General features: G+C 50.1%; 1 protein-coding gene across 3 annotated transcripts; it reads right to left on the bottom strand.

Moving 5' to 3' along the window:
* Positions 1 to 24,394: 24,394 nt before the first annotated feature.
* Positions 24,395 to 66,335, bottom strand: NIPAL3 (NIPA like domain containing 3; the record flags this gene model as incomplete). 3 transcript variants are annotated; one of them, XM_080693274.1, is made up of 11 exons in its annotated part: positions 24,395 to 24,594; positions 28,364 to 28,458; positions 31,304 to 31,367; positions 32,106 to 32,194; positions 34,461 to 34,596; positions 37,891 to 37,987; positions 41,753 to 41,898; positions 45,376 to 45,435; positions 48,304 to 48,475; positions 50,118 to 50,186; positions 66,243 to 66,335. In XM_080693274.1, the coding sequence occupies 11 exons, from the start codon at positions 66,333 to 66,335 to the stop codon at positions 24,395 to 24,397; spliced, it is 1,221 nt and encodes a 406-aa protein (XP_080549400.1). The 3 variants fall into 3 exon arrangements, with proteins under 3 accessions (XP_080549400.1, XP_080549401.1, XP_080549402.1); XM_080693275.1 differs by having other exon boundaries at positions 66,270 to 66,335; XM_080693276.1 differs by lacking the exons at positions 31,304 to 31,367; positions 32,106 to 32,194.
* Between the last annotated feature and the right edge of the window lie 1,948 nt (positions 66,336 to 68,283).

Genomic DNA, 68,283 nt, shown 5'->3' with positions numbered 1-68,283 from the left:
TAATCCCAGTCCTTGGGAGGCTGAAATACGAGGATCACGGGTTTGAGGCCAACCTCAGCCATTTAGTAAACCCTGTTTCAAAAAAAAAAAAAAAAAAAAAAAAGAATGCCCTTGGGTTCAAGCCCCATTAGCGAAAACCAAAACCAAAACAAGACAAAAAGAGCTTTACAAATGTTACATTTCAACAGAAGGAAAAATTCTGTTTCCCCTAAAAGCACAGCAATCTCTTCTCAAGGAAATATTTGACAAGGAAGTAGAAAGTAAAGCTGAAGACAGGCTAGAGCTGCTCTTAGCTCTCCAGCTTCTCAGTCTTACTGCTTCCCAGGTCTATTTCTAGCATACCAATAAAAATTTCCTTCTCCCCAAAGAATGAATTTATGTGATGCACAAATACATAGACCCTGCTTTTTTTTTTTTTTTTTTCCGAGTCTGGGGATGGAACCCAGGGGCATTCGACCTCAGAGCTACATCCCCTGCCCTACGTTTTATTCTTTATTTTGAAACAGAGTCTCACTAAGTTATGCAGTGCCTCACTGAGTAGCTGGGGCTGTCCTCGAACCGCGATCCTCCGGCCTCAGCCTCCTGAATGCTGGGATTACAAGCGTGCACCACCACGCCCGGCGTGGACCCCCATTCTTAATAATTGTGTTTCTACAGTTTAATATACTACACCTGAGCTAATGAGACAGTCTAAAGATATTTTAAGTCCTACGTAACCACAGCTACAGATAAATCAGCTGCATCTTTTGTCAAATACTACATCAGAGACTTCTAGAAATGCAGGGACGTCAACGAAAAGTTCAAATAAACGTGGTTACTAGCTTTAAGTAAGGGAAAGGGAATATTTTGGGCTTCGGCACTGCATTAAGACATCCCTTTAAGTCACCAGTGTGTACCTGAAACGGGGATCTGAGCCGTTCCCTACGCGAGAAGCCTAATCTCTAAAGGAGATGATCAGATTTTCACGGAAGCTGGAACAAGCAACATGGAAACAGCCCGCTATTGATTGCGCTACCCGACCAGGCAGCGGGTGGGAGCAGGTAACAAGTTTCACGAAGTCAGGGTACAAATGCGAGGGCTGTCCCCGCATCGCTGGGGAAGGGGCGCGGGAGGTGGGGGGGCTTAAACCTCTGGGCCATCTTACTGACAGCTCCTTTCCTGCCTCCAGGGGCAGGGCGGGCCTGCCAGCTTTGCAAGAAGTGAAACAGGGGTAGGAGAAAATTGGAGGAGAGGAAGCCCGGGGGTGGGGGGCTTATGCAGGACGCCGACCCCAGGCTGCAGGAGAAGACCCGGGGGGGGGGGCGTCTCCGCGGCACCTCCCCGGGGCCCACCTCCCGGGCACCTCGGGCTGCGGGCGGCGGCGGCTGCTTTTATACTTCTGGGGCCCGGGACCCCCGCCCCCAGCGCGGGCTGCAAACCTGCAGCGGGAGGCCGGGAGGGGGAGACTCACCTGCGCGCTCGCCGCCGCGGGAGGGAGGAGGAGGGAGGACGGGCGAGGCCGGCGGCCCGGCACCGAGCGCGGCCTGGGGCTGGCGGAGCGGGCTGCGGGCGGGGCAGACGCGGAGCCGCGGGCCGCCACGCCCTCGACGCCGGGAGCGCCGCCGCGGCGGGGACGCGGGCGCGCCTGGGCCGGGCGGGTGCCCGCGGCGCGCGCTCCCGGCCGCGCCCCCGATCTCCTCCGCGGCGGGCGGGCGGGCGGGCTCGCGCGGCGGGGCGGGGCCTGGCGATCCGCGAAGGGGCGTGGCCTGGTGACGTAGACGGGGCCTGGCCTGGGGGCGGGGCCTGGCTTGGCGGGAGCGCGGCGGCGGGGCCTGGGGGCGTGTGGGCGGGGCCGGGCGGGGGCGGGCCCGGCTGGCGTGTGGGCGGGGTCTGGAGGGGGCGGGGCCTGGCGGGCGCGCGTTGGGGTGGGGCCGGGCTCTCCCTGCGCGCGCGCGCACTCGCGGCTCGGCCCGCGTCCGCTCCGGAGTCCCGCGCGCGAGGGGCCGGCGCGGTCGCACCAGCTGGGGGCTTTAGGTACCTTGCAAACAGGACCTTGGGCGGCCTTGCCCCTGCCCACCGTGGCCGGCCAAGGTGTATCTGCTTTTCCTGCCAGCCCCAGTGACAGTCACGGGAATGGATAATAGGAATACTATTAACATTTACTCAGGGCCGGTTGCTATGTACCCGGCGCTCGCTCGCCCGCCTCACCTCGCTTAACCTCCCGGTAACCAGCGAGCCGTAATTATTGTCCCCGCTTATGAGGAAGGGTTTCCTGGGGCCCTGAGACGACCAGGCGGTGGCCGAGCTGTGGATGGCACCTAGTGTGCGGCTCAGTCCCCAGGACCCTTAGGCCTGGGGGGTGAGGCCCTTCTCTTCCCTCCCCTCCGCCCTGTCTTCCTCCTGTCTCCTCCCCTTCTTGCTCTTTCTTTCCTCCCTCTTCACCCTGCGCCCTATGCATAATATCTATAATATTTATATTTTAATACTCTTTGCTTACAAAGTTCCCCTCACCCCCCCCCCTTGGCACTGGGAATTGAAACCAGGGGCCCTCTACCTCTGAACTACATCCCCAGGCTTTTATTTTTACTTTTTTTGCAGTACTGCCAGGGGCCTTCTACTTTCAAGGTACAGAGCTAGCCCTATTTTATTTTTATTTTGAAACAGGGTCTCGCCGAATTGTTGAGGGCCCCACTGAGTTGCTGAGGCTGACGGCAAACCTGCGATCCATCTGCCTCAGCCTCCCCAAAACTGGGATTACAGGCATGCCCGGCTTAAGGAATATTTACTGAGAACCACTCCTTTTGTCAAAGTCACCTTGAAAATTAGTCATTTTCCCTTCTCTCAGTTTTCCAACCCAGCAACTTCTGCAAAATATGACTCTTTAAGTCAATTGGATATGGATTCCTCAATTGTCTGTTGCCCTGCTTAGGGATCCATGAAAAGTAGGAATGGCTCCTGGTGGTCCTAAGTCAGAAGACCAAGTTAGGCTTGGTCAACTCAGAGTTACCCGTAGGCCCTGGGCCCCGCACTAGGGGTTGGCTTTCAAGAACGAAGCTGTACAAATCTGCCTCTTAAGGAGCTCAGAGGTAGGCAAGACAGCTGCTGCCATATCAGAGCATGTGGACATTCACAGAGACATTTTTTCCCCCTGCGGTACTAGAGATGGAACCCAGGGCATTCTACCTCCGAACTACACCCTCAGCCTTATTTTGTATTCTTTATTTGGAATCCAGGGTCCCACTAAGTTGCAGAGGGCCTCACTAAGTAGCTGAGGCTAGATGCAAACCTGCGATCCTCCTGTTTCAGCCTCCTCCTAAGCACTGGGATTACCAGTGTGCACCACCATGCCGGCTCACAGAGATATTTACAATGCAGAGGAAGAAGGGGGCCATCCTACCTGCTAGGTTAGAAAAGTCTTTGCAGTACTGAGGTTTTCTGAGTAGCAGTTTTGTAGGTAGAGAAGAAGGACTGGGGTATATCTTGGAGGCAGAATGGCTCTGGGTTCAATCCCTTAATTCCCAGTACAAAAAAGGAGGAGGAGGAGGAGGAGGAGGAGGAGGAGGAGAGAAAGCAACCTCATACACTGCCTTGATAGGTCCCTGGCCATCTGGCTTACAGCTTTTCATCCAATAGGAGACCTGGGAAGGGACAGGGTGAGGGTTGGAGAGGGATGGAGCAGGGTATTATCTCATTACCCCTTTCCTTCTAGCTTGCTGCAGGCTGGCTACATATGTTTGCCGATGCTTTGGTCACGTGATTTCCTCATACAAAGAGCTACGCTCTCTTTGTTCTGGAAAGTTCCTCGTCTCCTGCCCTGGAGCTAACAGTGGCTCAGCCTCTGGCATCATGTCATCACCCCTGCCAGCCATGGTATACAGCCTTCACAAAGTGTCTGCCGGACCCTGAGGGTCCAGTCACCAAGGAAAGTCAGGTTTCTAGATCTGAAAGAAAAGGAGCCTGTACGATGGTGATATTGGTGTGGAAAAGGCATGCCGGTAACGCAGATCAGAGGTGACGGTGGCTTAGACCAGGGCCATGAAGGGGGAAAGGTGAGAAATAGCGAGATTCTGGCTGCATTTCAAACGCAGTCACTACCATTTCCCGAGGAGTCCCATGTGATTTAGGAGCAGTGGGGAGGAGGGGAGGATGGCAGGGGGGTGGCAGGCACACACCTGGAGTCTAGGCCAAGCTCAGGCCAGGTGTGGACACTTGGCAGGGAGGCCTGGTGGGTGGTTACCATCTCCTGGGCGTCTATGAGATGACCCGGGGAAAGCATGTTAATAAAACAGAACGCAGGTGTGGAAGGTGGTGTGCGCCCCTGTCATCTCAGTACATGGGAGGCGGAGACAGGAGGATTGCAAGTTCAAAGCCAGCCTCAGCAACTTAGTGAAACCCTGTTTGAAAATAAAAAGTGCGCCGGGCCTGGTGGCGCACGCTTGTTAATTCCAGCATTCGGGAGGCTGAGACAGGAGGACTGCGATTTGCGGCCAGCCTCGGCTACTTAGTGAGGCCCTCTGCAACTCAGTGAGACCCTGTTTCAAAATAAAGAATAAAAAATAGGGCTAGCGGTGTAGTTCAGAGACAGAATGGCCCTGGGTTCCATCTCCAGTACCACCAAACAAACAAACAAACAAATAAATAATAAAAGTGCTAGAGGTATAGCTCAGAGTTAGAATGCCCCTGGGTTTTATCCCCAACATCAACTAAAATAGAATGCAGAAGAGCAGAGGGAGCCAGTGCAGTGCCGGCCTCCCCCGCTGGCTGAGGAAGAGACGCGGCTCCCGCCTGTCCACCAGCTCCTGAGCAACTTGAGAACAAGGGCGGAATCTTCCACTCCTCCTCCCGTACCTTTGTGCCTGGTGAGCTGGCGGGCGCGCGGTGTGGGCCAAGTGCGCGTTATGAATGAACTTGACGCGGTCTCCCATTCTCACACCCCCTCCCTCCCTGGTCACGGTGAGGTTTGGCTTGCAGGCAGAGAGGAAAGCGATCCGGCCGCGCGGCTCCATCCTTTGAAACCCGGGCCAAGGTTGCTAAGCACTTTGCTGTCCTGGAAACCGCGGGCAGAGCCGTCAGCTGACGCTGCGCACCCTGAGCGGCGCGCTTCTTGCCTGGCAGGAAAATTTCCAGACAGGCGATTTCATTTCAGATTTTCTGAGTGGATTTAACTGTCAGTACTCTGAAACATCCTTCACAGGTGGTTTTGTACTCGGCAGAAGACGTCCGTCTCTTGTTCATACGTTGTTGGTGCAAAGTAAAGAGAAACTTGTTTTTGGAAACTGTTTACCAGTTTATCAGACTAAATGTACACCTAACCTATGACCCAGAAATTCCACTCCTAGATATATACTCAAGAGAAGTGGAGGTAAATTCTATCAAAAGAGAGGCGCATGTAAGCATGTTCTTGACTTCACGTGTCATAACCCTCAAATTAGAACAACCTCGAATATCCATCCACAGAAGAAGGTATTGTGACATTTCAAACAATGGAATACTACACTGCCAGAAAGAAGAACGAATTTCAGATATACACGACCTTTTTAGGGGAGTGTTGGGGATTAAACCTCTGGGCGTTCTACCTCTGAGCCACCCACCCCCACCCTATTTACTTTTTATTTTGAAATAGGGTTTTGCTAAGTTGCTCGCGATTTTGCTGAGTTGTTGAGGTTGGTCTGGAAACCGCAATCCTCCTGTCTCAGCCTCCCACGTACTACTGGGTTGGTTTACAGATGTGTGCCACCATGCACCACTAAATCTTAACAACAACAAAAAAATTGTTGAGCAAAAGCAGCATCTCTACACCAAAGAGTATATATGGGTGATTCTATTTATGTGAAATTCAAGAGAAAGAACTGATCTTAATGATGAGCGTGGAGAAGTGAGGTTGATTGGGAAGGACCCGGGAGGAGACAGGGGTATCTGGTTCTGGTAAAAAATATGTGCTCCATAAATATGGAAGAGAGACGGGGAGGGAGGAAACAGCTGCTTCTGAGGATGAGTGAGCTCAGGTCAGAAGAGACCGTGTACTGAGAGAGCAAGAGGGTGGAAGTCAGGAGCCAGCCCACCGGGGCTCCGCGGATCCACTGACTCGGCCTCGGTGTCTCCCAGCCACGTGCATCTGGGTGTGGTGGACGTTTAAACTCGTGGCACCACGCACTCTGATCTCCTGTGGGACCTGGCTCGCAGGTGGCGCCTTTTTCCTGAAGAGCCTGAAGTTGACTCTCCTCCCTGGCAGGGCCGTCTCGTGCCTCCCTCTCCTGGCCAGCCAGACCCTCGCCAGGGCAGAGAGGCGGCTGGATCCCGGTTCCCTACCTATCATCTATCTATCTATCTCTATCTATCCATCCATCTATCTATCTATCTATCTATCTATATTTTATTTTTGGTGGTAACTGGGGATGGAACCCAAGGGCCTTCTACCACGGGCTATACTTCCAGACCTATTTTATATTTTATTTGGAAACAGGGTCTCTTAAGCCAGCTGAGGCTGGCTTCGAACCTGCGCGATCCTCCTGTCTCAGCCTCCCAAGCACAGGGATTACAAGTGTGTGCCACCACGCCCGGCTCGTATTTTTCATATTTTTAATTGTCTCATAAAATTGGACTTTATTTTTATAATTTGAAAACAAAAGGGTCAATGAGAAAATTAAAAGCATATACAAGCCAGAGAGAGCCACTATTCAATATTTTGGTATATTTCCTTTTAAGTTTAGATTTATTACTGGAGTCTTTCTACATGTATCTCCCATCAGTTTGCATAATATATATATATATATATTATATATATATTATATATATATTATATATATTATATATATGTGTGTGTGTATATGTATACATATATATATTTATTTATTTATTTATTTGTGTGTGTGTGGTACTGGGAGTGGAACCCAGGGGCCTTCTACCTCCGGGCTATACTCCCAGACCTATTTTCTATTTTATTTGGAAACAGGGTCTCACTAAGTTGCTGAGAGCCTCACTTAAGTAGCCGATGCTGGCTTCAAACCTGTGAGATCTTCCTGTCTCAACCTCCCAAGCGCGGGGATTACAAGCGTGCACCTGTAATATTTTATTGCAAGCATTTTCTTGTTTTTCAAAACTATTTTAAGATATTTTTAATGATCACATTATGTGTTCTATTATTCATCTAACTCCTTATTAGAACCAAGGTTTCTTGCAGATTTTCTCTTCTATAATTAAACCTCCAATAAATGCTTTAATAAATAAACACATTATTGCATTTATGTTCACTTGTGTTTATTTCTTAGCATAGATTCCCAGAAGAGGTCAGTAGGCAAGAGGGGACGAGCAGCTCTAAAAACTCCTGCTGGCAGAATAACAAAATGCACTTCAGAAAGGTGCGCAACCCATACGCACGCTCACCCGCTACATCACACATTCTCAGTGGTATTGAATGCTGCGTTTAATTTTTAAAGGGTTTCCTGTTGGATAGACCCCAAACCACCCAAACAAAATTGACATGTCATCCTGATTACTGGGTAAGGAATCTTTTCTATGTGTACTTCATTTGAAAACTACTCAACTTTTCATTCTCCTCTTGAGCTGTTACCATTATCTAATAGATATAACACCTTATAAATGGCAAATAGTAACCTTGTATTTATTTATTTTTTGGTACTAGGCATTAAACCCAGGGACATTCTACCTCTGAGTTACACCCCCAGCCCTTTAAAAAAAAAATTTTTTTTTTTCAGCCGGGCGTGGTGGCGCACGCTTGTAATCCCCGCGCTTGGGAGGCTGAGACAGGAGGATCGCACGGGTTCAAAGCCAGCCTCAGCTACTTAGTGAGGCTCTCAGCAACTTAGTGAGACCCTGTTTCCAAATAAAATAAAATAAAAAAAGGTCTGGGAGTATAGCCCGGAGGTAGAAAGTCTCTGGGTTCCACCCCCAGTACCACCCCCCCCCAATTTTTTTTTGAAAAAGGATCTCGCTAGCTTGGTGAGAGTCTCACTACTTGCTGAGGCTGTCCTCGAACCTGCGATCCTCCAGTCTGAGCCAAATACTGGGATTACTATGGCGCACCATCACTCCCCACTTTATTATCATATTTGTTAAAAAATTTCTCTCAGAAGCTGGGCATGGTGGCACACACTTGTAATGCCAGTACTTGGGAGGCTGAGACAGGAGGATCTGGGTTCACGGACAGCCTCGATTACTTAGTGAAGCCCTCTGCAACTTAGGCCCTGTTTCTAAATAAAGAATAAAAAATTGAGCAGGGAATGTAGCTTGGAAGTAGAATGTCCCAGCAACACACACCACACACACACACACACACACACACACACACACACACACATGTCTTGGTGAAAACCTCTTGGTGCTTTCTCTTTTGAATTTTTCTTATTTTATTTTAATTAATTAATTAATTAATTATTGCAGTACTGGGGATTGAACCCAGGGGCATTCTATCTCCGAGCTACACGCCCACCCTATTTTTTATTCTTCATTTTGAAACAGGGTCTTACTGGTTTCAAAGGGCCTCAGTAAGTAGCTGAGGCTGGCCGTAAACTGCGATCTTCTGTCTCAGCCTCACAAATGCTGGGATTACAAATGTCTTTTATACAGACATTTTACAATGTTTGCTTTGTGTAAATGTGTTGATCTTTTACTTTTGTGATCTCACTTGCTGAAGTTTAATTAGTAGTGACCTTCCGGTTTTTATTGCTTTAGTGTCTTTAAAATTTACTTTAAAGCCGGGCGTGGTGGCGCACGCTTGTAATTCCCGTGCTTGGGAGGCTGAGACAGGAGGATCGCACAGGTTCGAAGCCAGCCTCAGCAACTGAGTGAGGCTCTCAGCAACTTAGTGAGACCCTGTTTCCAAATAAAAAAAATATATAAAATAGGTCTGGGAATATAGCTCGGAGGTATAAAGCCCCTGGGTTCCACCCCCAGCACCAGAAAAAAAAAAAAAAAAAAAAATTAGCCGGGCGTGGTGGCGCACGCTTGTAATCCCTGCGCTTGGGAGGCGGAGACAGGAGGATCACACAGGTTCTAAGCCAGCCGCGCTGGCATAAGAGACCCTGTTTCAAAAATATAAAAAATAGGTCTGGGAGTGTAGCCCAGAGGTAGAAGGGCTTCCAGGAACCCCAGTACCACCAAAAAAAAAAAAAAAAAAAAAAAAAAATTTACTTTAATTTGAAAATAAGGAGTAAGCTTCAACCTTGAATTCTTTTTCCAGTGGTTCTGACATTAGTTATTCATGAATTCATTTTAGAGCCAGGTGCAGTGGTACAAACCTGTAATCCCAGCTACTCCAGAAGTTGAGGCAAAAGTATTGGAAGTGTGAAACCAGCCTGGACAACCTAGCTAACTTTGTCAAAGAACAGCAAAGGAGCTGAGGGTGGAGCTCAGTAGAGCAGCCCTGGGGTCAGTCCTCAATACCTAACGTGCGCGTGCATGCGTGTGTGTGGTGTGTATGTGTGTGTGTGTGTCTGTGTGTCACTGGGGATTGAACCCCAAGGCATTCTACCACTGAGCTATACCTCCCACCCTATTTTATTTTTTTAACTTGGAAACAGGGTCTCACTAGGTTGATGAGAGTCTCACTACTTGCTAAGACTGTCCTCAAACCTGTGATCCTCTCAGCCTCCCAAGTACTGGGATTACAGGCGTGCACTACCATACCCAGGTCATGTATAGATTTTAATGTATTTGACCCATTATATGTATGTATGTATATATACAAACACACACACACACACACACACACACACACACACACACACACTAATGGCTTAGTATATATATAAAACAGTGAGCTAGATGAGACGGCACACACTTATAATCCTAGTACTTGGGAGACTGAGATAAGAGGTTCACAGCTTCATGGCCAGCCTCAGCAACTTAGGTCCTGTTTCAAAATAAATAAAATAATAAAATAAGGCTGAGGGTGTAGCTCAGGGGTGAATGCCCCTGGGTCCAATTCCCAGTACCACAAAAAACAAAGTAAAAAAAATAAATAAAAGCATAGTAACTATATAGTTCCCAGTTATTTCATCTGCCTCATTGATTATCTGTTAATAGAAACTGTTTTGATAGTTGTAGTTTTATTATATCATCTAGAAGGGGATGTCGGGGTACACATATTTTCAGAAAAGTGTTTGAAAGTTATACTGCCTCCTCTCCATCCCACCTGGCCCCAGAGCCCCCAGAGCAAGCCCTGCTCACCAGAGCTGCGGTTTCTTCACAGTCGCAGGGCTGTGGGCGGAGCTCAGTGGTACAGCCTTGTCTAGCATCTGTGAGGCCTGGGTTCAACCCCCAGCACTCCCTCCCTCCCAAAGTCTGAGCACGCAGGCTTACATCCTGCTGGGCCACTAACTAGCTTAACCCTGAGCAAGTCCCCCGCGCCTTAAGCTTAGTTCCTCTTTAGTTCAATGGCAGTGGCACCTCCCCCATAAGATGGTTTTGAGGCACAGAGATCCTGTTTCCACATAACAACTACAACAAAAAATAGGACTGAGTGGGTAACTCAGAGGTAGAACACCCTGGGTTCAATCCCCAACACACACACACTAAAACAAACAAACAAAGCCCAAGGTACTCAATTAGTAACTCTTAAATGTTTATATAAAGATGAGGCTGCTGCTGCTACTGCTATTGCTGATTAGGTACTGGGGATGGAACCCAGGGGCATTCTACCTCCAAGCTATACCTCTCAGCCCTATTTTTTATTCTTTGTTTTGAAACGGGGTCTCACTAAGTTTCGGAGGGCCTCCCTAAGTAGCGGAGGATGGCTGCGAGCCTGCAATACTCTGGTCTCAGCCTCCCAGGTCCTGGGATTACAAGTGTCATCATGTTTTAAACAACCACGCCTGCTAAATTTTGAAGATTGGGCATGGAACTCTTTCTGTGTGTTCTGAAACCTGGATGCCAGGTTAGATTTTATCTTGCTGTGTTGTTTTAAGTAAGAGTCAGTCCATCTGCCTCTGCGGATCTAGAGGCTGTTCAGTTAGATGTAGACCAGCAGTCGCCAAGGGCAACGATACTGGCCATTCTGCACCAGCAAATGTGGCTCTTTTATATGTTGCCGTCTTGAATTTGTTGGAGAAGATGCAGTTTCCTGATGGATTTGAGCTGCAGGTGGATGGAGAAGAATAAGAGCTAGATGACCATAATCAGAAGGAAGTGGGGTGGGACAGAAAGCAAAGGAGAAGACTGGACATGAAAAATGGGCTATTACAGTATTCGGGAGGCTGAGACGGGAGGATGTAGGTTCCAGGCCAGACTCAGCAACTGAGTGAGACCCTGTTTCAAAATAAAAAATAAAGAGGGCAGGGTTGTAGCTTGGAGGTAAAATTCCCCGGGTTCAACCCCCAGTACCAAAATAAAATAAAATAAAATAAACAAAAGAAAGCTTGTACCCACCAGAATCTCTGGATCATGCATATAGCTGTCCATTTTTGTTTTGTTTTTGTCCAGAATAGAGAAATCCACAGGGGGGACAGGGAGGTGGTAGCTAAAGGGTATTTTTAATTTAATTTAATTTAATTTTTTTTTTGCGGGTCTGGAGAGGCATTCTACCTCTGAGTTACACTCTCAGCCCTATTTTTTTATTCTTTAGTTTGAGACAGGGTCTCACTGAGTTGCAAAGGGCTTAACTAAGTAGCTAAGGCTGTCTGCAGACTGCAGTCCTCCTGTGTCAGCCTCCCAAATGCTGGGATTACAAGCATGCGCCACCACGCCTGGCTTTATTTAATTTTTTTTTTTTTTTTTTTTTTGGTACTGGGGATAGAACCCAGGGGCCTTCTACCTCTGGGCTACACTCCCAGACCTATTTTATATTTTATTTGGAAACAAGGTCTCTTAAGCCAGCTGAGGCTGGCTGGCTTTGAACCTGCACGATGCACCTGTCTCAGACTCCCAAGCACGGGGATTACAAGCATGCGCCACCACACCCGGCCATTTCAACCACTTTTAAGTGCACACTTGAGTGGCACTGAGCACCTCCTCACTCTGTGCAGCCGTCCATCACCGCCGTCCATATCCAAAGTCAGAACTCACTGAGCATCAGCTCCCGGCCCCTCCAAGCCCTTGGCAGGCACCGATCTACTTTCTGCCTCTAGGAATTTGAAACTCTGCACCTCAGATAAGTGGAATCACACAATATTTGTCCTATGTATTTCACATAGTATTTTATCTTCAAGGATCATGCATGTTGTATCATGTGTCAGAATTTTCTCTTTTAAAGGCTGAATAGAATTTGAGTGAGAAATGTGCCATATTTTGTTTACCTACTTATGCATTGATAAACATGGGTTGTTTCCATCTTTTGGTTATTGTCAAAAACTGCTGTTATGAGTACTTGGGAGGCTCAAACAGGAACATCATAGGTTAGAGGCCAGCCTCAGCAATTTTAGTAAGGCCCTCAACAACTTAGTGAGACCCTGTTTCAAAATTTAAAAAAAAAAGGGCTGTGGATATAGCTCAGAGGTAGAATGCCCCTGGGTTCAATCCCCAGCCCCTCCTAATCTGCTAGGGACACTACTGCTTTTAACTCTTTTGGTGATAAACCCAGATTTGAAATTCCTGCATCATGGGGACTTCCGGGAAGATGGCGACGGAGAAAAGCGGGGCTTACGAGCCCCGCTAACAACCAATCTCTATTACCACAAAATCAGCGCCTTTCATAGCCAGAAAACACCATCAGCAGAGAAACAAAAAATGTAATTTCAAGGGACAGAGAAAAAGAGGGCTGGAAAAATGAGACACCAGAAACCAGACCGCAGTGCTGCAGCCGGAGCCGCGGTGCGAAGCGGCGGGCACCATTTTCCCTTGCACCACCAGGCTCCAGAGAGGAGGGGAACTCATAACGGAGCTCAGAACCAGAGAGGGGATACGCTGGTCTCACGGCCGAGGACGCGGCAGCGGCGAGTTCACCGGATGGCACCAGACCAACGCACTCAACAGCCCACCAGGCTCCAGAGAGGAGAGGTGGACAGCGAGCTGAGGTGAGCCGCTGCGGATCAGCCGGGAGGAATTCGGCAGATTTCTCAGCACAGGGAGCATCTAAAGCTCCCAGAGGCTGGGCTCAGCACACCCTACAGGGACTCAGAGCGGAGCTAAAAACCAGAGAAGAAATACGCCAGCCTCACGGCTGAGGGCGTGGCAGCGGCACCATATTGCCACCGGCGGCAGCAGCAGCAGCAAATTCACTGAGTCCACGACAGCTCCATCTGTGCACTCAACAACAGTGAGTCAAATTGTGGCCCCTAGAGGAGAAATCCCAGTACTGTACTCCCAGGGACCTGACCCAGTGGGGGAATGGCAGTGGCAGAGATATCACACCATAGGAGAACACCCAACCTGGCACCCCCCATGGTCTAAAGCAGCCTCGATTGACTCCCAGGGTCTGAGACTCTGCGATACAACCCAGTAAATGAGTAGTGGGGACCGGGATACCACAGACTCGAGATCCAGAGCATCTTAAGTGAAGTCGTAGTGACCCAGCGAAGAACCCAGAGAAGGCACAAACTTCCGAAATCATGGGAAAGAGGAATAACAATGGAGCAATGAATGCCCACAACCCCACAACATCAGAACCTGATAAAACAGAAATTCAGAGATTTCTAGAAGAGCAAATCAGGAAAATAACTGTAGACATAATAGAGCTATTTCGAAAAGAATTCAGAGAGAGCCAAAGAGAGATAAAGGATGCAATTAATGAAGTAAAGGCCTCAATTCAAAGTACAAACAACCAATTAGACCACATGGAGAATAGAATCTTGCTCCTAGAAGATGATCATTCAAAAAATGAACGCATAGTTTCTAATTTAGAAAAAAAATCTGACAGCAGGAATCTGACATTGAAGAAATATGGGCCCATTTTAAGAGAGCTAACCTAAGAATAATTGGAATAGAGGAGGGAAAAGAAGGTGAAACCAAAGGGCTTAACAATCTTTTCAAGGAAGTAATAGCAGAAAATTTTCCAAACGTAGAGCAAGAGGTCGATACACAGGTCCAGGAAAATTATAGAACTCCCTTTAGAGAGGATCAGAGAAGAGGATCCCCATGCCACATAATTGTCAAAATGACCAATGTGGAAGCCAAGCAGAGAATCTTAAAGGCAACAAAAACAAAGGGCCAAGTGACATTCAGAGGCAAACCAATTAGAATCACTCCAGACTTCCCAAACCAGTCATGAGAGCCAGAAGGGCTTGGAGTAACATATTCCAAACTCTGAAAGAAAACAACTTCCAGCCAAAAATTTCCAACCCAGCAAAACTTTCTATCAAATTAGATGGGGAAATAGGAAGCTTCCATGACAAACAGAAACTGAAGGAATTTATGTCTTCAAAACCAGCGCTAGAGAAAATACTCAGAGATTAACTACAAAGAAGAAATAGGTAACACACACCAGAACCAGAGAAACAAGATTTTCCATCCAACAGACAACTAAGATTGGCTATCTGTGGAGATTCATTATTTATGTTAGTCTTTTACCTATCTCTAAATTGTATTGTTTGCTTTTATTGTTGCTAATTTTTAGGATTTCTAGTTGGAATATTAATATACCTTCAGATATAGCATTTGGAAATATTTTATCCCATTCTATCAGTAACTTTTAACTCTGTTTACAATGTCTTTGGATATACAATATATTTTTTTATTTTTTAGGGAGTTTATTTGCCCTTTTGTTGCCTGTGCCATTGAAATCATATCCAAGAAATCACTGCCAATTTCAATGTTGTGAGGTTTAATGACCCAGACTTTCTTCTAAAAGTTTATAGTCTTAAGATTTATATTTAGGTCTTTTATCTGTTTTGAGTTAATATTTGTATATGTGTTAGGTAAGGGTCCAATTTTATTCTTTTTCATGTAATTATTATTTTTCAACAATATTTAAAGATTAGTATTTCCTCCACCAAATGTTTGTGGAAACCTTTTCAAAAAAAAACCTTGACAATATATGGAAGAATTTATCTCTAGGCTTTTATTTAACTCCAATGGTTTATATATATGCCTTTATAACAGTACTACACTGTCTCAATTATTGTAGCTTTATATGGTTTGAAATCAGAAAATATACATCTTCTAGCTTTGTTCTTCTTTGAGATTGTTTTGGGTATCTAGAGTCCATATTCCATATCAGGATAGATTTTTTTCTGAAAAATAAATAAATAAATGTATGATAGTTTCACCAAAAAAAGAAAAAAGAAAGCAAAAAGAAATATTGAAATGTTATCTTTAGGTCATCAAAAGCTTGGTATCAGACAAATGAAACTGGTATGTGAGATTATCATCGTTAATATTGGATAAATTGCTATAAAACTAGATGTCAACTACTAAGCCAAGCATGGGAAGGAGGGATGGGGAGGGAACAGGGTGGGGATCGGGTAGGGGCTAACTGGGCGATGTGTGCATGTATGTCTACAAAAGTATTTTCTTTATACCATTATGATGTATGAATACATTGCACCAATAAAAAAAAATTCCTGGATCATATATAAAGTGTGTGTGTGTGTGTGTGTGTGTGTTTGTGTCTATATTTTACTGAGGATGGAACCCAGGGGCATTCTACCTCTAAGCTACACCCCCAGCCCTATTTTTTATTCTTTATTTTGAGACAGAGTCTCACTAAGTAGCTCAGGCTGTCTGTCCATGAACCATGATCCTCCTGTCTCAGCCTCCCAATTACTGGGATTACAAGCGTGCATTTTGAAACTTAAAAAAAAAAAAAAAAGTTGCTGAGCCTGGCCTTGAACCTGCAATCTGCCTCTCTCAGCTTCCCAAGTACTAGAGTTACAGGCATGTGCCACCACCTCCAGCTTCTTTATTTTATGTTAGGTTATTTTATTATATTTTTAGTACTAGGTATTGAACCCAAGGGCATTTATCTTCAAGCTACACACCCAGCCCTTTATTTTTTTATTTTGAAATGGCTTTACTAAGTTGATGAGAGTCTTACTAAGTAGCTGAGGCTGGCCTCGAACCTGTGATCCTTCGGTCTCAGCTTCCCAAATCCTGGGATTACGGGTGTGCCTGTAATTCGGAGGCAGAATGCCCCTGGGTTCAATCCTCAGTACCAGCAGAAAAAAGAAAAAAAGGATCAAAAAGGCCTGGGAGGTAGGCTCTCCAGGGAGGTAAACTGCTCTTGAGTTCAACCAGGGGCGGAGGCCATGGCCTGGGCAGCCAGGCCTCTCAGCAGGAGGGCGTGCTGAGGACTCTAGGAGGTGTCCTGAAGCCAGCTGTGTGAGAAGTGGGAAGAGCTGTGAAGCTAGGCGCACGCACGCGGAAGCTGGCCGTGTGTAGGAACAGGAAGCAGACAGGAAAGAGCATGGCCCCTCCTCCTCCAGCCTCGGTTCCCCTCCCTGGCCCCCAACAGGGAGCAGCTGGTTAGGAGGAAAGGCAGTTTACTGAGTTCCAGTCCCAGCATCCCAACGCCAACTGCAGAAGGGTGGATTCAGGGCAAAGAGAAAATAGTTTAATGACTTACACGTGTCAGAAGCCTCTATCAGTGGAGCTAAGACTGGCTGTGTGATCTCAGAGCCTGTGTCTATGAGGGGGTCTTCAGAAAGGTACCTCACCCAGAGCTAAGGGTAGATGGGTACGAACCGATTGATAGGAGGATGAGCCAATGTCATTGGAAGAATGACACTCCTCCTTCCCTAAGGTCACAAACTAGGGCCTCAAGACCCTCATGAGATGCAGGAAGCTAAAAATCTAGGCACGAAGCTCCTAGTGTTTGGGAAGCTGAGACAGGAGGACTGCAGGTTTGAGGCCAGCCTCAGCAACTTAGCAAGATTCTCAGCAACTTAGTGAGACCCTGTTTCAAAATAAAAATAAAAAGAGGGCTGGGAGTACAGCTTGGTGGTAGAAGGCTACTGGGTTCAACCTCCAGTGCCAAGAAAACAAAATCATGGCAGGGAATTCTTTGGCTCCTGCCTCCTGCCTCCTGCCTCTCTGTCTCCAGTTATACTACTCTAGGCTTAAAGAAGAAGAATGGTAGATGTTTTGGAGCTTTGCTACGCGCCAGTTACTGCTCGGTACTCATTCCGTGCAACCACCTGCGTGGGGGACATTATTGTCCCAGTTTACAGATGGGGAAGCTGAGGCTTGAAGGGTTCTGTGCTTTCCCGAGGTAGCAGGCTGTGTGGTCAGTGCTCCTGCTCTGAGCCACGGTGCTGCGCTGCCTCCCGGTGCCCACCTGTGCTCATCCTGGCTATTACTCGATGGGCCGTGTGGTGTTCCTTCAACCAGCTAGCAGCACCACACAAGATCTAGACGACACTGGAAACCCAGCTAAGGACCCGACGCAATCCTTGGTAAGCAGTCATGCTGCAGTACACGTGCCCCCCCCCCACACTGGCCTCGATGCTGCACTTGCCTTGAAGAAAGGACTGCCATCACCCTCTCACAGTGCGATGGCGTGCTTGACGAAGACTTAGGAGAAATTCTGAAGCTTGAAAAAAATCTACCATTGGAAATGTTTTCCGACTTCCAGGATGGCCGTTGTGTTGCCCTGGTTCTGCAAGGGCTTCTGGGTTGGACTGTTTTTGAGAAGGCAGCTGTATGTCAAGTTCTTTAGCAAAAATTTGCTTTCTGGGTCTGGTGGGATCAGTCAAATCTGTATTTTCAGGTGCTTGGAACTTCCTGGGGCTGCTGGGGCCTGTGCCATGTTTGGGAGGCATTGTGGAGACCTGTGGTGGGAGGCTGTTTCTTTATTAGACCAGAGTGGGCAGGGGTGAGTGTATCAGTTGGAGGTCACCAGCAGAGGGCAACTGACCACCCCGTGTGTCGGAGATTCCTCTCCGGGACTTGGGCGGGAGAGACCTGAAATGAAGGACACAGACAATTGCTCCTTTGGCAACAATTTTATTTTCTAAAACTAGGTTTTTAATAACCTTTTCCAGCTAAGTATCACGTCCTCATGGGAAAGAGCAAACACTGAAATACAATGGGGGATTTTAGGAATAGGGAAGGTGCCATAAATCACTAAGATACAATCATAACTAGCAAAGCCGGGCGTGGTGGCACACGCTTGTAATCCCCGCGCTTGGGAGGCGGAGACAGGAGGATCATGCTGGTTCGAAGCCAGCCTTGCTGGCTTAAGAGACCCTGTTTCCAAATAAAAAATATTAAAAAAAAAAAAAAGGGAACTAGCAAACACGGGGGAGGACAAAGCAACCTAGTAAAGGATTACTGAAAATGTGATTAAGATCAGCCCCGCACTCACTGGTGGGCCTTAGAGGGCGAATTCTGGAGAGGACAGGAGTCACACCCAGAGTTTTGGAGAATTCTACCTTTCATAAAACCTCCCTAACTCCTTCGGAACCTTTTATTCCTCAGGCTTTGTTCATGTCCTCCGTCACCCCGGTGCTGGTGTCAAGGAGCAATCAGAGCAAAGGTCATGGTAAGAAGAGAAGTCAGTGGAAAGTCCAAAACATGTTGCAGAGTGCATAGCAGACTTGGAACATTCCCTGAGAGTCCAGGGAGGTTCTCCAGGGGACTGAGGATATAACCCAGTGGTACAGCATGCACATGGCCCCGGATTCCATCCCTGGCACCAATATAAAAAACACCCCAGAAGATGGAGGTGTCACACTTAAGAGGACTAATCTTATTTACAGGTATTAGAAGCTTGTGATAGAATATCTGGGTATAAAAGGAAAAATGATTATTAGTCAAAGGATATGATCTGGTGAGGCCTAGACGTATGGGTTCTACTGAAATACAGATTGAATAAACTCATTTATCCAGTGGATTCCTGCACAAATTGAGCTGCTGGGTTTAGGCAATTTTCCTCAAAGTACATTGACTCAGGACCTTGGCATCTATATTGCTGTTTCGCTTTACAGTTTCCTGGGGAGCTCTCAGCCTTTTCTCAGGTCTCAAGTCTTTGGTTTTTACTTTATCTTATTTATTTTTGTGGTATTGAGGGTTGAACCCTCAGGCATTCTATCTTCTAACTACACTCCAAGCACTATTTTATTTTTAATTTTGAAACAGGGTCTCGCTAAGTTGCTGAGGCTGGCTTCAAACTTGGGACCCTCCTATCTCCGCCTCCTCAGTACTAGGACTACAGGCATCTGCAACCATGCCTGGCCTGTCTCTGATTTTTAAAATGGCATCAGGGTATTAGAAATGCTCACGGAAGCATCTTCTTACATCAGCACCTCATGGCATCACGATGATGACATTCCTGCGTCTTGACTTGCATTTATTTTATACGGATAGCCTTAGTGTTCTGCTGGGTGTGCCGTAGAACTTAATGAGGCCAGGACAGAGTGAGAGTGCTGAGGTGCCAGCTGCAGCTTTTCCTTAGGTAGGCCTTGGGCTCGGTTTCCCCTCTCATTTCTTTTTATTTGAATGAAGAGAGCTGAATTAATTTTAAAGCAAAACTAATAACCAAAAAATATATATATAGAGAGAACAAGTTTAACCACAAAGGGCGAGTAACCTTTTGCCAATCTCTAAAAATTTTACCACTTTACGCAACCCAGACTCACAAAGTAGCTGAATGAACAACTGATATTTTTGAATTGTGAATCGTCGTGTTTTATTAAACAAAGTCTAAGGTTCTCATGGGTGTTTCTAAAATCCCTGAAGCTCTGTGGCAGGCTGAACTGTGGTCCTTTGCCTGGTGAGTGGCTAGAGGGCGGGGACTCTGATGCGTGGTCCTCAGAGGGCAGTGGGTGACCTGTGCATCAACAACTGTGGCCTCCATCTGCTGGCCCCCAGCCCCCTGGGGAAGGGACCACGCATCTCTTCTACGTGATTTTCAGAGATCGTAAGTGTTTGAAGCAGCGGCAGCATCACGCTGTGCCACAGCCTCCCCCGAAGCCGCCTCCCTTTCCTTTTCACCTAAAGCTGCTGCCCTAATGCACGGCGAACCCCACGTCCACTGAAACCCCACTCCAGCACCCCAGGAGAGAGGGCAGAGTGGAGGGAAGGGCTGGCTGTAGTCCTGGCTCTGCTGTGCACCAGCGACATTACCCGAGCCTCAGTTTCATCTGTAAAACTTACCAGGTGGAACTTACTATCTTCACTCAACTCACCCCAGGGAATTGTTATAAAGGAGACGTGAGGTGGCCTGAGGCCCTCGTGTATCCTGTGGTTTACAGTAAATGGTCCCTAAATATGTGAGTGCAGCTGGGCATGGTGGTGCCTGTCACCCCAGTCCTGTGGAGACTGAGGCAGGAGGATCACAGGTTCAAGGCCAGTCTCTGCAACTTAGTGAGTTCCTCAGCAACTTGGCAAGACCCTGTTTCAAAACAAAAAGGAAAATGAGGTTGGGGGTTTAACTCAGAAGTAGAATGCTCTGGGTTCAACCCTCAGCACCTCTCCCACAAAAGAAGGTGTATATGTGACTCTATCTGAGCGTGTGTGGTATAAGTATATAGGTGCTATACCATACCTGCTTTTGTGGATTGGAAACTCAGAATGTAAAGAGACATGCATACATATAATTACTCAAGAGAAGTCACAACATAATTTGAAAAAAAGTTTTAAGGAGAAAACCATTGCTTCAGTACAATGCAATGTCCTGATTTGAAGCTGGTCATAGGTCATTGTGGTACTGGGGACGGAACCCAGGGGCATTCTACCTCCAGGCGACACCCCCAGCCCTATTTTTTATTATTTATTTTGAAACAGGGTCTCACTGAGTTGCGAAGGGCCTCACTAAGTAGCTGAGGCTGTCCTCGAACTGTGATCCCCCCTGTCTCGGCCTCCCAAATGCTGGGATTACAAGCGTGCGCCGCCACGCCAGGCTTGTTATTCCTGTTTCACAAATGGGGCATGCAGATGTTAAGTAACTTGCTCTGTGCCACACAGCTAATAAGCAGTGTATCGAGTCTATGCTTTTAAACATTGCAGGTTAAAAAAAAGAAAGTGCTCAATTAAACCTCAGCCGCAAGCCTGGACATCTCTAGGTTGGTACTGTAAATACAACAGTGACTAGGTACATGTCAATTTTGAAATTAAAATGAAATTAAGGATTCAGTTCTCAGCCAGGCATGGTGGTGCATACATATAATCCTATTATTTGGGAGGCTGAGACAGGAGGATTAAAGGTTCAAGGCCAGCCTCAGCAACTTAGTGAGAACTTGCTTCCAAATAAATAAAACAGGGCGGGGGTATAGCTCAGAGGTACAACACCCCAGTTCTGGAAAAAAAAAATCAGTCCTCCAGTCATGCTAGCCATGCTTAAAGTGCTCAGGAACCACCCTGGGCAGCGCCAACAGAACAGTTCTATTATCACGGAAAGGTCTATTAGATGGTGCTGTTCTAGATAATTCTAGAAAGTATTAGCAGAATGTACGACTCAAATTCAATGATACTGCATGGATTTCTTTAATTAAATACTTCATAATGTTATTTGCACCTAGTACACATTTTTTTTTGGAAAAACCAGACATGCCATTAGTCATGAAGTTAACAAAATATATGCATTCACATAGAATATATTCTAAAGTGACTTCACTTACACGGCTTCTCAGAGAAACACACTTGTGACTTTTCACCTATCAGCCAGAGGTGGATCAGCTTGGAATTCACAGGCTGCAGGGCAGGGTGCCCCAACACCGCCCGATGGACAGCCTGCGTTCACACGGCCCCACAGCTGGCTGGTTTCTACTAGAAGCACAACCGAGATGCCAGCACTCTCATCCCTCCCCAGCATCCAATCCCGCCCCGCAAACCCTGCAGATCCCAACAGACCGCAGCTGCTTGCCGTCTTCAGTCTTCCAAGAGCCTTGATGTCTAATCAGGGAACCCAGAAGCCCGGCCTTTGGACTGGGGAATGGGCACAGGGTCGATGACGAGAGGAAGACCAGAGAACATCCACAGCGTTCGCCGTTTAGTGGCCTTGCTGTGGCTCCCCGTCTGCATGGGGAGAAGATGGAGGCGTGATTCTTAATGTTGTTTGGGGCTCTCAGGAGGTTCTGGGATGTCAGAGCTAAGAGAGAAAATCAAGACTCACAGCTGTGAGTGGAAAGTTGATGGTCCTCTTCCCTGTCCCAACAGCCAGTGCAGTCACCATCAGTAGGTGGTCTGTGTACACCGGGGCACATCAGCTGTCTCCCAGCTGCCCTACTGACAGACCCGGCCACCACTCAGGAGACTACCATGTGGCTTTGCCTCTTGGCCCTCCTGGCCCAGCTTTCTAGGGTGACAGACACCACCACCCCAAACGTGAGGGTAGAGGAGCGGGTCCCGGGTGGCACTGCCCCCCGATCTGCAGCAGACCCAGAGTCACACTACACGTTTACCCATTCATCTCAACAGAGCTGGCTGGCCCCAGTGAAACGGGAGAACTGGTCAAAATGACCACCGACCATCCAGGTTGGATACCTAGAAACAGCCCACTCTGCCGCCTGACCCCAGAAGGGGACTGATCTCCCCCAGCCCCTCACGGAGAAAGGCCTCGGTTCCCCTCAGGGCTCACTCTCCTTCGACACCCTGGCGATTTCTGTGCCTTTGCAAGTGCTGCTCCCCACCCCTGCCTGGGGGTGGTCACCCCTCTCTCTGTGCTTTGCCCCCATCTTAACTATATTTATCACCATCTGTGAGTGAGGCCCAGTCACCTCCAGTCCTGAACAGCCTTTGGACGCAGGAGCCAGCCTTAGCAGGGCTCCAGGGCAGTCTCTCTCTGTGATCTTTCATAGCTATCACAGCTCGCCCTGGGTATCTGTGTCTCCCCTGCTGGCCTGGAGGAGGGAACTACATCTCGTGTGTAGCTGAGCACAGGGTAAATGTCTCCTGAATCTTGCTGAGCTGAGCTGACACTGGTCCAAAGGGGGTAACAGCTGTTGACTTCTTGGGCACTGAAGACACAGTGTAGACATGGTGAAGACACAATACAGAAGCGGTGATCAGAGACAACGGAGGTCTGGGCGCTAAAGCAGTTTTAAGCACATCTATAGATAAGTGGTCTATCAACACTGGTCTGTTAACACTGTCATCTTGCCTGTTCACTGAAGGCTGTCTAGGGAAGCAGCGAGCTAGTTCTAAGTAGCATTTACCGGGTGGAGAAAAGCCGCAGATCCCACGGGACTCTCCAACCTGCTGGAGGGGCCCCAGAGGAGATGGAACTGTAATCCTAACCTAGGAGGAGTGCGTGGGCCCCGGTTGAGGGGTTGTTGGCAGCCCATTTCTATCAGTAGGCTTTGGGGCCCCACCCCAGCCCCACCTGAACAGTCTCTGCGGTTGGGGTGTAGTAATCTGCATTCTAAAAAAGTCCTAAGGGATCCACATGGCCACTGAAGTTTGCAAGCCTTTTCCTCCTTCTGTTCGCAGAAGTATACAGTCAGTCTAGGGGGTGAGAGGCACACAGCCAGAAAGCAGCAACCCATCTGTAGCAATGCCGGCTTCTCCCAGGCAGTGCCGGGGATGAGGACCCAGACGGTCTGCATGGATTCTGGGAAAATGAACCTGTAACTCAGGCTTGGTCTATGAGTCTTTAAGGAGAGCACGAGGCTGACTCCGAGACCAGTCCCCACCCTCCCAGCAGGTGCTGGTGGGCAGGAAGAGGTCCTGTCAATCCTTATAAAGGACAGGGTTGAGGGCCTTTCTGCATGGGCTGAAGCATCCCCCCCCCCCTGGCTTCTACCCCTCTTATCATTCCTCTTCTTCTCTTAACCTCCCACTTTCCAGTTCATTTTGGGGAAATATCATGCAGTTTTGGGGTGGTGGTGCTGGGAATCGAACCTAGGGGCATCCAACCTCCAAGCGACATCCCTAACCCTTTTTATTTTATTTTTTTGTTTTGAAACAGCGGAGGATCTTGCTAAGTTGCTGAGGCTGGCCTCAAATCTAAGATCCTCCTGGCCTTAGCCTCCCAAGTACTGGGATTACAGATGTGTGCCACCACACTCGGCTTGATCATGCAGTTCTCACAGGACCAAATCAAAGCAAGTTTTGAGCGTAGATCCTGCACACACATGCCCAGCATGGCCAGCCAGAGGCAGATGTACACCGCCGAGGCTCCGAGGACCGCTCGCTCCCCGCAGGGTGGCCCGCTGTGCTGTGTGCGGGGGACACGACTGCTGTCACAACTACAGACTTACGAGTGAGTCAGTTGGAGACAGGCATGCGAGGAGGCCGAGGAAGACTAGCTTTAGAGGTGCCCAGCCTCTTGCTGGATTTGAACAGTAAGAGCAGAACCTCTGCCTTGTGTTAGCTCTGAAGAACATGGCACCCTTGGGCCACTGCTTGGGGAGGCCCTCGAGGAGGCCAGAGGCCGCATGGGCCGAGGCTGGGTCCACACTGCCCACCTGGAGTACTGCTTTCACCCCTTCCCCTCCCAGGCTCCATCAAGACCAAGCCAACTTATCCTCTGCCAGACACAAAGGCCTTCCAGGATCCCCTTCCGCAGAGTTCTTGGTTTCAGAAAATTAGACTTGAGAGGCGAGCTGTAGAAGGAAGGGCAGAGCCACCGCCCCGTGCCCCAGGTGGCTCATTCCTTCTTGGTGTGCTCCAGGACTCGGTAGGGGACCCCAGGGGTGCTTCTGGAGCCGTGTTCTTCTTGCATGACTGGCAGTGTGGCAGGAGCATAGATCTCAGAAATGTGGTCATTGTTTTCCAGGGCCCCGTAGGAAAAGGAAGCTTTGAGGTCAGGCTGGACTGTCATCCCCTTGTCGTGCATGTCTTGCATACCTGCAATGAAACCCGGTCCCCCCACCCCCGGTGGTTGTGCGGTCAGAGGAAGCGAGCTGCACCTTCCTCTCCCGCCACAGGCCAAGCAGAGCGCTCAGGAGCTGGTCAGGTGCATCGTCGATTTCCTGAACGCTTTCGATGTAGAAGAGAACACCCGGAAACACACACCGGGAATGTCAACAGTTGCTAAGCAACCGGGATAAATCTTCAGGAAATATGCACACCAACCAGCCACTGTCAGGAGGAACCCCCCGTTGGCCTAGAATGAGGGGGGAATGTGTTTGGAGTGAGGGTGGAGTGGAGAGAGCACTGTGCTTGGGACGTGGGAGATGCCAACACTTCCAAACTGATTCAGCTTGAGGAAAACCCACTACGTTGTTGAGGGAAGAGGTCACAGACACATCAGGGACCTGACAGTGATGGGCACACCACGTTTCCCAGAGGGTGCCAGCCGGTAACATGGGTGGCCACGGCCCACAGGCGGGTGAAGGGGCCCTAATCTTTAGTTCTTTTGTGTATGTGTGGTACTGGGGATTGAATCCAGGAGCGTACTATCTCCAGTCTACACTCCCAGACCTATTTCACTTTTATTTTGAAACAGGGTTTTGCTAGGTTGTTTAGAGTCTCACTGGCCTTGCCTGCAATCCTCCCATCTCAGCCTCCCAAGTACTATGATTATAGGCATCTGCCACCATGCCTGGGTTCTTTAATTCCTTTAACCTTATCCTACAATTCCCCCAGTCAAGAGGGATTGGTCACTTTTTTTTTTTTTTTTTTAAATTTTGGTACTGACTGGGGATTGAACCCAGGGATGTTCTACCTCTGGCCTATACCTTCAGTCATTTTGATGTTTTTATTTTGAAACAGGGTCTTGCTAAATAGCTGTCGCAGCCTCCCAAGTCCTGGGATTACAGGCGTGTGCCACCACACCCAGCTCAAATTTTGGTTTGGGGACATTGTGATGAGCTGTCCACCACAGAGAGGCATGGGTGCGTGAGTGAGAGGGCGCCAGGAAGGATTTATTATGGGATCTGGGTGGCTGGGGGAGGGGTCAAGGGCCGAGAACTGCTTTAGGTTGGATGCCACCAGAAAGCAGGGACACTTTTCGCAGTGGGCTTCTTGATTCTTTTCTAGAAGGAGAGAAGACCAGGCTGAGCCTACCACTGACTGGTAAAGCAGCAGCTGCCCCGCATACTACCTGGGGTGGGGGTGGGCGCTGGTCCTTTTTAGTGGTGTGGACAACGGTCATGTTTAATCTGTGTTTGGAGAGCAGAGCAGAGCGGCCTTGTTTGTGTGGTGATCTCCTGCAGTCCGGGTGGCCTTTTCTGCCACTGGTGTTCTAGGACAGGAGGGCCCAGAGGATCCCATAGGCCGGGGCCGCTTCCCCCTTTCTCATCTTTGAGCAAGCTTTGGGTATCTGATACTTAAAACCTCTCGACATCGTGACATGCAGTGGATTTTGGGGATGTGGAGACCTCTTGAACATCAGCTCCCTGTCTGTTATGATGATAAAAATCTAGGCAGACAAAAGGCTCAGCCCTGCCAGGTGTGGGGGATCCCAGTGCTTGGGAGTCTGAGACAGGAGGATCACAGGTTTGAAGCCAATTTCAGGAACTTAGCAAGATCCTGTTGCAAAATGAAAATAAAAAGGCCTGGGTGTTTACCTTGGAGATGAAATGCCTCTGGGTTCAATCCGTACAAAGAAAAAAAAAAAAGTCAGGCCCTTCTGCTGACCAGGGAAACCACGTTTCAAGCCTCAGCGTTTGGCAGCTTTGTCCTGAATGGGCTATCTGGCACCAGGTCGAGCAGATGTGTGAAACATTCAGAGGTTTTTAGAAGCAAAAGGAAAGAAACCAAATTTAACCAGGCATCTACCAGGTCCCAGAGACCGCGCAGGAGACCTTCACGGATATGACCACTCCCCCCCCCCCCGGAAGAAAGCCCAATTTAGAAATGAGGATGAACGGGCGGCAGAGCTGGGATTTGAATCCGGGTCATGGGAACTCCAAGCCCAGCTCCTCGTGGCTCAGAACACGCACTTCATCAGCGGTGCTCTGCCAAGCCCCGCAACGGGGCAGGATGTCTGCTTCTCAACCTCTGGCTCCCCGCCCGGCACAGCACAAGGGCCACACCCACAAACAGGCCACAGAATGTGGATAGCTAAGGGGACACGAGGTTACCTTCTATTTCCCACCAGAAAATATGTCTGTATATATGTGTATACAAGTACTTGTATAGATATATACACACACACATAGTTTATAAACACACAGACACACGTACACGTACACACACTGGCACACACAGAGTTCACACCTCACCTATCTGGGATTCAGCTATCCAGCGCCCTCATCTATCCGGAACACAGCCGAGAAACAAGGAAATAAGCAAAAGAGGCATCTGAGCAGCCAGATAAGAGGTCGGAAAAGTCCACGCACTCAAGCCCATGCGCTCGACTCCTGGGAGAGGCCTCAGGTCCCCGGCGTGGAGCGCGTCCCTTTTGACTGGACACACAGTCGGAGCAGGTTGGGTCAAAGGGGGCAGATTGACAGGGAGTCGCTCTACGCAGGCTGGCTGGTCACAGCAAGGACAGACAACGGCTTGAGAGCACAGGATGAGGAAATCATATAAAAAGGAGACGAGGAGCTACTTTTCTCGGGGCCATTTAATCCGGGAGCACCTCGGCCCATCCCGAGAACACACTTCACAGCATCACAGGCCTCAAAGTGTTCTGGGTCAACCAACGCTCTGCCATCAACCTGTCTGGACCTTAACATAATTAGGTTAAAATTAGATTATATTAATGAAGAGTGTGTGTGTGTGTGTGTGTGTGTGTGTGTGTGTGGCACTGGGGATTGAATTCAGGGGCATTCCGCCTCTATGCTATACTCCCAGCCCTATTTTTTATTCTTTACTTTGAAACAGGGTCTCACTAAGTTGCGGAGGGCCTCATTAAGTAGCTGAGGCTGGCCGCGAACCTGAGACCCTCCGGTCTCAGCCTCCCAAGTCCTGAAACTGCAGGTGTGCATCACTGTGCCTGGTTGGTCGTTATGTTTTCAAGAGAGTTCTCTCTTATATATTTAAAAAATTAATTTTGAGGTACAGTACAAAAGTTAGTGGTCCCTGGCAACCTGTGGAATTGAGGTCAGCACACCTAGCTGAGGCCGGCAATGTCTCCACTTCCCTGGCCTGCATCTCTTGGCTGGATGGGCGCCCCCTGGCTCTCGCGGGCCCCACAGCGGCCTGGTGTGCAGCAGCATTTGGCTGACTCCCACGTTTGTGCGCCTGTCAGGGCTTAAAGGCATCTGAGCTTGTGCTTCTCGGTGGGAACCCCTAACTCGCTGGGAAATGAGAACGATCCACTCCCTGTGGAAAATGGGGGCAAGGATTTGAATTTCATTCCTCCTGTTTTCCTTCCCTCTCTGATCATTCCATTCCAACTAGATGAATGAATTTTTCCAGCTGCAGGCATGAAGCCGGGGGCTGCTGATCATAATCACATCCGGTGTGAATCAGGATTTTCTTTGAAAGATCCTGAAATAAACACAGGAACTGGCAGGATGGGCTCAAAATCAACTGAGGTGCTTAGCTGTTGCCTCCTTTTGAGATTAAAAGAAAAAAAAAAAAGACAGCAAGAGAACAGTCACACAGTAAGGGCACAACAGCACCTCCCCTGTACCAAGCCCCGCCTGCTTGTCTCTTTTTTCAACAGGAAGTAGCAGTCACTCTATATGGATGGCCGGCTGGACACGTGGGGTTTGATCGTTACCTGGCATGGCATCCATGGAAATATAGGGCTCAAATGGAATGGCCTTCTTCCTGTTACGTGTGATTAAGAAGACGCCCAGGAAGGCAATGAGGCACCTGAGGGAGGAGATAAGAGAGGAGGAGAAATAAGGGCAGGAGCAAGGCCAGGAGGGATGCTGCCAGCCGCAGGTGAAAGGCCCTGCAGGAGGGATACTCCCAGTCTCAGGTCAAAGGCCCTGCAGGAGGGATGCTGCCAGCCGCAGCAGGTGAACTGCCCTGCAGAAGGGATGCTGCCAGCCGCAGGTGAAAAGCCCTGCAGGAAGGATGCTCCTAGTCTCAAGTCATAGGCCCTGCAGGAGGGATGCTCCCAGCCGCAGGCAAGCAGGGCCAGGGAACAAGGAGGCCGCCCAGAGAGGCTGTCAGCCCAGGTGAGCATGGGACAGATACTCGCTGAACAATAGCTGGAGCAGCCCACATGCATGTAACATGCCTGTCTTCTGGGCATAACTCACATGGTCCTTTCCGTCCTACTCAGCCAATATTCCCAGAACCTTGCCTTTAAAAACAAAACAAGCTGGGCGTGGTGACGGACACTTGTAATTTCAGCATTCAGGAGGCTGAGACAGGAGGGTCGTGGTTCTCGGACAGCCTCAACTACTTAGTGAGGGCCTCTGTAACTCGGTAAGACCCTGTTTCAAAATAAAGAATAAAAAATAGCGCTGGGGAATGTAGCTTGGAGGTAGAATGCCCTTGGATTCCATCCTTAGTATTGCAAAAAACAAACAAACAAAAAACAACAAATATCTTTATGGCCTAAATTAAATCACAACAGAAGCACAGAAAAGTCAAAATTAGCAAAAATGGCATAGTCCTTGTGCCCATCTCACCCCCATTCCATCACTTAGTGAGTTGTGGAGGGCCTCACTAAGTAGCTGAGGTTGTCCGCGAACCGTGATCCTCCCGTCTCAGCCTCCTGAATGCTGGGATTACAAGCGTGCGCCACCACGCCCGGCTTGTCTAGTCTAACCCCTCCCACTCTCCTGTTGATAGGTTGTTTCTAATGTGGCCTATGGAATGAAGAAAGCTATTATAAATACTCATGTAGGTGACATTTTGTCAAAACATGCATTCATTTCTTTCAGGTAAAAATCCAGAATTGTTGCATCATAGGATAGGCCGGCCTTAAAAGAAGAAAAGCTTGCCGGGCGTGGTGGCGCACGCTTGTAATCCCCGCGCTTGGGAGGCAGAGACAGGAGGACCTCGCAGGTTCGAGGCCAGCTGCGCTGGCGTAAGAGACCCTGTTTCAAAAATATAAAATAGGTCTGGGAGTGTAGCCCGGAGGTAGAAGGGCTTCCAGGAACCCCAGTACCACCAAAAAAAAAAAAAAAAAAAGAAAAGCTTGTCACTTTTTTTTGGTGGTACTAGGGGGTAGAACCCAGGGGCTTTCTACCTCCGGGCTACCCCCGACCCAGCCCTATTTTATAATTTAGAAACAAGGTCTCACTAAGTGGCTGAGAGCCTCACTAAATAGTCAAGGCTGCTTTGAGCCTGTACGATCCTCCTGTCTCAGCCTCCCGAGCTCTGGGATTACAAGTGTGCACTATCACGCCCGGCTAAGCTTGTCGCTTTTTTTTTTTTTTTTTTTTGGTGGTACTGGGGTTCCTGGAAGCCCTTCTACCTCCGGGCTATACTCCCAGACCTATTTTTACATTTTCATTTGGAAACAGGGTCTCCTAAGCCAGCGCGCACGGCTGGCTTTGAACCTGCGCGATCCTCCTGTCTCTGCCTCCCAAGCGCGGGGATTACAAGCGTGCGCCACCACGCCCGGCTAAGATTGTCGCTTTTTTGACTTAAGGATCCTAGGCATGGTCGGTGTCAGTACCCATGGGCCAGTTTCCAAATGGTGGCAGAGCCGTCGACCATATGGATATGCCATAACTAATTTATCCTGTGTTCTGCTGGGCATTTGAACTGCTTCTGATTGTTAGCCTATACAACTAATTTAAACATTTAAGCCGGGTGTGGCGGCGCATGCTTGTAATCCCCACACTTGGGAGGCTGAGACAGGAGGATCGTGCAGGTTCGAAGCCAGCCTCAGCTGGCTTAAGAGACCCTGTTTCCAAATATAAAATAGGTCTGGGAGTGTAGCCCAGAGGTAGAAGGCCCCTGGGTTCCATTCCCAGTACCACAAAAAACAAACAAACAAACGAACATTTATAAATAGCTTCAGCCATGTGTCTTTGTGCTCCCACTCAAATATTTTTTAAGATAAATATTACAAAAGGAATGCTATATCAAAAAGCACACATAGTTAGTCAGGTGTGGTGGTGCCCACCTGTAGTCCTAGCACTTGGGAGGCTGAGATAGGAGGTTTGTGGCCAGCTGCAGCCAGCCTCAGCAACTTAGTAGGCCCTCTACAACTCAGTGAGACCCCGTCTCAAAATAAAAGAATATAAAATGGAGCTGGGGTGTAAGGTGGAGGCAGAATGTTCCGGGGTTCAATCCCCAGTAATGCAAAAAAAAAAAAAAAGAAAAAGTATGAGTATTTAAATTTGTATTGGTGTTACTGATTTCCCCCACATTAAAGTACTGCTAACAGTGCGGCAGGTGGCGGGCTGGTTCTCACCCTCTTGCCAACACAGAATACTATCAGTCCTGTTGGTGTTTGCACAACGAGGGTCTCTCATGGGACTTCAAAATGCATTTCTTAGATCTGGGGTGTGGATGGTCTACAGGGGTCAAATGTGATTGTTTTGGAAATGACAAGAAGATTAAAGCCCAGATGAGAAGAAAGGAGAGGAGGTAAGGCTCTCTGGGAGTAAAACGTTTTCCTCCAGGTACAAAGCTCCGAACCCAGCAGCGCCCCAACTCTAAAGGATACAGTGAAAGCAGCCGTCGTGGGGAGCAGGCGGCCCCGCCGGAGCTGAGCCTACCCGCGCGGCCCGGCCGGCGCACAACTCACCCCAGTGCAAACATGCAGATGTGCAGCGCGTCCTCCCCGAGGAAGTCCAGGTAAAAGATGGCGCCTGCAGCAGCAAAGAGCGAAAGCCATCGGGGAGCTGCTGCCAGATCAGCCACCTACAGGCTAAGACTTGGCTCGGCTCTTCTCTGCAGGAAGCTAGAGCCATTAAGAATACTATGACTGTGTCTGGGAAAATATTAGAAGAACGGACTAAAAGCCAGTTAGGGGAACAGACTGTCTCCCCACCCTCTTAGAACCCACTTATCTCCATATTTTATTTTCTTTCAAAACTGGAGATTGAACCCAGGGGCATCCTGCCTCCGAGCTACACTCTCAGCCCTATTTTTTATTCTTTATTTTGAAACAGGGTCTCACTAAGTTGTGCAGGGACTCACTAGCTAGCTAAGGCTGGCTATGAACCGGTGATCCTCTGGTCTCAGCCTCCCAAGTACTGGGGTTACAAGTAAGTGCCACCGTGCCTGGCCTGATTTTTTATTTAGAGATAATAGTAGACTCACATAATGGCACAGAGCTCCAAGTACCCTCCCTCCAGCTTTCCCAGGTCATTTCTTCCATAATCATTTTAGGAGCATGGAAAGGAGGCCCGGGGAGCTTAAGTGACTTTCCCAGAGCCACACAGCTGGTGTGCATCTGTGCTGGGTGCAAACCCAGGTCTGCGGCGGCAAGGCCTGCATGATCTGCAGGAAACCACTGTAACTCTGCCGGGCAGATCCTGCAGCAGCACCGGCCGCCCGGCACTGGGCAAGGCCTGCGATGCGGGGTAGGAGGCGGGATGCCTTACCCGCCGTGATGGCCACGGTGGTGGACAGGATGTAGCCCACGCTGGCAATCAGGGAGGAGTCGTAGGTCTGCGAGGCCTGGCTGAGAAACCTGCAGGACAAAGGCATGCCGTTGGGCGCAGGAGGCGGCAGGTGCTGGAGTCGGGTTTGAACCATGGAGGTGAAGCATGGAGGACGTTCCTGGGCTTGTGAGGGAGCCCAGGTGTCGTGGGCACCGCTAGGTCCGGGGTCCACCCTGGCTAACAGCCTGGGGCCCACCCAGAGGACCACCCCTCCCTTCCACCTTGCCACCTGAAATGCCCTTCCTTCTCCCCACTGCACCCCCTGAAGCAGGCCAGTCCTGGGTCTCTTCTGCACTCCACCCCCAAGAAACTATTACACTTGTCAATTTTGTCTAATGTAATTACTATTATTATTGTGTGTGTGTGTGTGTGTGTGTGTGTGCGGTGCTCGGGATGGAACCCAGGGGCATTCTACCTCCAAGCTCCACCCCCAGCCCAATTTTTTATTCTTTCTTTTGAAACAAGGTCTCACTAAGTTGCAGAGGGCCTCACGAAATAGTTGAGGCTGGCCGCAAACCTGCGATCCTCCTGACTCCGCCTCCCAAATGCTGGGATTATAAGCGTGCGCCACCATGCCCAGCAAATGTAATTATCGTTAAGAAAAATTTTCATGATTCAAAAATAATGTGATCACTGCAATAAAAATAGGAAAAGGAGAAAACTGACGCCAGTTCCGATCTCTGTGTGTATGAGCGACTCTGCCTGCGCGGCAGATGGCCTCTGTCCTTCCTCTGCACCATGACATACTCACACTCAGCGTAACTGCTTCTGGGCTGTGTCCCCGCCAGGGCCGGGACTGTCCTGAGGTCAGTGACTGGCCCCGTGCCGAGGGCCCCCAGGGGGCTGTGCTGACTGGGAGAAGCTTCTCCAAGGCGGGCAGGGGTGGCTGGGTCATGTGTGTCACCCCTGGAGCGCTCAGCACAGAGCCTTGCAGGGCAGGGGCTCCCTGGGGGCGACTAGAATTTTGTAATAGGACAAAAATAACAGCAGCAGCAGTCATTACAACCAGCAGGAAAGAAGCAGATCCGCCCTGGGTCGCCCTGGGGACCGCACTGGGCTCCTTGGGTTCTCTTAGGTGTCTCATGTTGGACTCTTGTGTCTGATGGAGAATCTGGGCCCCAGGGAAGCTGAGCGGGAGGCAGCGGAGCGAGGGAAGAGGGCCGCAGGCCGGAGCTGGCCGTCTGGGCTCCACTCGGCTCTCCACTCCTGGCCTTGACTCTGTGACTCAGTTCCCCATATGCAAACAAGAGTAGTATCTTCTCGCCTTGAGGGGTGTTGTGAGGACCAAACGTATTAGGTCTAGAAAGCACCAGAGGAGAGCCGGCTCCGCTCGGCTCCCTAGGCAGCGGGCTGCGGGTGCGTGGCTGTGAGCGCCGAGCGCAGCCCCAGCCTGAGCCTGCCTCTCCTGCTGCATTCGCCTCACCTGCCACGCTGAGTTCTATGTCCGTTCGCGGGCTGGCCACCGCAACATCCCCAGGGCACCTGCCCACTTCCAGGCCCTTGGCTGGGCGCCGGGGCTCAAATAGGACCAAGACCTAGGCCTCGATGCAGGACGTGTGTGTGTGTGTGCACATTTTAATGGAGATTGTGTGTATGTGTGTGTTACTGGAGATTGTGTGTGTGTTACTGGAGATTGTGTGTGTGTGTGTGTGTTACTGAAGATTGTGTGTGTGTGTTACTGGAGATTATGTGTGTGTGTGTTACTGGAGATTGTATGTGTGTTACTAGAGATTGTGTGTGTGTGTGTGTGTGTGTGTGTGTTTTACTGGAGATTGAACCCAGAGGTGTTCTACCTCTGAGCTACACAACCAGCACTATTTTATTTTTTATTCTGAAACAAACTCAGGAAATTGCAGAGTGTCTTGATAAGTTGCTGAGACCAGCCTCAAACCTGTGATGCTCCCGAGACTGGGATGGCAGGTGTGTGTCACCACGCCTGCTCTCACTGAGCTCTTGTGCTTAGAGAGAGGAAAGGACACACACTCTTCCAGTTGGGAAGATGGAGGGGAGGTTTCCAGAGGACACGGAAGGACAACTCTCATTTTCCACCTCCTCCTAGGGGGGGCGGAGTGGCAGCTGGAGTGCCTGCCCAGGGGGGTGGGGAGCGAGGCTGCCTCTGACCACACAGCCCTCCCAGCCTGAAGCATGGGCGCCACACACGAAAGCACCCCTCGAGGCTTAGTTCCTCACTGTTCCTCGCTCTACCCCATGACCAAATGTTCCGCTTTCGCCTCGGCTTCAGGACCAGACGTAACCAGGCTGTCAAGATGGGAGAGAGAAAGCACGGCGACTCACGTGGCCTGGTAGATGGCGGTGGCCACCATGCACACGAACATCACGTAGAAGATGGGGTAGTCCAGCTGCAGATTCCCCTGAATGGACAGGACCAGCATCCCGGCCACGGCCTTGACTGTCACCACCGTCATGGAGCCTGTGGATGGCAACAAAGGCCACGCAGGCCAGGGCATTGCCAGGGTCGGACGGGACTGTAGCCTGCAGGACTCGCTGGCAGTGACCGCGCATGCCAGCAGTCGACCCGGGACGCACAGCGAGCAGAGGCGGTGCAGCTGGGGCTCGTGACCCCTCCCGCGAATGCCCGTCACGTCTGCGGACGCACCGCAGGGGGGGGGCAGAGCACCGCCAGGCATGCCCAGAGTCGCCGCCCAACGCCAATGCAATGGGACGATGGGTGCCGAGGCTGGGTCTCCAAAACCGAGTGCCCAGCCGTACCCCGGCAGGGTGCAGGCCCCAGGGCTCTGACGGACTCATGGGTTCTTTTGACTATCAGTCTCAAGGCGATGACAGAGAAATATATGGTGCACGAAAAGCTCAGGGGCTGTTGCTTTTGAGGACTTGGTCACCTGTCCTTCCTCCCTCCCTCCCTCCTTCCTCCTCTTCTTTTCCTTTCCTTCCTTCTTTCCCTCTCAGTTGAACCAACTTCCTTCCTTCTTCCCTTTCTCCCTCCCTCCCCCCCCCTCTTCCTTCCTTCCTTCCTTCCTTCTTTCCTTCTTTCCTTGGACTGGGGACTGCACCCAGAAGCATTCTACCTCCAAACTATACAGGGTCTTTTTATTTTGAACAGGGTCTCACTAGGTTGCTGAGGAAAGTCTGGCTATGCTGCTGAGGCTGGCCTCAGACCTGTGATCCTCCTGTCTCAGCCTCCCAAATACTGGGATTATAGGTGTGCGCCATCATGCCTGCTACAAATATTTCCTTACTCCAAAAAAGTTTCCACTGCTTTAGATTGTACCCCCTTTTACATATGCACATTAATTCCCAATATATGTGTATTATGTATTTCAAAATTTTACTCATGTAATGCATAGATATTGTATGGTATATACACTATAAAACATGAACAAAACATATAACTTAGAAGGCATCTGGGTGCAGTTACGCACGCCTATAATCCCAGTATTTAGGAGGCTGAGACAGGAGGACTGCAGGGTTGAGGCCTTAGCAATGTCCTCAGCAACTTAGCAACACCCTGTTTAAAATTTAAAAAAAGTAAAAAGACCTGAGTTTGAGCTTAGAGGTGGCAAACGCCTGGGTTCCACCCCCAGCACCAAATCAATAAGTAAAAAGGTGGATGGCAAATTTTGTAAGTTCTCACACTTTCTTTCTACATACCCAGCGGGCCATCTTGGTCACCTCCCTGTGGAGACCGTGGACCTACTTCATGGCACAGATATGGCTTCTCACGGTGACTCACAGATCCCCCTCCAAACAGGCAGTAAAAGAAACAGCCCCAGATGAGAGGACGAGGCCCGGCCGGGGCTCAGCTGCTCTGCTTCCCGGGCCTCTCAGCTGCTCCTTGGCTTTTCCCCACCCACAGCCCATCACGCACGGAGGCTTCTGGCCCCTCGACCACTAGACTGGAGTCTCCAAACAGCAGCAGCCACTGAGAACAGGCGCGTGTCACCAGCCTGCCCTTGTCAGCGGGACGGGGACGGCCCACTGCCTCAGAACCCCCTGGCCTTCCTACTCACACAGAGCGGACGCCCGAGACCCAGGCCCTCTGACCCACTTGGCCAACCGGCTCCGAGGAACGAAGGAGCGGGTCCCGCGGCAGCGGGATGAGCCTCGAGAACCTCAGGCCGGCGCGGGAGGCCCATCGCCTCCACTTACGGAGGGGCTCAAAGAGGCAGCTCTTCCGGGAGAAAGTGCAGAACAGAGGCTGCCAGGCCGGGAGGCCGGGGCGTGGGCAGTGGCTGCCAGTCGGCGCAAAGATTTATTTTTGAAGCGACACACATGTTTTCATGGTTCTGGGGACTGAACTCAGGGGTGTTCTACCTCTGAGCTATGCCCCAGCCCTATTTTATTTATTTGTGGTGCTGGGACTGAACCCAAGGGCATTCTGCTTCTGAGCTATGCCCCACACCTTGTTTATTTTTTATTTAGAAACAGGGTCTTTTTTTTTTTTTTTTGAGGGTCTGGAGATGGAACCCAGGGGCATTCGACCTCTGAGCTACACCCCCTGCCCTATTTTTTATTCTTTATTTTGAAACTGGGTCTCACTGAGTTGCAGAGGGTCTCACTAAGTAGCTGAGGCTGTCCGCGAACCGCGATCCTCCAGGTCTCAGCCTCCCGAATGCTGGGATTACAAGCGTGCGCCACCACGCCCGGCTCTAGAAACAGGGTCTTGCTAGGTTGCTGAAGAGTCTTCCTGAGTTGCTGATGCTGGCCTTGCACCTGGGATCCTGCTATCTCAGCCTCCCGAATACTCCAGTTACAGGCGTGTGCCACTGACGTGTACACTTCGAGCAGCTTAACATTATGGTATATAAATTCTAACTCAATAAAGGTGTTTCAAAAAAATCAAAATAACACAGCCTGTCCCCAGTGACAGTTAACCGCGTGGTTTATGCCCCGTGGCAGTGGCGGGCTCTTGGAGGGCAGGAGGGAGGACAGAAGGAGAATAAGACCCTTGTCCTCATCTCCCCACGTCCCCTGTCCTCGCTGCCCTCTGGGGGCTCTCCTGTGCCCATCTTTAGAGTGGTGAGGTATGGCTTGATGAGGGGGAGCTGCCAGCCTGGAGGCCAGAGTGTCAGTGAGAGGAGACACCCAGGGAACCTTTCATCTTTCTCCTGCTCTGTCTGGCATAGCAAGTTACACGCAGGGATAGCCTGTTCTCAACCTGGCTCAGAAGCATGTCCTCCAGAGCATCCATCCTTCTATAGGAGAGAGAGAGAGAGAGAGAGAGAGAGAGAGAGAGAGAGAGAGAGAGAGAGAGAGAGAGGGAGAGAGAGAACGAACACAAGACCTGGCTTTGCTCTTGCTTGGGGAACGCACCCCCAACCTCTGGGGTGCTCGGTGGCCTACGAGGCCCAGTGGGTGCATTCCTCCACCTCCACCTTCTCTGAGATGACCTCTGAACTCTCCTCCTGACCCAGTTTTATTCTTCCTCTGTAAACTCCCTGGGCCTACATTCTTGCCAGCGCGCCCATCTCTGCCCCGAGGACCAGGGGGTCTGACTCGATCACCGCAGGAGCCTTGGTTCCTGGCACTTGGGGGACTTGGAATTTGAGCAGGAGCGCCGGAAAGGACCTGAGCGGCCCAGGGTCAGCAGGGACCCTGCTCCTCGGGGTGGCCCATGGAGCGACCACCCTGGGCTTCCTCAAGTGGCGCCTGCATCTGGAGGCCCCAGCTCTGTCAACAGAACCCCTCTCCCGTTTCCTTTTGGGACTAGTGGCAGCAAAACGCCAGCCCCCGGGGCCCCACTTACCGAGCAGCGCCACCAAGAGGAGGATCACGACGATGTTGTTGGTGCTCTTCTCCTTGTAGAAGTACAGCAGGAGGCAAAACACCACGATCTCCACCAGCTGCAGGGAGTGGGAGGGGAGGCCGCGGCCACTCAGCTCCCAGATCACGGGCAGCCCCTGCGCCTCCAACGCACTGACAGACCCGGGCGGGGGGCCCCTGGGTGAACGCGTCTGGTCCCCGGATGGCACAGGACAATGCCCTATTTGCCTTGAGCTGAGGGAGAAGGGCCGCCCCCATTATTGGACTGAGATGCTCGCCCTGCTTCACTGCTCCGCCGGCCTCCCCATCGGAGCCGGGTTTGGTCCAAGAGGGGGACACGGGCTCTGAGCAACCTGGTGGAGAGCACGAGGGGTGCTCCCCGCCCCAGCCCAGCCGGTGCCATGGCAAGAGGGAGACGTCTGGAGTTAGAACGCCGAGGCCGGCTGGGGCCTGTCTCTCCACTGGTCGTGTGGCCCTGGGCACGTCGCTTGACTCGCAAACCTCATTGCCTGCTCTGTGAGCTCAGGAGAGCCATCTCACTCTCCAGGGCACGGTCAGAGCGCGCACCTGCCAAGGCCCGGGCCAGGTGCTGTGAAGAGCGCTTTACCTATGCTAAACTCATCACAGCAGCCAAACAGTCCTTTTTTTCTCGCTTCCATCTGTACACCGATAACATGGCGTGGCGCCAGATACCAGAATCAGACAAGAATGAACACTAGGGTGCCGGGCTCCAAGAGTTAACAATTTCTTTCGGCACAAAAATTTCTGTGATTTGGGTACAGTCAGAATTCCAAGTTAGTAAATGGTAGAACCAAACATAGAAAGGCTGAACCTTGGGCATCCTGGCTCTGGGACCACGTGCCTACCCACGAGGCCACACGTCTGCGGTCCAGAGGCCTGGAGTGTGACGCTGAGGAGGCGGCATCGCAGAAACCTGTCAGATCCTGTGAGGGTCTGGACTTTGGAAGCTGGCTGCCCCCACCTCAATGACTTATCCTTTTTACCCCTGGAGGGCCCAGACATTTGGCCACCCTCCCAAGCTAAGCCAGCCTCAGCACCCAACACGATCAAAGTGGAAAACTGGTTGTGGTAACTCCAAGCCCTCACCAGTTTGTCTGGTATAGAAACCAATGCAGAAGCATGAATGGTCAGTGTGTGTGTGTGTGTGTGTGTGTGTGTGTGTGTGTGTGTGCGCGCGCGCGCGCGCACGTGCACTTGTGTGTGTTCCTGGGGATTGAACCAGGGGCATTCTACCTAAGCTATACCCTCAGTCCTATTTTATTTTTTATTTAGAAGAAGGGTCTTGCTAAGAATAAGCATTTTTGAAGAGAAACTTTTTTTTTAAGTACTGGAGAATAAGCATTTTTGAAGAGAAACATTTTTTTTTAAGTACTGGGGATTGAACCCAGGGTTGTTCTACCTCCAAGCTATATCTTCAGCCTTATTTTTTTATTCTTTATTTTGAAACAAGGTCTCACTAAGTTGTGGAGGGCCTCACTAAGTAGTTGAAGCTGGCTGCGAACCTGCAATCCTACTGCCTCAGCCTCCCAAGTATTGGGATTACAAGCGCGCACCACCATGCCCGGCTTAAAGAGAAATAAATATATAAGTCTGGGCTATACTCCCAGACTTTTATTTTTGGAAACAGGGTCTCTTATGCCAGCGTGGCTGGCTTTGAATCTGCACAATCCTCCTGACTCTGCCTCCCAAGTGCGGGGATTACAAGCGCGCACCACCATGCCCGGCTTGAAGAGAAATATTTTAAAAATTCCTTATCCTGCCGGGCGTGGTGGCGCACGCTTGTAATCCCCGCGCTTGGGAGGCAGAGACAGGAGGATCGCGCAGGTTCGAAGCCAGCCGCGCGCTGGCTTAGGAGACCCTGTTTCCAAATGAAAATGTAAAAATAGGTCTGGGAGTGTAGCCCGGAGGTAGAAGGGCTTCCAGGAACCCCAGTACCACCAAAAAAAAAAAAATAATAATAATAAATAAATAAATAAATAAATAAAATAAAATAAAAAATAAAAATTCCTTATCATTACAGATGATAACACACAAGCTGTCTTCATGTCCTGTTTCTTCCTGGTCTTTGCTCTGGTGAGTAGATTTTATCTGGTTGTCACCGTCGTCAATGCACACTGGTCTGCTGGGCCATTTTGGGTTACTAGCAATAATCTCCGTGTTTTACAGAGTGTAGCTCACTGACTTTTGATATCCACACACAGAGGGCAAACACCCAATAAATACTGACTGAATCTGGGCACATCTCTGCAGCGGGCAGCACGGGCTCACTGTCCTGTGAAGTAAGACACACTGAATCACTAAGCATCGCCCGCGCGCTGGTGGTCCTCACGCTACCTCATGTGGCTCCCAAGGATAACCCTAAGCCCAGTGAGTCTCGCCATTTTACAGAGAAGGAAACAGCGGAGGAAAGTGCCTCGCCCGAGGCCACACAGCACACACGGGACTTGCGCCCAGGACCTCTGAGTGAGCGGCCTGCCCTGGGATGCGGCTTCGCTGGAAGAGGCAGGTCTTTGGCTCCGTCCTGTGGCTGCTTCTCTAGGCCCACTAGGGAAGCTTAGGGGCTGCCAGTGGCAGGGAGGTGAACAGCCCCAGTCTTGGGGAAATCCATCCTTTCTTTGTAGGCTGAGGAAGAAGGATGTTCCAGGGCCTCTAGGTTCAATCGGGCCCTGGCTGCTCAGACCAGAGGAAAACGGAACGCCTTTCCCCTCTGGCCACAGGAAGGAGGTGGCACCCAGGGCGGGTGGGGCTGCCCTGCACGGCCAGCTCTGCCCTTGAAGACTCTGAGTATGTAGTTAACCACTCCCCAGTTTTCCCATCTAGAAAATGGGGAGAACACTTAACTTTTTAGGGTTGTGGAGAGAATCTCAGGTGATTTATAAAAGCTTTGCTTAGCATGGCATGGACATGAAGTCAGAACATGCCAGTGGCTTCATCAAACGCCTTAGGCCCTGGCCCCGCCCGGTTCATCAGGTCAGCAGACCTGAACCTGCACACAACCGGGCCAGAGGCCTGAGTGCCGCCGGGGGCGCGGGACAGTGTCCAGTGCCTCCCGGCTTCCCGCTGGCTTTTCCAAGCTCTGTGACTCTGGGATAAATAATAGTCTTCAGTTATTCTAAACGTTAACTTTTCTGATCATAAAAATTTCCAATGGTCACTGTAGAAATGTTGGGTAACACAGAAAGGTGAAGGGTCAATGAAAACTGGATCAGAAGTCCATCTTCCAAAGACAACTGCCTGGAATTTCTGTTCCATCCAGGTCTTCAGAGATACATTCTATGTACAAACTTTCACCTTCCAAAAAATAAATAAGTAAATAAAACTGGCATTCTGCCAGACGTGGTGGTACACGCTTGTAATCCCCGCGCTTGGGAGGCTGAGACGGGAGGATCGTGCAGGTTCGAAGCCAGCCTCAGCTACTTAGTGAGGCTCTCGGCAACTTAGTGAGACCCTGTTTCCAAATAAAGTATAAAATAGGTCTGGGAGCGTAGCCTGGAGGTAGAAAGCCTCTGGGTTCTACCCCCAGTACCACACACACACACACACACACACACACACACACACACATACAGGCATTTTACTATGTTTGGTTTGAGACATTGTTCAGCACATGAAAACATAAGCACTTCCCTAGGAACTATGTTCTCTCCTCAATCACAAGGAGAGAGAGTCTTCAGTGTCTTGTGAGACAGGCCACGATTCACGGCAGCCCCCACTGCTGGGAACCATGACCCAGGGAATCCCCGATTCCCGGGTATTCAGGTTCCCGGTTTCCAGGACTCGATCCCCCTCCTCCCTGTCTGGTGGAGAACTGGGGCTTCTCTTACCGTGTACAAGAGGAAAGGCCAGCTCACGAGGTGCCTGGTGATGTTCTCACCCGTCATCTTCTCGTGACTGTTGGGTGCGAATGTCACCAGCAGGTAGGTGCCCACGATGGCCAGACCGCAGCCAACAAAGGACAAGACGTAGCGCCCTGCAGGGAGGGACAGGCCGTCAGGGACTCAGCACTGCAGGCCGAGGCTCAGGAGACAAGCTCGGCAATGAAAGAGTGGGTTTCCTGTGCAGCACACCCTGAGCTGGCACTGCTTGTATTTAGGATTACTTTTTTATTTTATAAAACCAATTATCTTCCTTAATGCTATTTTGAAAACATTTTCTTTAAGCCTTAAAAAATTAGTAAAGTATGGCAGGCATACTGGTGGGCTGGGGATGTGGCTGAATGGTAAAGAGCGCTTGCCTGTCAGAAGTGAGGCCCTGGGTTCCACCCCATTACCACAAGAAAATAAAAAGTGTTGGGCAAATTCTTATAAGGTGAGATGGGTGGACACCCTCATGTAACCCACCTAGACCGAGAGAGAAGATATTCTAAGGACCCAAACTAGGGGTGGAGGTGTGGCATAGTGGCAGAGAACTTGCCTAGCACATGTTTAATCCTCAGCGCTGCAAAAACAAAACAAAAAAAAAGAACCCCCAACTCCCCACAAGTCCCCTTCCAAACCCAGCGCCTACTCCCAGCACAATGTCACCGTGTCTTGCAATGACGCTGAGGTCTTGCCAGGCTTTTATCTGCTGTTCTCTGGTGGCAGCGTTCACTCAGCACTGCCTGTGAGACCCGCCTGTGCGGTGTGGGGACACAGCTTACTCATCCTCACTGGGGAACAGTGGCCCTTTGTGTGAGCATGACACACTGTGCCACTCTACTGTTGACGGGCACTGGAGAAGTCCCCAGTTTTAGGTTATCAGAATAAAGTTACCATGAATATCTTGCACATGTCATTGGGGAAACGCCCATGTGCATTTCTCTTGGGTATAATGAGCAGTGGAATTCCCCAGCCATTGGCTACGTGGCTGCTGGGTTTGTAGTTACTGTCAAATGGTTTTCTTTTCTTTTCTTTTTTTTTTTTTTGGTAGTACTGGGGGTGGAACCCAGAGGCTTTCTACCTCCGGGCTATACTCCCAGACCTTTTTTTTTATATATATATATATTTTATTTGGAGACAGGGTCTCACTAAGTTTCTGAGAGCCTCACTAAGTAGCTGAGGCTGGCTTCGAACCCGTGTGATCCTCCTGTCTCAGCCTCCCAAGCGTGGGGATTACAAGCGTGCGCCACCATGCCCGGCTCTGTCAAATGGTTTTCAAAGAGGCTGAACCAATGTACGCTCCCATCAGCACAGGGCCAGAATTCTGGCCGCGTCAAGGCTTAGACTGCTTGTGTTTCTGGAACTGCATCGCGTGTGTTGTGTGTGTGGAGGGTACTGGGGGTTGAACCCAGGGGTGTCCTACCTCTTAGCTATGGCCCTAAGCCTGATTTTGTTTTATTTTTTAATTTTGAACCAGGATTTAAGTTGCTAAGGGTCTTGCTAAATTGCTGAAGCTGACCTCAAACCGGTGATCCTCCCATCTCAGCCTCCCAAGTATTGGGATTCCAGTGGTGTACCACTGTGCCTGGCTCTGGTGGCTGCGTTCACTGTGGTTTTCACATGCCCTTTACAGGGAACATATTAAAGCTAGGATTCCTTTACGGACCAGCTAATACACCCAATAAAACAAAACATCAAAAGTAGACCTACAACCTAACACACGCTTTTTAAAAATGACCTCATCTTTTCCTCACTGGCTATTTAACCCGCTCCTGAGGGGTTAATCTAAAAATTGTCAATATTCTGCCCCCCAAACTTGTAGGAGATGGTTAGTGGCCAGGGCCACGCTCCTGGGTGGATGATTCAGACAGTGGTCCCCAAATCTGACCGTGTACCCACACAACACCTCGGGTGCATCTTCCCTTTGAGTTTCTGCTTTAAGATTTTCAGAAGCGCAGAAAAGCCGAAAGAGTTGTATGGGTTGGTTATATATATGGCAGGCGCTTTAGTGCCTGCCAGTGAACTCTTAACCCCCTTACCCGTTCACCAGCCCCTCTCATTCTTGGAGGCATTTCAGAGCAGGCTGTGTCCAGCAGTATACATCCTGTTCTGAGGGAGCATTGTAAGAATCTCAAGGCCCAGACCCCAGCTCCAGCCTCAGAGTCCCTAGGGCAGAGCCCAGGCCACCATCATCCCTCCTCACCTCCGCAGCACGGCTTGTGAGGCTCTCACCTCCAGTCCCCACACACCCATGGTCTCCCCTCTCCACTCACCAGCCTCCTGACTGGCCTGCTCACACTGAGTGCACCAGTGTATCCCTGTCTCCAGACATCCGCACCTGCTGCCCACAGACCCGGGCAGGACAGGCTCCCGGAAGGGTTCTAAAGCCACCTCTTCAGAGGGTCTGACCCTTGGCCAGTCTAGGCAAAGTGTCCCCATCTCCCCAGTCCCCCATCAAGAAGCCTTCTTTTTCTGAAGCACTCATTCTAACCTAAAATTATTTTGTGTATCTGGTTGTTCACTGGTTTATTGTATCCCCAATACACACACACACACACACACACACACACACACACACACACACACACACACACGTCTCTATGAGAAAAGGAACCCCATAATCTTGCACCACATCCTCAGTGCCTACAGCAGAGCATGGCACTAGTCAGTGATTTGGGAGGAACACTTCTTCCCCACTCCTTGGGTTTCCATGCAGAGGGACCTCCATTAAAGTAACACTTCTGCCTCTTACCCTATTGGCCCATTTTTCTCAATTGGGTGAAGCTAACCTATCGAAGAAAGGTTAAACATCGGGGCTTTGCTCTTTTTTCTTTCTTTTCTGCCCCCAAACTATGTGAGGCAGTAATTTGGGGTAAGTTATCTCTACTCTGCAAACCAAAATATTTCTCTGGGGAGATTGATCCCAGGTCTGATCGGGAGCTTGAGGTCTTTGGGGTGGGGAGGGGCTGTGACAAGTTTACTGGCTACACACCAAGTAGCCATAAAGAAGAACTTCTGGCCCCTTGGGTGTGACCCCATTGCTTTAGAACTGTGTTAAGGAGGGAGTGTGCTTCTTACTGGAACTCTGAAAATCCAACAACAGGTGCTCAATAAATGTCAACTGAATTGGAATGAACACAGGCCCATTCCACAAGGCTCCTAGGTGACTCACACAGCCAGGCTTGGGGCCCGCCGGCTTAAAGACCTGCCCTGGCCGGGTGTGGTGGCGCACACTTGTAATCCCACTACTTGGGAGGCTGAGACAGGACGATTGAAGGTTCACAGCCAGCCTCAGCTACTTATTGAGGCCCTCCGCAACTTACTGAGACCCTGTTTCAAAACAAAGAGTAAAAAGAAAAAAAAAATAGGGCTGGGGGTGTAGCTCGGAGATAGAATGCCCCTGGGTTTAATCCCAGTACTGCAAAGTAAACAAATAAAAATAAAATAAAACTTGTTCTTAGGAGCTGACCCAAGTGGAACACAGAACCACAAAGGGAAGGGGAGGCAGATGGTCTCTAACAGGGTGAATGGTTTAACAGTGAAAGGCGCCAGCCTGGAATGAAGGCGAAGGTTCAGATCAATGCACTTACTCAGAAAGTCTTTAGGCTTCCACTTTTCTTTGATGAATATGATTCCTATGATGGCACTAGCTGGAAAAGAGGGAAAAAAAAGTTCATAGGGAAAGGAGTGAGGCTGCCGTCCGTCAAGGAGACCCCGGGCCCACGCCGGCTCAACTGTACCGCATGGCTGAGCGCCCAGCCCTTGCTCCTCCGTTAGGATCTCAGGAAGGGAGGGCCCGCTGGGAGCCTTCCTGAGGATTCCTACAAGCCAGGCGCACTGTGTGTGGAGGACTCGCTGTACGACAGGCGGTTTACACAAGTTATATCTGGAAGTCCACCCTTGGCAGTGGGTGGTGTTATTGGTTCTATTTGACAGATGGGGACACTGAGGCTGAAAGAGGAGAAGGGCCCAGTCGAGACTGGGCTGGTGAGGGGCGAGGCCTGGACCCGGGGCTCTTGCTCTTCCTACCGCTCGCCCACCTCCGACATTCTCCTCGTTCTTCTCTCTTTCCAACCCTTCCACGTCCACAAGTGACTCGCGCTGGCTGTGGACGGCCCTAAAGGACGGGGCTGGCAGTTGCTGGGAACGGGCCCAATCACTAGCCCATTTCTACTTTTTGGCGCTGTGTCCTTGGGTAAGTCACTTCCCCCGAGCCTAGGGCTCTGGTCTACGGGGCAGGTGTGCTGGATCCAGCAGCAGCAGCAGCTTGTTAGTGTTGAAGACAGAGGCGGCCATCAGTGGCGCGAAGTTAGCTACAGCGGGAGCTAACAATCTATACGCTGTAGAAATCAGCAAACACTAGAGATCAGCTAATTTTCTCTTTTCTCACTTCTTTTCATCCCTCTTTTAATCCCTTCCTCTTTTTTTTTTTTTTTTTTTTCTTTTCCATACTGGGGATTGAACCCAGGGGCATTCTATCGCTGAGCTACACCCTCAGCCCTATTTTTTATTCTTTATTTTGAAACATGGACTCACTAAGTTGTAGAGGGCCTCACTAAGTAGCTGAGGCTGGCCTCGAACTGGTGATTCTCCCGTTTCAGCCTCTTAAGTACTAGGATTACAAGTGTGTGCCACCGCGCCAGCTGTGTCTCTTTCTGAGAGTTTATCAGCATACCAATGAAAATGACCACTCTTGGGTTATAGGGGCAATTAAATAATACATGCAAATCATTTAACACAGTAAATGCTAACTAAAGTATAATTATTATTATTATTATTATTATTATTATTATTATTATTATAGTATCTGGAACAATGATAGATATGTCTTAAGTATCCATGAAGGTAGTTATTACTCTTTATTTTGTGTGTGTGGGTCTGGGGATGGAACCCAGGGACAGTCGACCTCCGAGCTACCCCTCCTGCCCTTTTTTTTTTTTTTAATTCTTTAATTTGAAACAGGGTCTCACTGAGTGGCAGAGGGCCTCACTAAGTAGCTGAGGCTGTCCGCGAACTGTGATCCTCCAGTCTCAGCGTCCCAAATGCTGGGATTACAAGCTTGCGCCACCACACCCGGCATTACTGTTTTTAGTATTATTTTTCACTGAGCAGCCTCAGAAGTTCTAAGAGTTCCTATGTCCAGTGGCTGGTATCTGAAATCTCATCATTATGATTCTATATTTTATTTTTCAAAATTTGGATACTGAACTGGGTGTAATGTTGCATGCCTATAATCCCAGTGTTTGGAAGGCTGCGACAGGAGGACTGGAGGTTTGAGCCCAGCCTTTGCAACTTGGTGAGACCCTCGGCAACTTAGCAAGACCCGGTTTGAAAATAAAAAAGCACTGTGGGTAAAACACCCCGAGTTTCAATCTCCAGCAAACCATTCCCCCAAAAAGAATTTGGTTATTGATTAAAATTCAAAGACCAATATTCAAAGTACTAGCTGCTCGGCCCGGTGCCTCTCCCTGTGAACACAGGTTCTGGGAATCCTCTAGAGAGCCCAGCCTTGGGCAGAGCAGGGAGCTCTGGGTACAAACCTAAGTATTTATAGGAGCTGGACAGTACCACAAATGGAGACAAAAGACAGCAGGGCGAGGCCGAGACGAGGCCAATGACCTGCTTTAAAGGAGGCATTTGAAGTAAGCACTTTAAAAATAAACACTGGCCGGGCGTGGTGGCGCACGCTTGTAATCCCCGCGCTTGGGAGGCGGAGATGGGAGGATCGCGCAGCTTCGAAGCCAGCCGCGCTGGCTTAGGAGACCCTGTTTCCAAATAAAAATGTAAAAATAGGTCTGGGAGTGTAGCCCGGAGGTAGAAGGGCTTCCAGGAACCCCAGTACCACCAAAAAAAAAAAAAAAAAATTACTGTGTGGGGAAAACACAGCCTGTCTGAGGACCAGGTTCACCTTGCGGGTCAAGGAAAAGAAGGCCTTATAAGAGGGTCAAGGGAAGCAAAGCGTCTGCTCATCCACTAACAACTTTTAAGAGCAATCTCTTCTCTGGTTCTATTTGATCTGTGAGCTCACAGACATCAAAGCTCCCTTGTCTTCCCCTTGGTTCAAACGCTCTGACAGGTCGGCCTGGCGAGTGTGGGAATGATGGAACCAGCAGCTGAGGAAGCGCTGCTAACGGAGCAGTGGGTGTGAAGACAGCGAGCTGACCGTGGCCCTGGCGGAGGCGCAGGACACCTCACCCTGCGAGGGCTGAGTTTATCTTACTGCCGTAGAGCTGCACGGGCTCAGGTTTTTCTTCCTCCTGCGGCAGAAATGCTAGCAAGTATTTACTAGCAAGTCTGGGCAACTCTGAATCTTGCACAGGTTCTGGAGCGGAGAGCGGCTCCTGCCCGGCTCCGCACGCCACGGCTGCGTGAGACTCGGGGGAAATAGCTGCCTGTGCCTCGGTCTCCTCCTCTGTACAGGGAAGAAGTATTTCCCTGAGAAGTCTGGAGGGAGGCTAGAAGGCCGCTGGTCCTACAGTGCTAGGAGCGAGAGGTCCGGGAGGCCGGCCTGGTCTTACCTATCACGGACACGGCGCTGAGCGGTGCGATCAGCGAAAGCGGGGCGAAGGCGTAGGAGGCGAACACTCCCAGCTCGCCCAGCAGCATGAGGAACAGGCCCAGCCACCATGTCTTGGTCTTGAAATAGGCCCGGGGGTCCTTGGAGCCTGCCAGGCGGATGTGGCAGTATTTCTGGAAATCCGAGAGAGAGGTGGTGAGTTGCCCGGATGTTTGGAGGGGGAGATGCTATGATGCACGTACACTAAATCTACTCCCTTGAAAAACCATCTGGGAACCTGTGCAGGGTTTCTGGAGCCCTGACTGAGAAAAGAGCACAGCCATAGCCTTCTGAGCATTAGCTGGCTGGTCTAAGGCTGTTGTTCTCCGACTCCCTGAGAATCCTCAAGCCCTCCCTGGGAAGCTTGAAAAAAATACATCTGGGCCTCGGGGGTGGGGCGTGGAAGTGGGCATTTCTAGCACTTATCACAGGCAGCAGCAGTCTGCGGTGCAGGCCATGCCTGACTTGGGATCACCTTTTTGTCCCTGGCTGAATTTCCCTGGAGTCCCCACATCTGGGACACACGCTTGGCCATACTCCCTCCTAGAAGGGCCCACACCTGCCGGGTAGCCACCTGGGTGTCCATGAACCATGCCCTCCGTGGGGCAGATCCTTGGCTCAAACACGGTCAATATTTTGTCTTTTTTCTTTTTCTGTAAACGTGACCTTGGTACTTAGAAACAGAGACAGTAACTGAGGAAAGTCACGTTGAACTAGAGCGTCGAGCCTGCCTTCTATGGAGGATCACGGGCAGGCTGCACGGAGGCAGGTAAATAAGCAGAGACGCCGGTCTGCCGAGAGGAGAGAACGGGCCAGGCAGGCAGCCATGGGATCCCCTGGCCTCAGGAGCACACAGAACTCACACATGTACACGAGCGTGCACACACATATGCTCAGCCGCCCAGATGCACAAGGCACACGTGTGTCCAGGGAGACTGCAACCTCACGCCTGGCACGGGGAGGGCTGCTCACGGGCGCTGCAGCTGGGTAACACTGCCCGAATGAGGCCAGCCGTCAGCGGTGTGCGAGGGATTTATCAGTTTGGGTTTTCTGCAGCCTGAGACAGGGGCTTGGGAGCCGGTGGCGTGTAGGGGAGGGGGCTTCAGGGAGCACAGGTAAGGGAGGGGGAAGTGAGGCAGGGGTTGCAGAAGGATGGATGGGTGGTGTGTTGCGAGCTGAGCATTCCTGTGGGCAGCAGGGCCCGGCACCACTGGGAACCCCCTGAAGAAATCTACCCAAGGACAGGAGCCTGGGGTTTATCCGATGACTCCTACTTCCCTGGGGCTGCAGGCCGCCTCTAGGGGCTTTAACGCTTCCTCTTCCCCACCGCACTGCTCTCGGTGGGACCAGTACCCCAGACCCTCCTGGGAGTGCTCCAGAGCACTGCTGCGCGTGGACACAGACACAGACAGCCAAGGGGCCGGGAGAGGCCTCCGCAGCAGCCCCTGCAGGGCACACCAAGGACTTGTAAGTGAGGGGCGGTGATGTGACAGTGCCTTGGTAATCCTGGCAGCCCGCGGCAAGGTCAACAGGACTGGTGAGATTCGAGCCAGAGAGACCAGTTAGGTCACTGCAAAGCTCAGGAGAGAAAGCGAGGTCCTGAGATGGGGTGGGGTTGGCGGGCTAGGATCCAGAGTGATTCTGAGAGGCCCTCAAGGTCGCGTTGCAGGTGCAGCCTGTAGATGGAGTAGGCAAGGCACAGAGGGGGCAGCGGGACCCCGACGGGTCACCGCCGGGCCTCCTGGACCTGATCTGCATGGTGTTGGCCAGGCTTACCTGGAGGTTAAGCGCGATGCTGACCACAAGGTGTCCGAAAATGGCCAAGAGGGCGCCAATCAGGTTTTCCTGGAAGCAAAGTTCACAGAGCAGACATGAGCTGGGCCTAAGTCAAGGGGCCCTGGGCACATCTGACATCCAGTTTGCTGTCCCCAGACAAAAATCAGAACATGAATACTAAACATATATTCATCACAGAATGATTAGGAAATAGATTAAAAAAAAATAGAAAGTCACCTGTAATTCTGTGGCCCAGAAACAATTACTACACACACGTAAGTTCTTATTCCTATAAATTTTTCTGCCTATAAATTTAGATTTCGATGGAAATATTAATTTACTTTATAAAAATAAGATTACAACTTGTTTTTTGGTGGGATTTTTGGTTTGTTTATTCCAGATATATTGTAAACACACTTCTAATTCATCATTTTAAATGACAGTCAAGTCAGGAATCCTAGTGCTTGGGAGGCGAAGACAGGAAGACTGCAGGTTTGAGACCAGCCTCAGAAACTTAGTTAAGACTCTGTTTCCAAATAAAAAACCAAAGTAGGGCTGGGGGAACGGCTTAGAGATAGAATGCCTCTGGGTCCAATCCCCAACACCACAAAAATAAAATAATAAAATAAAGGTCAAGCTAGGTGTGGTAATGAATGCTTGTAATCCCAGTACTTGGGAGGCTGAGACAGGAGATCACAAGTTCGAGGGCAGCCTCAGCAACATAGCTAGACTCTTAGTAACCTAGTGAGAGTCTGTTTAAAAAATAAATAAATAAAAAGGAGCAAGGGTGATGCTCAGAGGTAGACCATCCCTGGGTTCAATCCCCAGTAAAACACACACACACACACACACACACACACACACACACACACACACACACACACTAAAGGTCAAATAGCTTATCATCTGGATATGCTACATTTTATGTAATTGTTTTACTAGTACTAGATATTTTGGGCATTCTCTTTTAAAAAGTACTGCTGTGGTTAAATATCCTAGTGTACACGTTTTTGAGCATTTGTGTGGATTAGTCCCTTGGGACAGATTCCTGAAGTCAAATCGCTGGGGCTGGGGTGTAGCTCAGTGGTGCAGTGCAAGCCTATATGCATGAGGCCCTGGGCTGGATTTCCAGTGCTACAAAAGAAAATAAAAATAAAAACAAAAAGGAAATGAGATTTCTGGTTAAAGGTGCTTAACCTATAAGCCACATTATATTATGTCCCTGAGGTTGGCAGCGGCATTTTCCTTCCACCCTACACGCGGAAGGAATGCTTAAGAGCTGGTTTCTAGTACTTGCAAAAAAACCTTGGGAACATGTTTATCATTAATATGACTTTTTTTGTAAACATGACTGGGCCAAACCTCCCCTTTCTTAGAGTATGGTTTTGTTGAACAAAAAAGGCCTATCTGCTTTTACTGTTTAATATATGTGTGTATTTGTTATTGAAGTAATGAATTCACAAATCTAGACTTTTAATAATAAAACCTTACTGTAAACTAAGTGATCCTGGGAAATCTAATGAATTACACTTAAGAATTAATCTTAAACCGGGCGTGGTGGCGCACGCTTGTAATCCCCGCGCTTGGGAGGCGGAGACAGGAGGATCGCGCAGGTTTGAAGCCAGCCGCTCTGGTGTAAGAGACCCTGTTTTAATATATATATATATAATAGGTCTGGAAGTGTAGCCCGGAGGTAGAAGGGCTTTCTAGAACCCCAGTACTACAAAAAAAAATTAATCTTAACTTCTCTTCAGATTCCTAATGTTGCTTACATACAATATCATTATTTTATGGCATTCACCTTGACAAGACAACTGTAGGACTTCTGTTTCTGGTAAGATGGAGTGTATATATATCCCCCATTCTTCCTGCTACATATAACTAAAATCCTGGACATCAAACTCAAGGAAATGTCAGAAGACCCAAAAGGTGGAGAGAGAAGACGGACAGGCTAGGGCACCTGGGCGCTCAAGAATACACATAGCGGTGAGTCCCCTGAGGTGTGTGGTTTGGTTGGTTTTGGTACCAGGAACTACCCAAAGGGCATTCTACCTCCGAGCTGCACCCCAGCACTTGTATTTTTTATTCTGAAACAGGCTCTCTCTAGGTGGCTGGGGACCTCACTAAGTTGCCGAGGCCGGCCTCCAATCTGCGATCCTTCTGTCTCAGCCTCCCAAGTCCTGGGATTACAGGCGTGTGTCACCACACCTGGCTCTCCATGTTTTCTTTTGCCTTATATACCCCATATTTGGAACAGGAACAAAAAGTCCCAAGGCAAGGCTTCTCTATAGCCCAGAGACCACAAGATAGGCAGATGAGTAAGAAGAAAACTTAGATAATAAACTATTCCACTCCAACATGATGGGGAAAAAATATAGTCTCATGCCACCCACAGCAGCACAGAGCAGGTGGAGGGCCCAGACGTCCACTCTTCTGGGCTGTCGTGAGGCTCCTGCTGTGGCCTGAATGTATGTCCCCCTCCTTGCTGAAGTCCTAACGCTAAGGTGACACTATCAGGAGGTGGTGCCTTGAGATGAGTTCCCGTAGCAGAGGCTCCCCGCCCCCCTCACGTGAGGACACAGGGAGGGAGGAGCTGCCATCCGGGCCATCAGTGGCCCTCACCAGGCACCATCGGCTGGCACCTTGACCTTGGGCTTCCCGGGCTCCAGAACCGTGAGAAGTAAGTTTATTTGTGAGCTGCCTGGTTCACGGTGTCTTGTTCTAGGAGCCTCGATGGACTAAGGCAGCTCCCCAGCTCCCGTCCTGAAGACCAGGCAGGGGGTGCGGCCGCTCCCTCCCTGTGGTGTGGGCAGAGACCGCGGGTGTCCACCCCATGCTGCAAGTCTTCGTTTCTGTAAAGGCTAATTAATTCATCTCTTGTTTTCTTTTGTTGGTTATGCTTTGGGAGCTGCCTTTTAAAAGCTGTTGGCCGCCACAAAAATGTATGCCTCGATTTTCTTCTAAGAATTTTATTGTTTCCCATGTAGTTCTTTGGTCCATTCTGAGTTCATCTTTTACATGATGCGAGGTGAGAGCTCAGCTCCGTTAATCCTTCCACATGTGGGTCTACAGCTGTCTCTACTATTTGCTGAAAAGACTGTGTTTCCCCGCTGAATGGTCTTACGTGAGTGGAGCACGGATGTCTAGGTCTTTTTCTTCCTGGACTCGATCCCATGGGTTTGTCCACCTTTCCTTCTGCCGGGACCAGCTTTCTCGGATCACTAGCTTTGAGTAAGTTTAAAATCAGGAAGTGATAATGAAGGGCTTCCTCCGGCTACTTGACTTTTTTTTTGCAGGTCTGGGGATGGAATCCAGGGGTATTCGACCCCTGAGCTACACCTCCACCCTATTTTTTATTCTTTATTTTGAAACAGGGTCTCACTGAGTTGCAGAGGGCCTCGCTGAGTAGCTGAGGCTGGCCGCGAACCGCGATCCTCGGGTCTCGGCCTCCGAGTGCTGGGATCAAAGTGTGCGCCCCACGCCCGGCTCCACTTGACTCTTTCTTTCCATATGGCCATGTCTCCTGCTCCTCGGTCCCTCCACCTCTGCCTTCCTGAGTTAACTGTGTCTTCTAATGTAGTCTTTTAATTTTGTTTGCTATTATTTTTGAGGTACTTTCTTTATGACTATGCTGACAGTTACAATAAACATCTTAATTTTTTGACAACAGAGCTCAGATGAACTCCGGCTTAATTTGAGTCGTATGCAAAACTAACTTTGCTCCTATACAGCTCCGTTTCTCACCTCACTTGTTCTGTTACTATTGCCACAAATTTAATTACGGTGTGTGTGTGTGTGATTATGGTGTGTGTGTGTGTGATTACGGGGTGTGTGTGTGTGTGTGTGTGTGTGTGTGTGATTACGGTGTGTGTGATTACGGTGTGTGTGTGATTATGGTGTGTGTGATTACGGTGTGTGTGATTACGGTGTGTGTGTGTGTGTGTGTGTGTGTGATTGTGGTGTGTGTGATTACGGTGTGTGTGTGTGTGTGTGTGTGTGTGTGTCCGCGCGTGTGCATGTGTGTGTGGTGTTAGAGATAGAAACCAGAGGCATTCTACCTCTGAGCTACACCCCCAGACCTATCTTATTTTTTATTTGGAAACAGGGTCTCACTAATTTGCTGAGGCTGGTCTTGAACCTATGATCTTCCTGTCTCAGCTTCCCAAGTACTGGGGTCACAGATGTGTGCCACCTCACCCAGCTTTTTCATTACCTTTAAAACATATGCTTGAGCAGGGCATGGTGGAGCAGGCTTGTAATCCCCGCACTTGGGAGGCAGAGACAGGAGGATCGCGGTTCGCGGACAGCCTCAACTACTTAAGCCCTTTGCAGCTCAGTGAGACCCTGTTTCAAAATATAGAATAAAAAGTAGGGTAGGGGGCGTAGCTCGGAGGTCGAATGCCCCTGGGTTCCATCCCCAGACCCACAAAATAAAAAAAAATAAATAAATAAATACATGAGTGGTCAGAAATTTGTCTACCTTTCATTTAAAAAATAATATCCACGGGAGTGGGCACCAAGTGCTGTGTACATCTATGTTACTGTCAGCTTAATTTACATTTTGATGTGAGACTATAATACACCATAAAAGCACATTATAAAAAAAAAGAAAACAAACTAAAATTCCATGAGGGAGGGGCCTTTCTGATTTGCTCACTGCTGTATCCCTAATATAGGCAGAAACCGGGCAACCTGTCAAATGAAGAATGAATGAGCTTAATTCAGTGGTGAAGAAAAAAAAATCCAACGAGAGTCCCATATCTCGCTTTTCTTTGCTGATTCATAGAAGGAACTCGGTTTCTGTTTCCTGAATAAGTGGCCTAGTCTATGTAGAAATAAGTGGCAGTGGCCGGGCGTGGTGGCGCACGCTTGTGATCCCCGCGCTTGGGAGGTGGAGATGGGAGGATCGCGCAGGTTTGAAGCCAGCCACGCGCGCTGGCTTAGGAGACCCTGTTTCCAAATTAAAATGTAAAAATAGGTCTGGGAGTGTGGCCCGGAGGTAGAAGGGCTTCTAGGAACCCCAGTACCACCAAAACAATAAAATAAATTAAAAAATAAATAAATAAATGGCAGTGTACACGGGTGTGCTACGGGTCAAAGACCGGGTGCTGGTAAAAAGGTGAAGCTTCAACGGAGGACAGCGTCCTGGGCACCAGGTCTGGGCCACTGGACACCATGTCACGGGGAGAAGGCAGCGTGCACGGGCCGTCAGTCACTAAGATCTAGGCTCTCGGACTTCCAGCCCGAGTTCTTTTTACAGGCCTGGCTGGCTGCGTCTACCTTCCACACGGCACCTGCCCCGAGGCGGAGCCTTTCCAACACTCAGACAACGTAGACGTAGAAGGAAGAAGACAGTAGAAAGCAGGAAACGAGGAACAGGAGTTCATGGAAACTGGGAGGAATCAACGCTCCTGGGGAACTGCTCCAGCCTGGTAGGGGGGTGGCTCTGCGGCCAAGCAGGCCGTGAGCCGGGACGTTGTCACTCTCCGGGGTCTCGTGAGCGTATCTCTGAGTGGCTGTTTCCTTAACTATAGGGTAGATTTAGTAAGATTTCTCACTAGTAGTATAGTTAGAAGAATGCAACATGCTAAACCCATGCGGATAATGAAGCACAATTTCTGGGACAAAATGGAAGGTTCAAGGAAACAACTAGAAAGAGCTCTACCCGCGGCAAGTGACGAACCAGGCCCGTGGTAAGGGTTAGAGATGATGGTGACGGACAGCGACGTTTACTGAGCACTTCCGATGTGCCAAGCGCGAGTTTAAGTACGTCACTCACATTAACTCATCTAATCACCTACGAAGCGGGGAAGATGATCCCGGGGCACTGTGAGGTCCGGCAGGGCCTGGGGAAGAGCGGAAACCAGAGTGTCCGGGGAGAAGGCGAGGCACGTGGGCCTGCCGTGTTGGGAGGGGCTTCCTCTCTCCCTCTCCAAAGGTCTAGGCCGGGCTTGGAGATAACAGGAGGCTCTAAGGACTGCCTTTCTTTCTTTTTTTTTTTTTTTTTTTTTGGTGGTACTGGGGTTCTACTTCCAGGCTACACTCCCAGACCTATTTTTACATTTTATATTTGGAAACAGGGTCTCCTAAGCCAGCACGCGCGGCTGGCTTCGAACCTGCGCGATCCTCCTGTCTCCGCCTCCCAAGCGCGGGGATGACAAGCGTGCGCCACCACGCCCGGCTTGGACTGTGTTTCTAAAGGTGAAGCCTGGCTGCCGGGGACAGAAGCCGTCCGTTGGACTGTCTCCTCCAAGGGCTTCGCTGACACCGGCGTGTAGGGACGCCGCCACCATCTGTTCCTGCCCCTGGGCTCCTCGCCAGCTTCCTGCGGTCCCCCTTTCTCCTCTGGCTTTTCACAATAGCGTTCACCTACTTTATTGGAGAAAGGCTTGGCCTTCACCGACTGGCATCTTCCTCTGGTACACTGCCCTGAGCTTGGAAACCGAGGGGAATTTTGGAATTTTGTTTCCCTGGAGGCTCTTTTAGGGAAAACGAAACTATGGTAACAGCTGTCCCAGAGGGATGCTCCTTCCTTGCTCACGTGTATTCCTATGAAGACATCGGAATTGGGTTGTCTGGTACTTGTGGGGATATCCTGAAGTCAGAGTTTGATCTGAGTGGTGTGCAGACGATAAGAACATAGCGAATTGGGTTATATTTCAGTTCTAGTAGGTAGACCGAATGAGCCACATCTGCAGCTCGAAGTTGTAACAAAAATATGCGCAAAACTAGTGACAACATAAAAGCATTTCATTAAAATATGTATGCACACTTGGAACATTCATTGTATACTTCTTGAGATACGTACAAGTTTATGGGTATTAAAGTATCTCATAGGTAAAGGTAGGGTCAATTTTATAGTATTTGACTTTCCCTAACCCTTTTTGCATGTATCAGGTTAACTCAAGGTGTCTGCCTCTAAACAGAAAAAGTTACATAATTGGTAATGCCTTTTCGAGAAACTTCACAGATATGGGAAAAGCAAATCAAATCTATGGCAAATTAGGTATCTAATATTTCTAGTACTTTGAGCAAAAATAAAGGAGGCCCTGATTATATTGTTAGCTGATAGGTCATTTTTTCTTTTTTTTTTTCGGTACTGGGATGGAACCCCAGGGGCGTTCTATCTTAGAGCTACACCCCCAGCCCTTTTCTTTATTCTTTATTTGGAAATAGGGTCTCACTGAGTTGCAAAGGGCCTCACTAAGTAGCTGAGGCTGGCCATGAACAATGATCTGCTTGTCTCAGCCTCCCGAATTCTGGAATTACAAGTGTGCGCTACCATGCCCAGCTGATAGGTAACTTTTTAATTTTTTATTTTTTTGGAGCTGGGGATTGAATCCAGAGGCATTCTATCTCTGAGCTACACCCCAGCCCTACTTTTTTAAGTTTTGAAACAAGGTCTCACTAAGTTGCAAAGGGCCTCACTAAATTGCTAAGGCTGGCCCTGAACCTGCAATCCTCCTGTCTTAGCCTCCCAAGTATAAGGATTACAGGCATGTGCCACAATGCCCAGATTATTAGATTTTAGCATAAAAATTGAAAGGAAATCAAAGAATTTATAGATACTGCTGTAACACTCTTCCATTCCAGAAACTTACAGTTATAAAAACCCACACTTGCAACAAAATGCTAAACTCTACATCATTCTAGCAATCTATTTGTTTTTTTTTTTTTGGTGGTACTGGGGTTCCTGGAAGCCCTTCTACCTCCGGGATACACTCCCATGGGCTACACTCCCAGATCTATTTTTTAACTTTTTTTTATGTGGAAACAGGGTCTCTTAAACCAGCGAGGCTGGTTCCGAACCAGCACGATCCTCCTGTCTCCGCCTCCCAAGCGCGGGGATTACAAGCATGTGTCACCACGCCCGGCGCAATCTGTTTGTTTTAATATAGAAATTCTTATTTTTTGGTGGTACTGGGGTTCCTGGAAACCCTTCTACCTTCGGGCTACACTACCAGACCTATTTTTTTTTTAATATTTTTATTTGGAAACAGGGCCTCTCTCTTAAGCCAGTGCGGCTGGCTTCGAACCTGGCAATCCTCCTGTCTCTGCCTCCCAAGCGCGGGGATTACAAGCGTGCGCCACCATGCCTGGCTTTAATATAGAAATTATTTTTAAAGAGCCTCATTTTTATTCAAATATTCACTATTAGTTTTGTTTCAAAAATTATTATATAACTTTATGTTTCATTTGTCAATTGCTTGTATCCAAATGTACCAATAGAAAAACTCTTGATTCAATTAATCTTTAGGAATCCCACATCCAAGGAAATTTTAAAAAGTGAAATCGGTCGCATATTTTATATTTTTTCTTGTAGACAGGGAATGTCTCCCAAAAGCTCATGTACTGAAGCCTGGTAACTCATCTACTGCGGCAAGCTTCAGAGGTGAGGCCAGCCTCAGAAATTAAGTGAGACCCTGCTTCCAAAAAAAGTTACTAAAACAACAACAATAACAGCCGGGCGTGGTGGTGCTTGTAATCCCCGCGCTTGGGAGGCAGAGACAGGAGGATCGCGCAGGTTCGAAGCCAGGCGAGCACGTTGGCTTAGGAGACCCTGTTTCCAAATAAAAATGTAAAAATAGGGCTGGGAGTGTAGCCCGGAGGTAGAAGGGCTTCCAGGAACCCCAGTACCACCAAACAACAACAACAACAACAACAACAACAACAACAACAACAACAACAACAACAGGCTAGGAGTGTAGCTCAGGGCGAAACTGCCCTTGAGGTCAATCTGCAGAAGAGAGAATAAAGGGGACATGGGGGGTAGTGGAGATACCGAGAGGGAGGGAGGGAAGGAGGGAAGGAGAGAGGGAGGGAGGGAAGGAGGGAGAGAGGGAAGAAGAGAAGGAGGAAAGGAGAGAGGGAGGGAAGGAGGGAAGGAGAGAGGGAGGGAGGGAAGGATGGAGAGATGGAAGGAGGGAGAGAGGGAGGGAAGGAGGGAGGGAGAGAAGGAGGGAGAGAGGGGAGGGAAGGAGAGAGGGAGGGAAGGAGGGAGGGAGGGAAGGAGGGAGAGAGAGAGGGAAGGAAGGAGAGAGGGAAGGAGGGAGAGAGGGAGGGAGGGAGGGAAGGAAGGAAGGAGGGAAGGAGGGAGGGAGGGAAGGAAAAAGGGAGGGAAGGAGGGAGGGAGAGAGGGAGGGAGGGAGGGAAGGAGGGAGGGAGGGAAAGGGAGAGAGGGAGGGAAGGAGAGAGAGGGAAGGAAGGAGAGAGAGAGGGAAGGAGGGAGGGAGGGAGGGAAGGAGAGAGAGAGGGAAGGAGGGAAGGAAGGAAGGAGGGAGGGAGGAAAGGAAAAAGGGAGGGAAGAAGGGAGGGAGGGAGAGAGGCGGGGAGGGAAGGAGGGAGGGAGAGAGGGAGGGAGGGAAGGAGGGAGAGAGGGAAAGAGGGAGAGAGGGAGGGAAGGAGAGAGAGGGAGAGAAGGAGGGAGAGAGGGAAGGAAGGAGGGAGAGAGGGAAAAAGGGAGAGGGAGGAAAGGAGAGAGAGGGAGGGAAGGAGGGAGAGAGGGAAGGAAGGAGGGAGAGAGGGAAGGAAGGAGGGAAGGAGAGAGGGAGGGAAGGAGAGAGGGAGGGAAGGAGGGCAGGAGAGAGGGAGGGAGGGAAGGAGGGAGGGAGGGAGGGAAGGAGGGAGGGAGGGAGGGAAGGAGGGAGGGAGGGAGAGAGAGAAACAGACAGGAGCATGGTCAGGGCCGGGGCAGAGCTGCCCCTTGACTGTGGACCAGGATCTTCACCTGGGATGTCCGTGTCCCTTGATCCCTTCACCTGCAGCGCCAGGTGGCCTGACTGTTCTGAGGAAACACCTAATCCAGTTCCCGATGGCTCAGCTTTCCTGGGCAGAGGGGACTTCTCTGTCTAAAGGATCAATCCAGGCACATGCTTACCAGGCAGCTCCCCGGGAGATGGCTAGTGGAGGAGGCTGGAGGCTGGGCCAAAGTCAAGAAGGAGCCAGCCACGGGGCGGGGCCAGGCCGCTCCGCCCTACATTTATAATACTGTATATGCCCTTATATGGGTGAGGAAGCACTGCAGCCTCCCAACTATCAGCAGCCTTATGTTTAGGGGCTCTTGGAGGAAGTGAGGGGGCTTGATTCATAAGCACGGACAGGAGGCCCAAGCCAGGACTCTCACAGCGCCGCCTCTGGCCGGGGAGTGTTGCTGGCCAGGGAAATCTGGAGAGGGCCACGCCATGTAGGCGGCTTCTTCTGTGGCTCCAACAGACATATCCAGCATATGGAAGGGAGGAGGCTGGTGGCACACTCCCGTAATCTTAGTAATCCTGTCATCTTAGAGGTTGAGACAGGAAGATCACAGGTTCAAAGCCAGCCTCAGCAACTTTGGGAGATCCTGTTTCAAACTTAAAAAAATAAACTAATGAGAAGGGCTGGGGTTGTAGTTCAGAGGTAGAATGGTCCTGGGTTCAAGCCCAGTACCAAAACAACAACAAAAATGGGGGTAGTGATGAACCCAACATCACTCCGCCCTGTGCCCTGCCCGTGCACGGGCCGGGGTCGCACCTCTGCTTCTCTTTAGAGTTGCGTTGACCCTCTGGGCCTGTTCTAGGAAACGGCATAGGTTGCAGCCTCACATGCTGCAGTTTTTAAATAGGGAGACAATTCTAGCCATCACTAGGCTCATCATCATTATATCACTAGCATTAGTCCGAAGAGCCTTCTGGCTCTGATATTTTCTGAGCCCACAACTGAGCTTTGAACACTCATGACTAAAACGAAATCAACTCTTCTCAGGAAGGCAGCCCGAGGGCAGAGGCGGGAAACCCTGTGTGGACACTGTATCTGCATGGAGCCTCAGCTCAGACCTGCCATTCCCCGGCCCGCTGAGCCTGTGATCAGGTCTCCATTTAAGTCCCATGGACAAGACGGCCCCGTCACTTGCTATTCATACCAAGTCTCCCGGCGTCAGATTCTTCATATGTAATACGGGGTTATGTTGGCAGAAACTAATGGCACAGGCGGCTTCAGCTTCCTCATCTCCACGCTGACACCATCCTTGCAACCACCCTGCAGGACGGATTTTAAACTGACCCTCAGAGAGAGGGCCTACGTGCCTGTCCCTGTTATCCCACCGGAAAGTAAGAGAAGCAGGATTTGGAGCCAGGTCTTCCTGAGTCCAAGCCCATGCTTTTAACACCTTGCTGTATCTCTATTTCTGTGCCAAATTCTATCTTGAAGGGCAAGTACTTGGTGAATGTACCTTCCCCACCTCCCTCCAGGCCTCCATTGCAGGGACAGAGCTGACACAGAGCTGACAGGCCCACTCATTAAACAGAAGAAACCCAGGCCCGGCTCTTCCAGGTGGCGGCCACGTGGATGCGCCCTGCGGTTCCTCCTCAGAGAGTACTTGGCCCCCAACCAGAACCCACACCCTGAGGGCAGGGCGGAGGGCAGGGCTCAGCCCGCCTGTCAAGCCGGACTTGGGGCCTCTCCATGTTTCTCTGTCCCCCAAGTAGAAGATGACTTGGTGCAGCCTGCCCAGACCACATGGCCACTCTTCTTGGAGAGCTGCCCATAACAGTCATGGGGCTCAAAACACCAGACTGTTGGATGGCCCTGCTCCTGCCCCCCACATCATCACCGACTGGACCACAGCAGATCACCTGACCCACACGAGGCCAATGAGGTAGGTCTTCCCTCCTTTGAAGAGGGGTATATAAGCTGGACACCTTCCAACCCCCCCCCCCCCCGCCTGCTTCTGGGTGATAGCCTTATAATAATTTTTCTCATTCTGCTTCAGTTTCTCTGAAATGGGTTTTTATTCTTTGAAACCAAAATAGCCTTAAGAAGGCCTAGGGAGGCTGAGACAGAGGGATCACAGGTTTGAGGCCAGCCTCAGTTATTTAGCAAGATGCTGTTTCTAAATTTAAAATGAATGGATAAATAAATAAATAAATGCATATACACATAGGGCTAGGGGTATAGCCCAGAGGTAGAATACTCCTGGGTTCAGTTCTCAGTACCAAAAAGAAAGAAAAAAGTGTCGGGAAGCCAGCTCCAGCTTTCACTCCCTCCACTGCGGGCAGAACTGACCACACCCTCCCCTAGATTCTGTGATTCCATGTATTCCTCCTGGGGACCACAGTCTGGCCTTAGGAAGGGTGCTTTTTCATTGGTCCACACAGCTGGCCTGAGGGGTGACCACGGCCATTCTGAGGTAACAGTCTTCGAGGTCACTTGGCTAGAAGGGGGGCCGAGCCAGGCCTCCTCAGCGGGCTCCTCAGCACCTGCTCACAAGCCCCCCCCCAGTGCCGACGCTCCTTGGCAGTCACCATGACTTATTTATCTCTGCTCTGGCATGAAGATATTCCATAATAAGCAACTGAACTAAATTTGTGATTAAAATGGAAACTTATTATCTCATCGAGGGGAGTGCCCGTGTTCTCTTAGATTCTGTGCCTGTCCTCCTGGCAGCCATTCCTCACAGGGCCGGCTGGATTCGCCGCATCTTCTTACTGTCTGTGCGCCTGGTGCCCTGACCTTTCTGGCTTGCTGACGGGAAGAGACAGTCTCTCCCAGGGAGAGCAAATTCTCAGGCACAGCAAAGGAGCCTGCCCCTGCGTGCTCACCGACCAGGCCGGAGCCCACCCCTCCAGTCTGCTCTTTATCCAAATCTCAGACCGTGGTGGTATTTCCCCTGTCCCGAATCAACCCAGGGCCAGGGTCTGCTGGGGTTATTCAAATCAGCCCACCTCAGCCTTCCCCTGTCCTGCCTTGCCGCCCAGGACATCACAGTAAAGGCTTCGGTCAAGTCTTCCTCCTGGCGCTTCCCCACGCGGCCCTGCACCACAGGCGGCGGCCCTTCTCTTGGGACTGTACATACAACAACCGCTAACGGCTTTAGCATCTCCTCATCATCACTAGGTCATTTTTATGAGGTGAAGCGGGGCATGGTGGCATACAGCTGTAATCCCAGGACTTGGGAGGAGGAGACAGGATTGTAGGTCCGAGGCCAGCTTAGCAAAACCCACAGCAACCTAGTGAGACCCTGTTTCAAAAAAAAAAAAAAAAAAAAGGGGGGTGGGGGTGTAGCTCAGAGGTAGAACGTCCCTGGGTTCAATCCCCAGTACCAACCAACCAACCAACCAACCAACCAACCAACAGAGACCCAGGAACAATTCAGAGGACAGCTCCGCCTGTGGCATCGTGACCTGTATTAGACTGTTCACCAGAAGCACGACAGAATGTTTCTGTCGCTTTCTAGGATGCAAGGGCCCTGCACCGGCCACACAGGGCTCCTGAAGTTAGTTTCTCTGCGATCATGGCTGTGCCCCGAGGGAGGTGCTGAGGAGACGCTGGTGTGAGCAGCGCCCAGCCTCTCGAGTCAAGTGTCGTGACGTGTGGACGCCTGTCCAGCGCTATGAAGCACACGCTCCTCTCTGTGCACGCTCTAAGCCAATGCAATGGTCAAGAAAAATATTTTCTTGACCTGTGACCCCAGTACTTGGGAGGCTGAGTCAAGGAGATCACAGGTTCAAGACCAGCTTCAGCATCTTAGTGAGATCCTGTTCCAAAATAAAAAATACAAAAAGGGCTGGGGGTGTAGCCCTTAGTTATGTGGTACCTGGCCCTGGGTTGATTCGGGACAGGGGAAATACCACCACGGTCTGAGATTTGGATAAAGAGCAGACTGGAGGGGTGGGCTCCGGCCTGGCCGGTGAGCACGCGGGGCAGGCTCCTTTGCTGTGCCTGAGAATTTGCTCTCCCTGGGAGAGACTGTCTCTTCCCGTCAGCGAGCCAGAAAGGTCAGGGCACCAGGCGCACAGACAGTAAGAAGATGCGGCGAATCCAGCCGGCCCTGTGGGGAATGGCTGCCAGGAGGACAGGCACAGAATCTAAGAGAACACGGGCACTCCCCTCGAGTGTCCAGAGGCAAAGTGCCTCTGGGATCAATCCCCAGTACTAAAAAGTGAAATAAAATATAAAAAAGCAAGAAAAGAAAGAACGAGAGCCCCAACGAGAGCCCCAGCACTTTCATAACTTTACTCTGTGTGCATTCTACTCGGCTCCTCAGACGGAATTAAAGTGATAAGAGCCCTTTAATTATCCCCGTGTCTCCATTTCCTCTGTCTTGTGACCTGCTTTGGCATGTGGGTGACACAGCATACTAGAGGGTGTTGTGGCAGGAAGAGAGAGAGAGAGAGAGAGAGCAGAGGGAGAGAGAGGGCAGAGGGAGAGAAAGGGAGAGAGAGAGGGGGAGAGAGAGAAGAGAGGGAAGAGGGAAGAGAGAGAGAGGGGAGAGGGAGAGCGAGGGGGAAAGAGGGAGAGAGAGAGGGAGAGAGAGAAGAGAGGGAAAGAGGGAGGAGAGAGGGGAGAGGGAGAGAGGGAGGAGAGAGGGAGAGAGAGGGGAGAGGGAGAGAGGGAGAGAGAGAGGAGAGGGAAAGAGAGAGGAGAGAGAGGGGAGAGGGAGAGAGGGAGGAGAGAGAGAGGGGAGAGGGAGAGAAAGGGGGAAAGAGGGAGAGAGAGAGGGAGAGAGAGAAGAGAGGGAAAGAGGGAGGAGAGAGGGGAGAGGGAGAGAGGGAGGAGAGAGAGAGGGGAGAGGGAGAGAAAGGGGGAAAGAGGGAGAGAGAGAGGGAGAGAGAGAAGAGAGGGAAAGAGGGAGGAGAGAGGGGAGAGGGAGAGAGAGAGAGGGAAAGAGGGAGGAGAGAGGGAGAGAGAGAGGGGAGAGGGAGAGAGGGAGAGAGAGAAGAGAGGGAAGAGGGAAGAGAGAGAGAGGGGAGAGGGAGAGAGGGAGGGGAGAGGGAGAGAGAGGGAGGGCCTTTACACAACCTCTCCGTGCCTCCGTTTCTTCATTTCCAAAGTTGGGGTGCAAATGGCAACAGCGGGCGCTAACACTGGCCGCTGCGCATGGGTCACTGTTCTCAGGACTTCGCGTGGCCGAATTAGTTTACTCCTCCCCACTGAGCCAGGGGCCAGGCACTGTTATGATGAGGAAAGTGTGCTTAGATTCCGTGCTACTGTGAGGATCATGTAGAACTGTGTAAAGAAGCAGCACCGCACTTGGGACAGAATAAAAAGCCGAATAAGTCTTAGTTATTATCCAGAACTGGTATCAGCTCTAGTTCTGCCTCCCGACGTGCTCTGTGGCCTGGAATGTCTGTTTCTTCCCTCAGCCCCACTGTCCCAAGCATAACGGGGGGCTGCGGGGGGCGCCCAGAACGTCTCCTTCAGCTCTAGGAGGTCCTTCATCTCTGATTGACTAGGGGGTTAAACAAATCCAGGTCTTCAGATGCCGCACTGACAGGTGTTTGGAAACATGTAAAATCGATATTAAAAACTCTACTCTTAAGAAGGTGTATATTCCCTTTGACCTAGTTATTGTACCTATATGACGACATCTAAGAAAATAACCAGCGATGGACACCAAGGGACAGACTCGGGGATGCCCTTGTTTACAGGCAGGTGAGGAACTGGAAGCAGGGGCTCCCTCATCAGGTGCTCAAAGAGCAGCTCAACAGGGCGTCAGACAATCACACACGCTCGTCATCAGTGCCATGGGGAAACACTCTCCATGTGAGCTTAAGTGAAACAACCGAGATCCCAAACCTTATGGCCAGTGTGGCCCCAAGTTTGTAAGACCAGGGAAAAAGTCCAAGAAGCAGAAGGAGAGAGACAAGACAGGAGCGGAGATTGCCTCTAGCAACGGGGCAGCTGGTTTTTAAGAAAATCAATTCTCCTAAGTGGGACTGCATTGCTTTTTACCCCCACTTTGGTGTCTCTACCTCCCTATTTTAATAAATATTTCTTCTTCTTCCTTTTTTTCTTTAACCCAGGGGCATTCTACCTCTGATACACACCCCCAGCCCTTTTTATTTTTATTTTTAATTTTGAAACAGAGTTTCACTAAGTTGCTGAGGCTGGCTTCAAACATGTGATCCTCCTGTCTCGGCCTCCTGAGCACTGGGATTCCAGGCAAACATCACTGCACCGCCATTTCTTTTCTTTTGAATCATGTCGCCCTGTCCATGTGTACGGCCTGTTTCTGCCTGGAACAGACATGGAGATCTGCAGCTGTCTGTCAGCCGGGGCTGCGCTGTGTTGCTCTCTTGCTAGAAAAATACAAAATTCTAAAACAAACAAATAAACAAGTTCAGATAATGAGGACAGAAAAGCCCTTGCCTTGTAGGAGAAGGGGCCCTCACTCATGGACGTGGCGCTGCTGGTGGGCGGGAGCTGCTGCAGCTGCAGGCCTGCGTGATGGGCTCCGTCCATGGCGGTCTAGTGGCACATTCTGCGGGGCCGGCTCGGAGCTGGAGCTGCTGCTACGCGGGGCTCACGCCGGAAGCCATCTTTCCTTGTGGTGTTCACCTCCTTCCGACAGCCATCTCTCCCTCACGCCAAAAGAGTACTCAGGCTCTTCTGGCGGACGTGTGGTGCTCACTGAGAGTGGAGCCAATTTCTGCGTCTCTCCTGAGCACACAGACGAGAGTGCTTTCTGGTTCTCTCTGTATCCTAGGGTGGTGGAGAGGAACATTAAAAATGCATGTACAATGAAACACCAAGCCCATCCTGGCTTTGTTACGTGAGAGTCCTATTAGGCCAAAACACGCTGGCCAGGAGAAGTGAGGCCATTTAACACTTTATGCTACCAGGTGTGGTGGTGCACGCCTGTCATCCCAGTACTTGGGAGGCTGAGACAGGAGGATTGCAGGCTTCCCTGTTGCCAAATAAGAAATAAAATAGGGCGACGAGTGTAGCTCAGAGGTGGAATGCACTTGGGTTCAATGCCAAGCAACACACACACACACACACACACACACACACACACACACATTATACCACACCTTTGGTGCCCTTTATAAATATACCCCTCAGCTATCTCAAAAGATTTTTCCATGGCCCTCAACAGCCTCTTTCTTCTCCTTTTCAATTTTTATTCATTTATTTGTTTAGTGGTACTGGGGATTAAATGCAGGTGCGTTCTACTTCTGAACTACACTCCCAGCCCTATTTTATTTTTTATTTTGAAGCAGGGTCTCACTAAGTTGTTGAGGTTGGCTTCGAACCTGTGATCCTCCTGTCTCAGCCTCCCAAGTACTAGAATTATAGGCATGTGCCACCATGTGCAGCTTCCATATTTTAATTTAAACTCTCCTTTTCCCAATAGGCGTGTGTGTGTGTGTGTGTGTGTGCGCGCGCATGTGCGCACACGCGCACGTGCGCGCCAGGGACTGAACCCTGGGGCATTCTACCTCTCAGCTACAATCCCAGCCCCATTTTATTTTATTTTTATTTGGAAACAGAGTCTCTCTAAGTTGCTGAAGCTGGCTTTGAAACTGCGATCTTCCTGTCTCAGCCTCCCGAGTACTGGGAATGACAGGCGTGCGCCACCATGCCCGACTCACAGGCTCTTAAGAAGAAAAGTATAATACTGCCTATGTCCACCTCTCCAGGTCTCAAAACAAACCCCATGACCATCAAAAGGGAATGATGTAGGTTCCAACTAAGAATGAGAAAAATGTTATCCCCATAGAAGATGCGAGAACTGGCCTGCTCGCGGGGCCAGCCTAGCATAGGTAGCACCACTGATGAGGGAGGGGCAGACATCCTGCGTGACCAGGTCACTTAGCCTCAGTGACTCAGCGGCCTAGCGGGGTAATAAGATGGCCTCAAGTGGAACCAGGAGTGGTAACCATCCCTGTCAACTTCACTGGGATTTTCAGAGCTTCTCAAACTAAAGGAGAAAGATAATATGCCCTTAGTGTTGTAGGGAGTACGGCCAAAACCACCATACTGACAACAACAAAATCAATCCCCAGTACACATACACACAAAACCCCAAACAAACAAAAATCATGAAAATGTGGATTCTACTGCAGTCTATGTTTACCTTTTTTTGGGGGGGGCAGGTCTGGGGATGGAATTGACTTCCGAGATACACCCCCTTGCCCAATTTTTTATTCTTTATTTTGAAACAGGGTCTCACTGAGTTGTGAGGGCCTCACTAAGTAGCTGAGGCTGTCCACGAACCACGATCCTCCTGTCTCAGCCTCCCAAATGCTGGGATTACAAGCGTGCACCACCACGCCCGGCTTTCTATGTTTATTTTGATATAAAAATGTTTTAGAGCCCAGCATGGCGGCGCACGCTTGTAATCCCAGCATTCAGGAGGCTGAGGCAGGAGGATGCAGTTCGCGGACAGCCTCAGCTGCTTAGTGAG

This window comes from Muscardinus avellanarius (assembly GCF_963383645.1).
Source record: "Muscardinus avellanarius genome assembly, chromosome: 3".
Lineage (NCBI taxonomy): Eukaryota > Metazoa > Chordata > Mammalia > Rodentia > Gliridae > Muscardinus > Muscardinus avellanarius.
The sequence above is the reverse complement of the archived record's forward strand: the minus strand, read 5'-3'. Positions and strand labels throughout refer to the sequence as shown.